The following is a 72,089-nucleotide window of genomic DNA, read 5'->3' on the forward strand; positions in this document are numbered from 1 at the left end:
ACAAAATAACCCATATACTTTACAACCGACTGAGCCAGATGGTATTTCTTTGGGCTGGCTGTTATACCTGCTCTCCAGAGGCCTCTTGCGATCACATACAGATGGTGCATGTGTTCAGGCCAGGTTTTACTATGGATAATGATGTAATCCAAATAAGCTCCAGAGAAACTAGAATAAGGTCTTAGGATCTTTTCCATCAATCTTTGGAATGAGGCAGAAGCACCATGCAACCCAAAAAGCAGGACTCTGAATTGGAAGAGCCCTTGAGGGGTGGACAAGGTTGATTTTCCCCTATCTGCGTGATTATTGGGCACCTTTGCTAAAGTCTAGTGTTCTAGTATGGAGATATACTTTGACGGCCCTAGCTTCTTGATAAGATCATCTCGGGAGGAAAGCACAGCAGCAACATGCTCGCCTTGGAATCAAGATGACACGAAGCAACACATGTTCGATCCCCGGGTACGTGCTTAGAAATCCCTGGGTATTAAGCGTGTTATAAATGTGCAACTAAGACAAATTCCTGTAACAGCGCCTCGGTGAGCTGTGAGTGCTTTAAAAATGCAAATAAATAAATCAAGACACCAGATAGTTTTAAAAAGCAGAGATGGAATTCAGCTTTCTAAAGTCTATTCAAAATCTCCAAGACTTGTCAGGTTTGGCTACTAGGATAATAGGGGACGACCAAGGACTCTCTGAGGGATCAATGATATTGGCCTTGATTATCTCCTGGGGTTTGGTCTCATTATTTTTTCTCCTAGCCTCTGGAATCCAATAGTGCTTTAGGTTTACTCTTTGCCTAGCCGAGGTCCAAAATAATGATAGAATTTCTTCACTCTACCTGGTTGTTCTGAAATGACCGCTGGAATTTGGTCTAACAGGTTATGAGGTCTGTCTGTTGGGAGAGTGGCAGATGGGTAGTGTGGAGAATCCTGGGGATACCCTGCTGAAACCCTGCCTAAAGTCTCCTCCCAGGTGGCCAGAAGGTGCCAGATGCTTCCTGATCCCAATCCTGGGTGGTAGTGTACCGTAGGAGGATCACCTGGGTGGAGACAAGGCCCAGGGTAGTGGGGAGAGTTTGCAGGATGAGAAACTGTATTTTTCCCTAGAGGGACACTTGTGCTACTGGGTTAAAGGAGGAATTGGCATATTTTCAGATTTAAAGGATCTGACCCTCCTACTAACGAAGGGGTGATAAACTCCGAAGGTATAAATCAACAAAGTGGTATATTAAGGAAATCAGTCTTTTGCCTCCCAAAAATCTATATCCGCCCTGAAACCAAAAGTATACCAAAAGGAATGAGGGAACTGTGGCCATTTATTCCAACTATCTCTAAGAAGGCTAATTCTTACTGTTCCTCTTCTAAAAATGTTAAGAGAAGTGAAACCGTTTCAAAAACCTTCAAAGCAGTAGAAAGATCTAATTGTCCAAAAGACGACTACATGTCCCTAAAATCCCTCAGGCAGGCAAGCCTAAAGCTCTATGGTGAGGTCAGGCAATTACAACTGAGGGTCTGCACCTAAAGCCAATTAACACACCAGAGGGGAATAAAATGTTGCTTCAGAAGGGTGTCACCGAAAGAAGCTGGAGCAGGAACTGGAAGGGAGGCAGCAGTAGGAGAAGAAACAGAACTGAAGGCTGGCAGTTCACAAGGAAGTGTGACCATGAAAGGGATGCTGGACAAAAGAACAGGGAGATTTCCCCTGCAGGCTGAGTTGGTCCTGGGCTCACAAACCATGTCTGGCTGTGGCTGCACTGGAAGAGACAGGAGAAAGCTGGCAGTCTATTCAGGTGTGCCTGATCGTCGTGAATGCAGAGCTGAAGTCCTGTATTTTACCTGAGGCCTGTGTGCAGAAGCAAGCCGAAGGAAGCTGGAGAGAGGGAGACTCTCTCTTGATGAGGCCCGATCCAAAACACTGTGCTGAGGAAAGGTGTGTTTCCTGAGAGTGCCTGTAGAAGCAATAGTAGAGGAAGAGAAGTCAGGAAGCCAAGACAACCTGCAGCTGCTGTAATATTGGAGCTGGTGAATGAAAGACTGAACTTCATAGCAGCAGAAACTCCTAGTCGGTATCTGTAACCAGCTGAACTTCATTCGCAATGAAATTAAAGCGAGTGAAAGTCTTTGTAGTTGTGGGAACTTCCATCCGACAAAGGGGAAATGTATCACACGCAAATTCAGAAGTGACCGAAGTGGTCACGTGTGAACATTTTTTGTTATTTCACCATTGTTACCTTTAGATCATTAACCAGCGAAGTTGCATGTCTCCTATTAACATAGAAAATGGCAACAGTAATGACAACATAAGCAGTAGCAGACATTCCCACTGTGTTACAAGGAAACAACGATTCAGAGAGGCTGCGTATTTGAGTTTCTGTTTCCTGATTGTTGTTACAGGCGAAAGCTGCCTTTGTAAAAGGGAATGCAAGTAGCAAGTCGCATTTCACCATCGTGAAGTCATTGCGTGTGCTTAAAAGCTATTGTGAAGTGACTATTAACTCTAATAGCATCCTTCTTTTAAATATAGAAGTTGCTGAAGTTGTTAAACATAGAAGCAGAACAAGCTTTGCCTAAGCCAATAGGAGGAACCTTCCCAAGAAGAAACCAGCTGAAATAAGAACTAAAACTTTCTGTCCTGAAGTTGTTGAAGCTAATACTAACCCTGGTTCCTCTGATACAAGGGTGATAAAGTCTTATGAAACTGGGATAGTGGCATTACAGCTGTACAAACTGGGTAGAGCACTAGAATATGCAGATCACTGCGCTGATCAAGTATAAAGAATATAGTGGATCCTGCTGCCGGTGAGTGGTTCTTATAAGATGGTGCCCTTCTGTCTTGCCGGGGTTAGAGTAGGTTTTGGGTAAGAACCGGAATCAACCAGGTGCTGGGTCAGAGATGTTGCCAGCATCAGTGGGTTCAGTAGTGCCTATTTAAGCAATAAATGTGGAGTCTTGCCAATTGGTGTATTATGGTGATTTAATTAAACACATACGCCGACACGTGTTTTGACCTGACAGGGGTCTTTTTAAGGCTGTGGTGATTTATACAGGGTGTGGTATACATTGTCATTTGTGAGCAGTTACCTGTGTGGTCGGAACCCAGGTGAGATGTGAAACATGTTCCAATGTGAGTGACGAAGGTTATGAGACATTGGGATGTTGGTATGCCAATTTGAAGATGAAACAGTTATGTTTCAGGGCATAGCATACATGGCAATTGTGGTGACAATATTGGATACACAAAGGTGTACATTGGTCAGGGTTCAGTGATTGAAATTATAGACATTTCAGAATTATTCAAGCATGTTTGTTGGTGACATGGCTGGAAGTATAGAAAAAACACAATGCACACAAATCATGTCATTAAAAGAGTCGCACTAAGGGAAGTTGGAAAGGAGAAAAAGAAAAGCGTTAGATGTTAGATATTACCGGTGTGGATACGTGGCTGTATGAAGCGAAGGGAGTAATGTTAGATTTAGATATGGTATCTTACTTTGTGTTAAGAGCAAAATAGTTTTAGTGTTGAATAATGAGCTCCGGCATGTTGGCTCTGTGAGCTCCGGCATCTTGGCTCTGCTGATTAACAACCTGTGGAGTAAACATACAGGGGGTTGGTAAGGTGTCCGTGTGGTCCAGTGGTTCTAGGATGGATGATTGAGTATGAACAAGGATCCTTGTGGGCCAGTTGAGTGAATGACGGCTAGTTAGTTGGCTGAGGCTTGATGTGCCTAGTATGGTGGATCAAGAGGGTACACATGGGGTTGAAGTGGGGGGGCATGTGTGTGTGCCAGATTCCTTGATGTGTGGTAAACCCTGGAGACACAGAAAAGCATTTGAAGCTGGGGAAGGGATCTGGATTCTTGTAACAAGAAACAACTACACATCACTTAAGCTGACATTGTGGCAGTCAGAAACTGAAGTAGATTTTGAGGTGGCTGCAAGACTTAGAAGAAAGACTAAGAGGCTGCCCTTTCTGGTAGAAGTAGACAGAGGAGTGCCTTGCCAACCTGTAGAGGTCGAAAGAGTCTTGTTTAAGTTGCCTAATAACATTTCCACTATATCAAATTGCAGCAGCAGAAGTTGAATTGTGGTTCAGAAGTTGAATTGTAATTGTCTAAAATTATGTCAGAACTGTTATATGCTGAAGAAGTTGTAGTAGAAGTAGTCTGAGAGACAGAGAAGCACACTTTCACACTAACCCTGAGGAAAGGAAATAGTCAAATAGAGAGCTATTTCCTTAGAAGAAGCAACCTGAGAAATTGCAGACAAGATGCCGCAGGAAGCAAAGTTGTTAAGTGGAAGTGGCATTTTTGTTTAAACTTTATCCAGGATTACCATTGGTGCTGTTTTCTTTATGGAACTTTGAAAGGGGAGCTTTCATCCAGAGAAGAAGAAAGTGCTACCTTTGGATTTTTGTTTGAGTGAGTGTTCATTTTCTTTGGAACTTTTCTAGAACTTATTGGAGACTTTGTTTTCATTGGGAAAAAGTGACTTTGGACATTTCTGAGGGAGCAGAATCTGCCCAGAACCAGCAGAAGTCTACCAAGACCTTAATTATTTGGGAATCTTTTATTTATGTTATTGTTGCTTTATTTTGATTGTTTGATTGTTTAGTGTGAGGGTTGGTTTTGTGTTGACTACAAGGTTTTCACTAAGATATTAGAATAGGCAGTGAATCCCCTGGTGCAGTAGGTTTAGTTAGGATTTTTATATTGTTTCTTTTGCAAATAAAGTGTCAAACTTTCAGGAACCTAACTTCAGTTGTGAGCCTCAGATTACTTACCCCACACAGTACAGAGTAGCTGTTGGTCAAGCTCAGGGTCTGTTGGCTAGTGTTGTTCCGGAGAGGAATGGCCTGCGGGTAATGGGTGGCATAGTTAACGATCATTAGTATATGTTTGTTCTCCATGGATATTATAGAGAAGGCAGATATCAATAATGGGAAGTGGTTGTAAGGGATCTGGGGGAACTGGAGTGGCTGCTGTTTTCTGGCAGATTTTGCATGTTGTGACATAGGTCTTTACCTCAGCAAACACTCCACGCTAGTAAATCCGGGATACCACTTGACTTTGGGTCTTTCCTGTATCCTAGGGCATTTCTCTGTGATTCCCTGAGCTACAGCATCCTCTTCTTTAACTAGGAAATCGGAGGTCCCATGGTTATGTTGGATATGTAGGATCAAATTCACCTCCCCACTATAATCAGCGTCTAATAAGTCAGTGGCAATGTCTAGAACATACTGCCAAGGTAGCCCAGATTTGCATACTAGGTGATATAGGGTCCTAGTGAAGGGGAGAGACACAATCCTGTTGGTATTAAACATCTCTCCTTCAGGGGTATGGATATGGTTTTCACACTATATAAATCAAAGCTCATGGATTGGGAAGTAGCCAGGGTACGGGCTCTGACTCTCTCAGTGGTCCTAACAAAGAGAAGGGGTCCCCAATTTTTATCAATTGGTCTACATCCCACTTCTTATACCATATATGGCAAAGCAGAAGAAGGATTTGGACGATCTTGTCTCATGGTTCATGGGTTTTATTAAAAATAAAAAGATCAAAAATGCCTAACTTGTCCTATTTCTATGATTGAGGTTCCCTACCGTCCAAAAACAAAGCTAAGGATGAATGTTGAATTCCAGAATACAGTCCTTTCTAATCCCAATCCTATCCAATTTATTGGCCCTAACACTTTAGAAAACACCTAACTAAGAAGCAAAATGGGGATGCTTCGTAAACTAGCCTCAGCAAAGTTTCAGTATGGCCCAGTTTACACTTGACTGGTTCTTAGTCTTCAAGTGACCTTTTGCACAGCAGGATATTCTTCCCAGCTTTAATACTATGTTAAGGATTTCAGTCTCCCCTTGTTATTAACGAAAAACGGTTTCTGGAAGCAAACAATCCCAATCTTTGAGGTTTACTGAGAAAATAAAATGTTTCTGGCTTTTCCTCCTTTGAAACACTGGGAGTCCCACAATCCTCGGACTGTTGGCATTCTTTTACACAAAGGATTTTATATATGTACTAGCTGTTTCTGGAGAGTAAAATACACTGTTCTAGCCTCTGTTAAAGGTCATTATCGGTCGGTAATTCATAGGGTCACTTCTGTCCCCCTTCTAAAATATTGTAATTACCACTGATCGCATCCAGGAAGAGGGCGTAGGTCCCTGTGGCTTAGTAATGGTCATTGAAAAGGCTAAACATTTAGGGAACTGTCTTCTTTTGATTTTGAAAGATATATTTGTATTAGATGGAATGGGAGGTGTGCACGGTATACGAACCTGAAATGAGAGGTATGCGTGGTATAACAACAGTATCTGAGTTTAATCCATCAATTACACAGGCTTCTATGATGTGTCATTGTAGACACGCAATTGTCAATCTTGTTCCATTGCAGAGTTCCTGTGTTGGCTTAAGATCGCGTAGTAGCATAATTCTAGCACCTACTTTTAGTTTTTGCTCATGGGGAGGCCTTCATCCTACAGCGTTTCACTCTTTATAGACTGAAATGTTGAGCTGGTAATGAATTATTCCTTGACACTGAAACTGCTGTGCTCTTTCTGAAGAGAAGTGGTGTGGAAAGAAGTAACTTGAAACTATTACAGATGTTTTCGATAGTGGAAGGTGTAGGTGACTATGTAGAAATGTGCTCATTCTGTTTGTTAAAAGGATAGCTGTTATTGATGTGGAAGGGCACGCAGAGGTGCACTTTGCCATTCGATTAGCAGAGGGCAACATAACACTGATAAATTGCATCAGCTGAGTACGGAAACATAGCTAAGCATTTTATATATATATAGATATGTATAGGGCGGTTGTCCAACCTGGTTGTTCAAAGTGCCAAATTTCTCTCTGGTTTTCTTACCCTTACTTAAAAGGTCTTTATATCTCCCTCAGATTTCCCGGGCTTCCATAATCTAGATACCTTCCGAGCAGTTATTTACAGTGTTGATACTTCTCTCAGTCCCACTTTCATAGGGTTTTTTGACTCTCGGGTTTCTCAGGTTCCCATAAGCTGAATAGCTTTTCCAGCGATTTTTCACACTACTTGTCTTATTCTCACTCCACTTTTCATATGGAGTTTGCACACTCGGGTTGCTTAGGCTCTTGTAATCTGGATAGTTTTCCTGGTTGTTAATTACTCTGTTTGTATTTATGTTAATCTCCTTTCCATAGGGATTTTCCTCTTTTTCGGCTTCTCAGGCTCACGTAACCTTGATATGCTTTCCAATCGTTATTTACAATGTGCGTACCTTGTAGCAGTAGGTTTTTTGCAAGGCTTCTTAGGTTCCTGAAACCTTGTCGGCTTTCCCCATAGCTAATCACATCTAAGCAACCATGCTCTAATGTGCACAGAGCTTGGGGATCCAAGCTCCCTCGTGCAATCTGGTCTTGGCATCCATTGCTGGCCTTCCCGATCACCAGAGCTCCTTTATTGTCGCACCACCAGACATAACAGAGATCTCTCTGTATCCTCTCCTGTTCTGACCTGGGCATCTCAGTGGATCGAACACCACCCTGCACGTGTCCAGTTAGCGTCTTCTTCCTCCTCGTTGCTTCCACTGGCTCTGCGGTGTAATGTTGCTCTGCCCCTCCATTACATCAATACTGTGGAGGCTCTCCTCTGTGTAGCAGTTCGCCTGCCTCCATAGGAGTTTCGCTCTACTTTACAATCCGTCCTCTTCTTATACAAATCATAGGGATACCTGAAACAGTGTCCTTCTTCATGGTAAGAACATTCAGGCTGTGTTCAGCATTGCCTGCAGCAAAGAGAGGTAAAGAAGGATTCTTGTGAAATGCAGAGGTTGTGGGAGATATAAAAGTATTTTCCATAACCAGTGCGCCAGGGGACCACTCCGGTGGTGATAGTGCACGGTACAAATGTCCTTTAACATTAACATTAACATCCATATACGCAGACAAGGTGGTTTGGACTGGGAATTCTATTCTGGAACGGGATTCCTTGTCCCCAAGAGGGGAGTCACTCCCAGTGAGGTCCCACTTGCCCAGATCCCTAGGGAGGGTCTTCCGTAGCGGACTCATCTCCTAACCTGAAAGGGGTTGGCTCCCCTATTGGCAGAAGGGACACATTGTCCATATTACTCACAACAGTCAGGAGGCTTCATCCCCCCACACCTCTTCATGATTCATCCACTCCCACTTACATCCTGTCCATGAACCATGTTGTATTCGGCTGGCTGGGGACCACAGTCTTTTGATTCGGCCTTGTGCAGTGAAGGAGTACTCTTTCGCTTTACCGAACCATCCACTGTAACTCCAGAAGTTTCTCCAGAGTTACTCTGGTATTCCCGACTCATTTCCTAGCCGACATTTGTGCAGGGACATTATCACATGGAACCCCATTCCTGCTGTCAAAACACTGTTCATTAGCCGCTGCAGTGCATCACAGGTTAGTCAGCTAGGGGTGCCAATACCATGCAGCTCTCCAACTGTGTTTTATGATATGATATGATAGTCTATTTATATACCGCCTATACACAATGTGGTTCAAAGCGCTTCGAGTTAAGGGAGGGAACAAGGGAAAATGCAATGACATTCTTACAGGCCATGAATAGTAAGGATGTGAAATTAACTATCGTACTCGGCCTGACAACATTTCAGATAGTGCAAGAGCTAAGATGTAGATAAGGAAGGGAGGTGCGGAGGGGGAAGGAAAGGAGACAGACAGGCGACTACAGTACTAGGCTTTATGACATTTCTGGTAGAAGCGGAGATAAACAAAAGGTGAGGGAAAGGGGTGCAGAAAGGGAGGGGAGGAACAAAACAGCGACTATCATACCAGGCATGACGACATTTCAGATAGTGCTGGGGGGGCAAGTAAGGAGAGGGGGGAGTAGACAGACGAGGTTGCTATCATACTAGGTCCAGGGACAATTCTGATAGAGTAAGCGCATAGAAGAAAGTAAGGGGAGGAGGGAAGGAGATAGGAAAAAGGAGAAAGGGAGAGGAGGAGAGAACACAGAGTAAGTAGTCAAAAAGAGTGGAAAAGCAAGTGGGGAGGGAGAATACAATTGCAGAAGTCAGTAGTAACACATAATGTTGCAAGCCAGGATACAAGATGAAGATGGGAACAGCATGATTCAGGGGCCCATCAGTACAAGATGCAAAGGAAGTCCAGCATGAGAGTTGAGAAAGGGTGATGCACCATGAATCAGTTAAACCCATAAAAGTTAAATCCCGCATTGGCCACAAGACGGTGATGGTGAAACCAAAATGTATCAGGACAGACTCCTGCAGAAGTAGGCTGGGAGGGGAGCAGGGTAGAGAATGTTTGAGAGATCTGTCCCAGATGTTAGCCCAGTGGCCTCTTGAATACAGCCCACTCGGCCAACTATCATTTTTCTATCCGCCCCAAGAAGAGGGCCCACATCCAAGAATGCATCTCTGGAACCATTAACAACACACTTGAACTTTTCAAAATCTGCAAGGAACTCAGCAATCAAATTGTAATCTCCACCTCTCTCCTTCCTTCCCAGGCTCTTTGCACCGCTTGGCCTCCCATTTCACATCTAAAACTCAGGATACCCTGTCCTCAACCTCCACCACCCCCACCTTCACTCCTGCTCCTGTTCTCCTGCCTCCCTTGGCTCCCCTCTCTACACCACCCGCACTCTCCTCTTTCCTGCCCATAGCACCTGATGAGGTCTCTGAAGTTGTCCTCTCTATGAAGGTCCAAGCAGGTGCTCCCCTGCTGTTGTAGAAACATTAAGGACAAATTCTCTTTTCCCGCCGCAGCTCTTGACGATTTCTGAAACCACTCCTTCACCACTGACTCCTTACCTCTATATCTCAAGCACTCCCTTGTGCACCCTCTCCTAAAAAGTCATCTGCTGACCCATCCTGCCCAGTAACTATCGCCCTATCTCCACCACCCGCTTCCTGGGTAAACTCTGGGAGAAGTTGGTCCTCCCCCAATTGATCCTTCATACTGAACTTGTTGGTTGCCTCTATGACCATCAATATGGATTCCAGGCATCCAGAGGCATGGCAACTGCTCTCCCGAACATCTGTAAAGACATGCTTACAAATCTTGACTCTAACTCTCCTGTTGTTCTCATTCTCCTTGATCTCTCCTCTGCCTTTGATACAGTCAACCATTCAATCCTCATAAAACGGCTCTGTGATACCCTCAGCATCACGGACCGGCGCTGTATTTGCTGGTTTCTTTCCTCATTAACCTCCCTTCCCAGTTGTAGCTTGGCCCTTTCTCCTCCACCACTTTACTCTCTACCTGCAGCGTTCCTCAGGACTCTATCCCATCGCCATGGCTCTTCAATATCTATCTCTCCCCTCTTGCTCACCTGATCTCCTCCTTCTCTCCTCATTTCCGATGTTATGCTGATGACACACAGCTTTCCTTCAAATTTCCCTCTACTACCTCCTCTTCCTCCTCTCTCATCTCTGATTGTCTGACCGCTATCAACCTCTGTCTTAATGGCAGTAAAATGGAGATCCTTCTTATTGGGACACCTGCGCCCTGTTTCCCTCCTACCCTCTGGCTGCCTTGCTTGGGCCCCCTACCGTTACCATCCTATGAGGCCAAAAACCTCAGGGTCATCTTCAACTCCTCTCTCTCCATCGCCCCTCATGTTTTGGACCTTGCCAAGAAGGTCCACTTCTAGCTTCACTTACTTGGAGGCATTCTCCCTTTCCTCAATTTTCCCCAGAATATGTTCCCAGAGCTCTGGTCCTCTTTAGGATGGACTAATGCGACAGCCTCTTCTCCAATCTCCCCCTTTCCAGACTACGCCTCCTTCAACTAATCCAGAATAGGGCAGCAACACTAGCCCTAAAATCTCTTGGATCCCAGTGTACATGAGGATCCAATTCAAGACCCTCTGAATCATCCACAAGGCTGTCTGTGGCCTGGAACCACGGTATCTCCAACTTTCTCTCTAAATACTTCCCTGCTAGAGCCCTCCACTTTTCTAACTCCAACTCTCTGATTGTCAAACGCTTCTCCAACCAGAGAGTGGGGGGGCAGGTCACTCTCTTTCACTGGTGTCTCTATTTGGAACAGCCTCCTTGCCCCTCTCAGACTTGAGCCGGACATCCTTAAGTACGGAATCTTCTCAAAACTCTACATTTCTTCAACTTTTTCCCTCTTTCCAGTCCCGGCTAATTATCCCACTGCCGCTGAGACTGGCGGCCTGGACCTTCATGAATCTCACAGGTTACCAAGCTCCTGCCAAGGCAAAAAATGGCACAGTTAATAACGGAGAAACCAGAGCTTTGGCATTTGGACATATATATCTACAGGGATACAAAATGAACATGTCTGGATCTCAACATTCTAGTGCAGATGGCGTCAATATACTTTCTCACCATGAGGCTGAGCTTGACCCTTAGAACAGTAGTTCTCAACTTTTTTGGCTGGTGGGCATGAGAGAAATTGCCATCTGAAAAAGGTATAGAAGCCCTGGCTTCTTTGAATTTTATTGATTAGTAGAATGATGGAGGTAACTCCATCTCAGAAAGGGTGGTCTCAGGAACGTCCATTCACCAAAATGCCAGGGGTAGCAGACGTGACATCACACACCTGATGACATCACAGGAAGTGATGTTACATGACCTTTGACCCTGTTGGCATCAGTTCCTCTTTAACCCTGTTGACATCCTGGGAGGTGGCTTGTGGGTGTAACAAAAAGTACAGAAATGTAGGACTTTTAAAATACCAAATAGGTACTAAAGCTGACAGGAATATTTTAGATACCAACCACATGTTAACAAGAGTGCAGCCTTCATATGCCATGGATGGAGTCATGATATAGAATCAGCATAGGCAGAGGCACTGCCATAGATATGCCACTTAAGCATTGTATTGACATTTATTTCTGTATTATGCCAATTATAGCTGCATGTCAGGTATAATCATAATATTAGAGACCCTACATTGCCAGTTAGTACGATAATACAGTATCCAAAAATCCAATAGATGCAAGTCACCAACACTGCACAGGAGCATTCATGGTTTAATTCATGATAATGTTTTCTTATTTATATAGTGCTTTTATCAAAGCGCTAAACATAGCACATATTTACATACAATTGTCATCCCAACCGAAATTGGTACTCATTTAGCAACCTCGGAAGAATGAAATGCTGATTTGGGCTTGCCTGGATTCTAACCTGTGACCTGCAGATCACACATAGATCGCAGCAGCGAGCGTTCAACCCACTGAGCTATCTTACTGCTTTGCTATTAAAATAATATGCCACAGTAAGAAAACGTGTAAAAACCGGCTGCACAATGTAGACCAGACACATAATAACACTTATCATGTTTGCTGTAGCCTTGATGATTCACAGTAAAAAATGCCATGCCTCAGTACAACATACCTAGACTGGCTGCATGAAAATGCCAATCTAACCATGTAATAACACTTCTCATGCTTACCTTTCATAGATGTACAGAAAAATATACAAAGCCACAGTAAGAAAAGGCTAGACTGGCTTCACCCAAATGCCAGTCTAGCCAGGTAATTATACTTGTCAAGATTGCTTTATCAGAGATGCCCAGTACAAAATGCCAAGCCACAGTAAGAAATGGCTAGACTAGCTGCACCAAAATGCCAATCTAGCCACGTAATAACACGTATGATGCTTACTTCCTTATATATGCCCAGACAAATATGCCATGACACTAAGAAATAGCGAGACTGGCTGCACCCAAATGCCAGTTTAGCCAATAATAACACATATCATGACTGCTTTATCATTGATGACCATTATGTATTAGAGCACCCATCTCCTGCCACATCCTTCCCACACGTTGCCTCTCCCCCCACTCTTCCCCTCCACCCCCTAACTCATCTCCTCAGCCCAGCATCACCTCAACTTCCCCCTTCCTCATCCCAGTACAAATCTATGAGTCAAGGTGCTTCATAGACAAGTACTGAGTTGAGGACGAGTAGGACTAGGAGTCATGAATATTAGAGGTAAGTAATCCAGGCATTGAAAACAAGCAAACAGATTCACACACTATACATTTGGTCATTTACACATACACCCATTAACCATTCACTCACACACTGTTAGGAAAGATTTTTCTTTACTGCACCTTTCCTTCCATCTTTATGAAACCCCCAAACCTTTTGCTTTTATTTTTGAATCTGACTTCTCTTTTCACAGTGCAGTGAAACCTTAAGCTTCACTACACTGGCCTTTGCTGATATGTTATGGGGAACTGATATGTCCTCAGACTGTCAGTACTGGGAAACATTGTTTCCCTTAGTCATGTTACTATGTTACTACTTTTGGTTACGTTTGTATCACTTGTGGTAACTTTTTATCATTGTACAATGCAGCTTACACTGCAGTACAATGGGGTGCATTGTTTTGCCCTATACTAACACTCAGGGCCCTATTCTCAACTTGGCGCAGTGAAGGTGCTAAACAGCACGATTCACTGCGCCAAAAGAGGACGCCCAGGCTCCACTACTATTCTGAAGTGGGCCTGGGCGTCCTCGTAGAGCATGACCGCGATCTGTGAGTATTGCGCCTGTTTTTAGTTCTAACGGGCGCAATCCAATCTCGGCAGCATTTTTGTAAAATAACGACATATTCATTATTTTACAAAAATGCTGCCGAGAACACAGATGAACACATTCCTATACACCAAAGTGAGGAGCTTCAACATTGCAGGATGTTGAAGCTGCTCACTTTGGTGTATAGGAAACTGTTCATATACACCTGTAAATGAATGTGTTCATATACACCCGTGCAGTGTATATGAACACTTTCTTTTAAAGAGAGCAGCGAACACTTTCATTTAAAGCGAGCTGCTTTAACGTTGTAGGATGCAACGTTGAAGCTGTTCGCTTTGGTGTAAATGAAAGTGTTCATATACCGCCGTGCAGTGTATATGAACACTTTCATTTACACCAAAGCAAGCCGCTTCAACATTGTAGGATGCAACGTTGAAGCGGCTTGCTTTGGTGTAAATGAAAGTGTTCATATACACCTGTGCGGTCTATATGAACACTTTCATGTACACCAAAGCAAGCCGCTTCAACGTTGCATCCTACACCGTTGAAGCTGCTTGCTTTGGTGTACATGAAAGTGTCCATAAACAACACACGGGTGTATATGAACACTTTCATTTACACCAAACAAGGCTTCTTGTGGCACTCGTCCAGTTTAACGGCACCAAAAGGGTATCGTATATGTGCAATGGTTTAGCGCATATATTAAACTGGCGGAGTGCCACAAGAATCGGCTTCCAAAAAGCCAGTTTGCGAATGTGGATGTTGCTAGGTTGGTTTCCAACCCATCCCAGCAACCGCCACATGTATTCCGAAAGTGGCGCATTCCTTCCGACTTCGGAGGAATGCGCCACCTTCAGAATAGGTCTTATGTACCGAAAAAGGTTGTTAAGCCTTTTAACATCCTTTTCGGTACTTAACACCTGGATAAGAATAGGGCCCTCAGATGATTTTTTGGTTACTCTAGGTGTGCTAAAAGGATAGGCTGGTGGCAGCAGTGATTTTTCTCCATTTTTTGGGGATTTTCGTTTTAGCTTTACCGCGTTTGGCTACTAACTGTGGCTACTGGTCAAACATGACTGTGCCACAAGATTCTTTGCCTGTTCTTTTGCCATCTTGTCTTTTAGCCTTCTTCCTGAACTGAGAGGCCAGGAAAATCCTTATACGGACTTTCAGTGCCCGGGAAAGCAGGAGCTTTTGGCGGGCTACTGGATGGATGTGTGTGTTTGCTGGCAGGATGTGCGCTGTGTCTGTCTGTACCCAATCCACAAACTGGTTTCAGTGTGTCTGAGTGGTATGCATGAATGTTCCGCCAGTGGTCCTGATTGGACCACTGCTGGGGTGTGTATGTGGGCTAGTCCTGCTATTGGCTAGTGGGAATTTTAGCTCTTACCTGGCTTTTAGGATAAGAAGAGGACCCCCACTCCCATTCTTAGGAGATCCTGGAGAAACCTGATGGAGCCAAGTATCCTATCCGGCTGTGAGACCTGCAAAGAAACCTGAGACCTGACTGAAGGAGCCCTGGCAACCAACTTCTGCTGCTGTCCTGGAGTAGTCCTCTCTTTCTCTTGACCTTGAACTTTAGTAGTCATGCGAAGGAGCTACAACCCTTGGAGTTGAGGCACCATCCATTCCCGATGTCTGCTCGGTGCCCTGCCACAGGAAGCCTTCGGAAGTGCCCTGGAGCCGTCCTGTGGCTGACCAGCTTCGTTTTTTGGGCTATCATGCTGCCGGCATCACCTTACTGAGATCTTGCCTGAAACTTGGGGAATCCTCAGCAAGCCCTGCAAGACTACCTACCTTCTGCAGAATTTCAGCATCCTAGCATCAAGGAGACCCGAGATAGGAGGGCAAGTCAGACCGTGGCAGCTGAGTTCTTTTGCGTCAATGTGCGCGGTGACCACCATCCAAAAATTGCTTACTTGACCTGAGTCCAGTCCTGAGAGGGGTGCTACATCATGTTATTCTGCATTCTTCGACCGAGAGTCCTTGCAACAGTAAAATACACCAACCGAAGATCAGCTCAATCCTGCAACACCTGGGAATCAAGGACTGCGACTTTCAGCGGGAAAAGCAATGTCCGACCATCTTCCTTTGTTCTGCCAAGTTTGGGTAAGAATTGGAGTAAGGGGGGTAAGTTACAGAGTTTCTAACCTACCCCTATACTCCCTTTATAAGTCTATGGGCTTATAATAAAGCTTATTTGTAACACCTTTGGCTTTGCCATTGGTTTCTGGTGCAAGACATCTGACTGCTGGGGCTACTTTTGGGCATTAGTCTAACTTGAACCCTGAACTCTTCACTGGACCCCACAGACCCTACCTGCATTTTATTCCTGCATCCGAAGTTCTGTGGAACTGTAACCTGAACTATTGGGCACAAGGCCCCAGGCAAGTTAGGGCTGGACAATTTTAGTTAGGGATCATCTATGTGGACTTTTTTTGTGCATAATAATTGTCTAACCTTTCCTTTGTAGGAGTTTCTGATATGTATTATGCCCTATGACAAAGCAAATCTATATATGTATTTCGTTTGATAGTGTGTGTTGGCCATAAATACATAACTGTATACATCCTATCTAAGTTAAATCTGTGATTCCCATTGTGTGACCTCATTGTGGACTCTTTACAAGCTCACCCCCTCTGAAGAACTAAGCCTAGACCACCTGTCACTGCTACCAAACTGGTTTGGCTACTGCTTCCTAGAGTTGTTCCTCTCACAATATAATTTGGCCTTTTATACATCTGTCCACCAGGCCAGAGTACAGAAAATCAGTCCTAGCACACATGCACATCCAGCCACCCATACATCATGCACTCACACTTTCCCACACATCACATAATATATACAAACATGCACATTACATAATATACACACATTACATAATATGAAGATTACCCAAAGGAACAACACTGGGAAAGGAAAGACTTCCTATACTCTGACACTTTATTGTCCCACTAATGAAGTCAGGCAGAGTCCAGCACTTAACACTGACTACAATCACCTGAAAACCATCAACTCTAGCTGGTAGAATAAAAGCAGCAGTCAGAAACAGCAGAGGGAATGAGTTTAGGATGCAGGATGGTCCACAAAAGAAGAGCAGATCCAGAGAGGCAGGAAGAGGACAGAGCTCGAGAATGTGAGCCCTGTGTGCAGAGAGGGTCATAGCGTGATTAAGGAGCCATCTCTCCAAGGAGCCTGGAGGGAGAAATCTGTGTCTGACTGGCCATGCCCAGGCAATTGCTCTTCCCCTGAGACATGGGTGCCAGGGGTGTGAGAGGGGCAGGGAATGAGACCAGGTCCTCGACACATATATCGCGCCAAGGCAAACCGCCAGCACTGCGCTACAGGTTTCTTGTTCACGAGGAAGCAAGAGAACCTCGCTAGCATGTGGGTGCCTGGAGCGGTAAAAGGGATAAAGCGAACAAAGGAAAGAAAGTAAACAGATAGAAGGTGCCAGTGGCACCGGGAGAGTGCTGAAGCACAGCATTGTGGAACTTGAAGGGAACAAAAGAGACCGTGTATAACAGCCGAGGAATCCTTGAGGAAGGAAAGAGACCGGTTTGTAAAGATGCAAGTGTTGAAAGAAAGTTGCAAGTAAAGTCGCCCGAAAGTAAAAAAAAGGAAAAGTGCTGCTGAGGTCAGCAAACGAAGTGGGAGCAAAATATGAAAAATATTGAACTGAGATGCGGTATGCCCAGGAGGGCCTAGATACAAGGAACTATGATAAGTTGCAAAGTGGTCCTCTGCAGTATAATAGCACATTTGGAACTCTCTGTGAAATGTTCTGAGTTGAAAGAAATGAAGCAGGAATAGAAGGTAAGAAAGTAACCACGATCCCGAACGAAAGTTGAAAAAAACTGAAAAGCAAGTATGTGAACTCTGAATATACCAAAATCCCGGCAAGGCAAACCACCAGCGCTGCGCTGTGAATAATTTTCTTGTTCATGAGGAAGCGAGAGAACCTCCCTAGCATGTGGGTGGCTGAAGCGGTAAAAGGGATAAAGCGAAGAAAGGAAAGAGAGTAAACAGATATAAAGTGCAAGTGGCATCGGGAGAGTGCTGAAGCATGGCATTCTGGAACTTGAAGTTTAGGGGAAAGAAAGAGACTGTGTATCACAGCCGGGGAATCCTTGAGGGAGGAAAGAGACCGGTGCGTGAAGAGGCAAGTGTTGAGAGAAAGTTGCAAGGAAAGTCTCCTGAAAGTAAAAAAATTGAAAATTGCTGCCGAGGGGAGCAAACGGAGTGGGAGCAAAATGTGAGAAATGTTGAAATGAGATGCCATATGTCCGGGAAGACCTCAATATAAGAAATTATGATAAGTTGTGGTGCAAAGTGGTCCTGCGAGGTGGAATCACACATTTGTATGTACAGTATGTGAACTATGCCAAGAGGGCAAAGTATGTGAACTTTGAAAGAGGCCAAAGTAAAGAGAATAAGAAACTACAAGTACCAAGAGGCATTGATGTTGGGAGATGGGGAAGATTGTTGAATTGTTTAAAGAGAGGTTGTAGTGATCATGCAGAGGTCTACATAAAATCCTTCCAGTTTCGAAAGTCTTCGACAGTAAAAGGATATACAGACAAAACATGGGGAAGGGAATCCTCACAAAGAGAAAGACGGGCTCAAGCCCGGTGGAGGGAAGCCTGTGCTAAACTGTGACAGAGTGAAATTTAAGTGTGAAGGATAGTGGAAAAGGGAATCCCCACAAAGAGAAAGACAGGCTCAAGCCTGGCGGAGGGAAGCCTGTGCTGAACTGTGATAAAGTGTAATTGTAATAAAGTGAAAAGGTGAATGTGAAAAGAGAAGCATGATCGAGCACGATGGAGGGAAGCCTTGGTTGAATTGTGACAAAAGGGACCTGCAAGGGATACTGAGAGTACAGACATGGGCCGATGCGCATGGGAAAAGGATTGGGGATCTATATAGACAAATGAGAGAGAAGAGTGGCTATGAAGCTATGGGGAGCATCACAGGATCTCCACCAAAGGAAACAGGGCATAGAGCAGATAACACACTGATCGACGAGCATACAACGCTGTCCCTAGTAGACTTGCTGATGAGGAAAGGGATAAGATCTGTACCAGTTGGGGTATGATGATGTCAGACAAAGAGAGGGAGGAAAACAAAAAAGCGTGAAGAGAAGGCGCATGCAGCTTTTCGATAGACCCAAATATAGAGTGGGGTAAAATAGTTAGATTTAAAAGACCCGAAAGAAAAAATACCAGAACCAACACCATATTTTGAGCGACCATCAGCACAATTGCACAGTGCAGGGTATATGTCCCTGCCATATGTAAGCAGATTAATGTCACTACCAGGAAGAAGATAAACGGGCAAGATTATCCCCACATGGAAGGTGCAAAGTGTAGGGGGATATGATTTTGTACCAGGATTTACACAATTCCCATTATTAGAGAAAGGGGGAGGACAACCACAATATAGTCCGTGGCCACAAATGGATATGGATAATCTGAAATGTAAATGACCTAGTTTGACTGCAGGTGCAGGAAAATGGATTCATGAGTTACAGATAATGACAGCGGGAATGTCGTTAGCAGTACGTGATGTAAAAGGCCTACTGGCAACTATTCTAGGGGAGAGAGCTGACAACATTTGGAGACATACAGGATATGCAAGTGTAACAGTACAAAACTTGACACATGACAGACCGCCATTTAATAACTGCAGGGCAGACATATGAAGGGTGCTTAGAGTATCCAGGTACATCAGACATGGGTGCAATTATGACCAGGAAAATGGGAGAAGGACGAAGATCTTGTCACTTTTATTCAGGAGATTCAGGAACATTGGCATCTCGAGACGAGAGAACCGTGTGATGAAACATTGGCATTATTTTATCACATTTTATGTCAGGGACTACCTGAGCTAGTGCAAGAGCAGATGGAAAAGCAGTTAGGGTTGAAGCGAAGCCATGGCTAGAAATACAGTTGGCTATCGTGCATCATTGTTGAATGCTATAGGAGAAAAATAAAAATAAGCTGAGAATAGAAAGCAGGAGGAAGCAACGTTAGTTCAGAGGAAATTGTCAACATTTGCTATAGAAGGAGTAGTACTGATGAGTGGTGAAGGCATGGCTACACATGAGTTACAATCAGTGTAGCAAAGTAATGTAGTGCACCCTATGGATTGGGCTCGGTACAACATTTGGCCAAGAGGTAGAGGCAATGCACCTAGAGGATGAGGAGGATTTCAAAACACTCGACAGGGAGGAGAATTTAATGGAGGACAGCCACAACAATGCTGGAATTGTGGGAGGACAGGACATATAGTCCGAAAGGGTAGAAGTAGAGGAGGGGGCATGCAACAGAACTGTCAAGCTCCAAGAGGGGGATGGGCTATTCTCTGCAGTACAACACAAAACCACAGGAATATTATGCCCAGCATCACACGCAGTATCAGACAAGTGCATCACAAATACAGCAAGCACAGCTGTCCCCACAGCAAATGCAGTCGGCACAAGGGCAACCACAGCAAGCACCCATGAAGGCACAACAAGCACAAGGACAGCAGCCACAATACACACTGGTGCAACAAGCAACAGTGCCTCAACGGAAGGCAAATACAGGAGCGCCATAAGCATCCACACCCAGGATAGGCAGTGTGACAGTAGTGAGAGGGAATTCTTTTACAGGTACAGGGTTGAATTTAAATCATCAATTGGAAGGACCACAGTGACTTGATGTTTTTCGTACTATCTGTGACACCAGACCCACAAGAGGAACCAAGGGTCAGGTTAACGATAGGAGGCAAGACATTTTCAATCCTATTGGGTACGGGAGCAACTTGTTCCTGTGTTCGAAGTTTGGTTCCCTTTACTGACAAATTAGCAATTCCTGCAGGTGAACATGACGTGTCAATGTGATTATTTTCTTCTTGACGCACCAGTTAACATATTAGGATGTGACTTGATGACAAAATTAAACATGAAAATATCTTCTACTGACAAAGGGATAGTGTGTTTGACTCCAGGGATAGGTTATATGAATGTGAGAGAGTTTATACTAGCTTTTACAGGCCAAAAAGCACTATGAGGAGGGTCCCTTTAGGTCCTGAAATATTTTTGTATGGAGTAAGTATTTTGTTGATATGGCTTCCTGGAGTGACAGGGGAAATATTGAGAATACCTGATGAATTTTTGTTTAGACGAGAAATACCTATGGATGATGAGGAAGGACAGGTCATTTCCAAAGAGCTAGAGGCAGCAGCAGTAAATCAAGAAAAGGTGGTTGTTCATTGCACAGATGATGAGGGAAGAGCATGGAGAACAGTAATAGCCCTTAAAGAAAGATGTAGACTGACAGATTTGACAGACAAAGAATTGTTCAGAGATGAATATTCAGACAATGAATTTGTATTGTTCATAAGTCTCACTTATTGGATGAAAATTGAGAATCGAGAAATACCACAGAGAATGGCATTGGTAAAAAAGAAACTGTCATTTTTCCAGGAAGACTTAGAAAAGGTGGCAAGCATTTTATGGACCAACAGTCTATATGACGTGGGTCTATTGTGTGGACTAGGAGCAGTTCAAATTAAGCGTAAGCCAGGAGCAATTTTGCCATGTGCAAAACAGAATCCAATGTCCCGAGAAGCAGATGAAGACATATTTGAGACCATTTCCCGTTTAATAAAGCAGGGAATATTATTGCCATCAGAGTCCCCATGTAACATGGCTGTGTACCCAGTGAAGAAATCAACGGAGGGTCATGGAGATGTATTCAGGATCTCCGCCCTTTAATCAATGTTGTTGATTGGTCCTCAACCCCTGCTACAATATTATGTAACATCCCAGCTAAAGCCAAATATTTTACAGTTATAGACTTAAGGAATGCCTTTTTTATATTTCCCCTTCACGAAGACTCACAGGATTTGACTTCCTTTTCATATAGAAATCATCAACTAAAACACATGATACTGCCTTAGGGGTATTGCGAGCTACCATTAATCTAATAGAGTCCTTCAGTTGGATTTAGGTAACGTAAAATTCGAGAGCATGATAATTCAGTACGTAGATGATATATATATTTTTTTTTTTAAAATATTTTATTGATTTTATATTTTAGAAAAACAAACAACACACAACACAATACAACTGTTAATTATTTACAGAAACCACAACAGAAAATACGAGAAAGGAAAAAGAAAAAAAAGAGAAAACTCCCCCCACCCCTCATCAAGCCAGAGCCGGCTCCCTTGTATCCTCAGTCGGGGCACCGTCAGGAGAAACATTGTCCGTAGGCACATCTTCAGAATTCTCAGAGTCGTCCAAGCCCTGTTGTGGGTTGGTCATAGAGGCCACCAATTGTCGCCAGGCCAGCAAGGGCCCTATCTCCTCCTCGCCCCCTCTAGTGACCGCTTCAAACCAGACCACGGATTCAGCCTCCGCCCACCTCATAATGTCCGCCCACCACAGTTCCACTCTCGGCCTGCTAGCCGATTTCCAGTTCATGGCAATCCTGCGTTTGGCCAGAACATATGCCAGGTCCCTCAGCTTGCTCAGGTGCCTAAAGTGTCTGGGCCTGGGGAAGATCCCAAGCATACATGACCAGGCAGATCCCACGTCCAACACCACTCCCCCACTTGCGAGCTTCATCTTGACCTCCTCCCAAAATCTATGCACTTCCGGGCAGGCCCAAAACATATGTAGCAACCCAGCTTCCACTTCCCCACACCTGGGGCATTTTTGAGTAGTCGAGCCTCCGAACCGTGCGATCCTCTGGGGAGTCAGGTAGGCCCTGTGAGTAATGTAGAACTGGAGTTGTTGGAGCCGTGCATTTCTGGACACCTTTTTATGATATCCCAGGACCCCCTTCCACTGACCCTCCGTCATGAGTTCACCCATCTCCTCTTCCCATTCATGCCTCAGTTGGGGAAACTCTTTCCCAGCCTTCGTTCTGAGGAGTTCGTATATTCGTGATATTTCATGCCCACCCTCTGAGACATCATACATAGTTTCAAGGGTGGCATCAGGATCATCTGCCAGTGCCGTCTCCGGCCATCTCTTTCTTACACGTTTTACTAGCCTAGCATGGGTGATGTACTGGCCTCTGTGCACCCCCGTCTCGTCCTGCAACTTTTGAAAGTCCAGCGCCTCCCCCTCTCTCCATATGTCCCCAAGCGTGGCCAGGCCCACCGGCTCCCAATGCCTGCGGACAGAGTGAAACAGTTGGGTGTCATTTTCGCACAGGGCCACCAGCGGGACCTGCCAAGATAGTGGTTCTGACTCCCCCATCAGTTTCCATGTTCTGTGCCAGACCTCCCATCCCAACCTCAATAGCCACCCTCTTCCCGTCAGTTTATTCCTCTGTAGCCACACCACCTCTCTCAGGAAATATGGGGCCGCATCCTCACGCAGCAACCTAGATTCCGCCGAATCTTCATCAGACAACCACCTGGCCACATACAACAGTTGTCCCGCCAGATAATATAGTTCGAAGTTAGGCAATCCTATACCCCCCTTCTCGTACGGTATCTGAAGCTTCCACAGGGCCACCCTACTCCTGGAGTTACCCCACACGAAGCCCCTACACATACTATGAAGTCGTACAAATAGGCTTTTAGGGATCAAATACGGGACGTTCACGAAAAAGTGCAGGAGTCTGGGAAGGACCACCATTTTCAGCAAAGCCGCCCTCCCCATCATGGACAGGGGCAATCTGGACCAGAATGTCATGCTGTTCTTGACCCCCTCTATGGCTTTCTCTGTGTTATGCTTGTGCACCGCCTCAGTCCGGTGGTAAATATTTACCCCCAGGTACCTAAACGTGTCGGTCCGCCATGGTATTGGCAACACAGGCAGCCTCTCCAACGGGACGTCCCTGTACCCGCCCAAAGGGAACAGGCTAGACTTCCTGGGGTTCACTGATATGCCCGAGAGGACAGCGTAATGATCCAGTACTTCCAGTACGTACTGCAGGTTCTCCTCCGGGTAGCGGAGGTACAACAGCATATCGTCCGCATAGAGAGATGTTAAGTGACTGCCGCTGGCAGTGTTAATGCCCACCTCACCGTATTGTTGCCGCAGGCATATCGCCAGCAGTTCCAGCGCAAGTATGTATAACATGGGTGACCAAGGGCATCCCTGCCTGGTCCCCCTGCTAAGCTGCCAGGCATCCGAGACTGTGGCCCCAGTCTTGACCCTAGCCACCGGGCTGCTATATAACAACTGGACCCATCTGATATAACCAGCGCCCACGCCGTATCCCTGCAGGGCCGCTTTCAGCCAAGGCCATCTCACTGAATCGAAGGCCTTGACCGCATCCAGCGACACTACCGCCATCTCGCCCGTGTCATCCTTAGTATGGTCGATAACATGGTGCAGCCTCCTATGGTTATCACTGATATTCCTGCCTGGGACATATCCCGTTTGATCCGGGTGGATAAGCTTGCCAATCACTTTCTTCAACCTGTTGGCCAGCACCGCCGTGAGTATTTTGCTGTCCTGGTTTAGCAAGGACAGAGGTCTATAAGATCCACACTCAACAGCCGGCTTGCCTGGTTTCAGTAATGGAACAATCATGGCCTCACGGAGGGACAACGGGAGTTCTCCCTGTTCGTATGCCTCGTTAAACAAGGCCAGCAGAGGCTGCAGCAGCTCCTGCACGTACACCTTGTAAAACTCACCAGGCAGGCCATCCGCCCCAGGTGCCTTGCACGTGGGGAGGCCCCGGATCACCACCTCCAGCTCATCAGAAGTGATAGGGGCGTCCAGTTCCTCCCGCTCCAGGTCGTCTAGGGTGGGCAGACCAATGTCTTCCAGTGTGTTCAGGATGTCCTGGCTCCTGTCCTCCCCAGTGTCCTCATACAAACGTTTGTAGAACCTGAGGAATTCCTCGTTCACCCCATCCTGAGTGTTGCGAAGGCCACCGTCCTCATCACGGATCTCATGGATAACCACTCGGGGGGACTCACTCTTGTACAGCCAGGCCAACAGTCTGCCTGGCTTGTCGCCCCCCGCGTGCAGCCTCTCAGTGTATTTCCTATGGTTCAGTCTACATAGTCGGTCCCAAAGAGCGCTGCACGCCACCTGAAGGTCTCTCATCCTAGTCTTGTCTACCTGAGTGGCATTCTCAAGACGAGCCAGGCTCTCCAGTTCCCTTTCGGTGTCCTGAAGCTCCCTCTCGATACCCCCTTGAAGTCCCTTGGATTTAGAGATCGCCACTCCGCGCACCACTACCTTAAAGGCCTCCCACAGAGTTCACGCGGAACGCACACTACCCGTGTTTATCTCGAAATATTCCTCGATGGCAACCCTCAGGTCCTCCCGGAAACCTTCATCCTGCAGTGCTTCCGCCCGGAGTCTCCATGTGGGGACCCGAGGCCTAGGGGGTTGGTGTCGCCACTCTACCACCAGGGGCGAATGATCCGACAATACTCGAGCTTTGTATTCCGCCTCCACTATTTCGCCCGCTATCTCAGCAGTTCCAAACACATAATCCAATCTCGTATATGAGTCGTATGGCGCCGCATAATGCGAATACTGCCTCTCCGTGGGGTGGAGTCTCCTCCACACATCCACCAGTCTCAAGTCTCCTAGCAATGTCCCGAGCGCCTTGGCCACCGGCGACATTTTCCCTTTGGTGTCTGCGGACCGGTCAATTTTGGGATCTAAGACACAATTGAAGTCCCCACCCCACACCATCGCGCCCCCTACCAAGGGGCTAAGTTTGCCATAGAGGGATCTAAAGTAGGCTGCAGTATCATGATTGGGGGCATACAGGTTGAGGATGTGTACTTCCCTGTTCTCCAGGAGTCCTGTTATCGCCACCATTCTACCCTCTGGGTCCACTATCGAGTCGAGCACCCGGAACGGCACATGCGGCGCCACCCAGGTGATGACCCCTCTAGCATACGCCGAGTACGTGGCACCCACTACCTTGCCCTTCCACTTCCTCGTAACCACCTCCAATTTCTCCCTGGTGAGGTGGGTCTCTTGTAGCAGGGCTATGTCTATCCGCATCCTCTTCAGGTATAGCATGACTTTGTTTCGCTTGAGGTAACTATTGAGGCCTCGGACATTCCAGTTAACTATGCAAAGACTATCCGATGCCATCTGTTTGGTCTGTATTCAGCCCCGCCCTCCCCACAATACCCCCTTGGTCTAACACTCCGCCGGCTCTTCCGCCCTTGATCTCCATCCCCCCTCCCTGTTTCCCAACTACACACCACAGCAAACAACCCCTCCCATCCCAACAAAAGCCCAGCTCCATCCCTGGATCTCAGGCCCACCCGCGTCTAGTCTTATCCCATTTTCAAGGAATAGGACCCCGCGGGGCGTCGCCGATCTAACAGCGACCTAACTAACTAGATATATTACTATTGGGGACAAAGGAAGCCTCTTGGAGCTCCCAATCAAGTGACCACGGGTAGGCACGCCCCACGGGCCAGCCAGTCAGTACCACATCATACGCATCACATATCGTACAAATGACTATATTCAAGTCCCAATGTCTCGGCCCCGTTGCCCCAGGCGGCCCAGCCACAAGCTACTTATCTTCCGTAGTCTCTGCCTGGATGCCTGATTCTTGAGGACTGCCCAGCGCGTCTAGCCAGTCCATCGCCTCAGTTGGTGTTTCGAAAAACAGGGATCTGCTTCTGTAGAAGACTTTCAATTTGGCCGGGTAGAGTAGCATATAGCGATGGCCAGCTTCACGAAGTCTCCTTTTCACCGCTCCGAAGTGCATCCGACTCCGCTGTACTTGTAGCGTGTAGTCAGGGTAGGCCGTAATCTTAGCCGATCCTCTGTCAATCGTTCCCCCTTTTCGAAAGAATTCAAGAATCTTTTCGCGATCACGATAGTTCAAAATTTTCGCGATCACCGGCCGCGGGGGGGCCCCGGGAGGCGGCCTCCTGGTTAGGGCCCTATGAGCTCTCTCAACTGCAAACCCCTGGGTCAGTACCCCGCCGGTAATCTCCTGCAAAAGCATGGATTCCACAAATTCCGTAGGGTCTGGCCCTTCAGTTCCTTCAGGTAGGCCCACGATTCGGATATTGTTGCATCTGGCACGTCCCTCCGCCTGCTCCGCTCTGTCCTCCAGGTTGCCCACCCGTTGCACAAGGGCGTGTAGCTCCTTTTTATGAGCAGCGCAATCTGCCGTATTCATGGCCGTCTCCTTCTCGATGGCCCCCGCGCGTTCCGAGACCGCCCTCACATCCAGCCTAAGCAGATTCACCTCCTCCTGGACGGCACCGATCTTGAGGTTTAAGCCTTCTTGTAGCTCTTTCATGGCGAGGCCCAGCTTGGTCTCCCATGACACTTTTAAGTCCGCAATCGCCGCCAGCACCTCCTTTATCGTGCCAGGTGACTCCGCGGTCGTCACGGGGGTCTCTTTGATCTTGCCTCCTTCCGCCCCTGGGGGGGACTTGGCGTAAGCCTCCATCGTGGGATGTTTGGCCTTAGGTTTCACACCTCTCGTGGTCATAATGTTGTATGAGTCGGGCGAGGGCCCGTCCCGCCAGTCACCAAGGGGGAGTCACGCCACCCAACGTCCGAAGCCTGACCCACCACACCTTGGGGCATCCAACACGCCCGGAGCACTCCGACCACCAGGCCCACGGTCCTGTCGTTATAGCCACATCCGTTCGGCACTCCCGCTCGCTGGGCCACCGTGCGTCCTAGGCGGTGCTCATGTGTTTTAGTCTCCGAGCAAAGGGACGCAAAGGTCCAGCACTCGTGATCGCGACACTGACTTCATGATCCTCGGTGTTCGCAACGTGTCGCCGCCATTTTGTCTTGTCCGCCTGCTCAGGGCTCGTCCCAGTCAATCACAATTATTTCGGTTTCTAAGCCTTCTGGACGTCCCAAACTTTCACAGGATGTAGTGGTGGCATTCACACACCTGGACATCGATTTCCAACGTCGGCCGGCCCCCGTGGACGTACCCCTCCATCAGGATCAAAACAGGATCAGCGGAGCTCCTCCAGAGTGCGACCTCTTACATGGCCGTCCAAGCCACGCCCCTACGTAGATGATATATTAGTGTGCAGTGAAACAGAGGAAAGGTGCAGGGGAGACTCAGTTCAACTAATGACAATACTAGCAGAGCAAGGATACAAAATAGACAAAGAGAAGTTACAATATTGTCAAAAAGAGGTCCTGTACATAGGACAGCTCATCTCTCATGAGGGGAGAACAGTGACAACTGAGAGAGTTTATCCTTTTTTCCTTTTTTATTTTGTGTAATTTTTAACCTTAGCAATCCAGGGTCAGTGTGACAATCAATGGGCTATTAAAGGAGTGTTTACCCCATTCGATGTTACATGAGGGTGTAAAAAGGAAGAATATATCATGTTTACCTTCCCCGGTGCGCTTCTTCCTTTTACTTGTAGTCTCTTCCAAGCTAAATACACCTGGAAGAGAGTGGTATGGAATTTACAAGGCTGAATGTATTACATACAATAGAAGTTGGTAATTTTACTCTTATTCTGTCACTATGAGACAGGCGTTGTAACACCGCAACCTAGTTGAGAGTGCACAGTAGGCAGGGATAGTACTTTCGCTCTATCCTTCTGTCTTCTGCCACAGCCTTGTTCTCTTTTCCAACTTCCTTTTCCAACTCAAATTGTTGTTCCTACCACTGGTTTTTTGGTTATTTCAACTGGACCTCTCTTGGGTTCTATCTGGCTACTACTAGTTTAAAACACAGATGTTTGTTGCCTACCTTTTGTGTGAATCACAATTGAGAATGCCACCAGTATTACAATTGGAACTCAATAACATTATTTGTCGATTACACCTTATTTGCCATTTTGAAGAAAGCTAAAAGTACATTGACTACACAAAGAGCATCTGAATACAAAGTGATCATTTCAAGTATGGCAATCAAAATTGTTAGATGTAGAATAGTGAATCCAGCAACATTTATAGCAGAACTAGTAGAACAGGATGACTAAATACATGACTGCACAACGTATATTGACTTCTATGATAACATTCCTCATGGTAGAGACAATGCTCTCGGAGGAGGAGAGGTTCTCTTTATTGAGGGTTCTTCAAAAATGTACCAAATGACTGGTGAAAGGCATACTGGGACAGCAGTAGTGTTTGTGCCCTCCCCGTCTTTCTCATGCAAAAGAATAAAACCGACACACCCCAGACGGGGAATGAGGCAAAGAGAGCAGGCTGCGAGAGTTCAAGGCAAGGTTTATATAAGTAAATGGCATTCAAAGATCTCTGTTGCCTCTGAGAGCGCTCTGACCAAAATTAATGTTACAATACATTTTATAGGACAAATGACACAACTAATATGGGTACTACGTTTGTCCCAGATTGGACAGTCCATATGGTGCCTATGGTGTGGGCGGCATCTCTTCCTCCGGGTAGGTTGCTTGGTTGGCGGGAGGATGGACGTCAGGCATCTGTGCTCCGAATGGGTGAAGGTCAGGTCGCTGTGAAGCAGGGTGGTCACTAGCTAAGCTAACATAACATATTCTCAAAAATGCATGCACTAAATAACAATTGTTCGAAGTCTTTGAATAACTCATCATGTCTCTATAAAAGTCACACGTATATCTATACTATCAATTACATTGGATGATAAAGGCTTTAGGTTAAGGGTCTTGACCACCATAATAACACTGGTTGAAGTTAGGGTCTGCGTTCATAAGAATCTCTGATATGTGACATTTGTTAGTGGTAGACAACGATATACTGCAGCAGGGGTCTAGTGTTAGTTGTGGATCTGTTGGGTGGACATCATGGCTTGGTCAGTGGTCTGGCACATGAAAGGAATACCTTGCAGGGGCACAGGGTCACAATGGCAGTAAGTTTCCACTGGCGAGGGTGCGGGGGCAAGGACACGTTTGTGGAGATGAACGAGCTATGTGCTTAGCTCATGCTGGTTCACATGCAGGACAGTGATCTCAGAGGAAGAGTGATGTGTTACATTTATTATTTGTTGCAAGTACCTCCGGCTTCAGCATGAGAATGGAGCCGCTGAGTTTTCCAGTTAGAGTGGGAAAGATTGTGGGGGCCATGTGTCCTGCGCATCTGGCCGTTGCAAGAAAGGGAAGCGAAGCCTTTTGTACTATCGCAGTGAGGCCTAGTCACCAAGATGGAGTCGAAAGGGGGTACAAAAATGGATGCCCTGTGTCCTGCACAGTGGCCCGATCTACGCAAATGTTAACCAAAGTTGACATTGCATAAGGGCGAGGGGTGAACCCACCACTGGAGGCACTTGGTCCGAGTCTTGTACTGAGAAGTAAAGGACGCGAGGGGCCTGATGGCCCCTCGCTCCCACAAATTAGTGAAATTAAAAAAGAATCGTTAATTCGAAGTAGTGACAAGTGCGAGATTGCCTTCACATTGTTCAGAGCAGGCTGCAGAATTAGTGATGGTTATCGTCCCACTTAGGAGATTTGAAGATGAGGAAGTGACAGTGTATTCTGACTCCACCTATGTGACCACAACAGTACACACAGGGTTGTCACGTTGAAAAAGGGGGTGTTTCCTTCACGAAGACAGCACTCCAGTGCAACATGCATCCCTATTGGGCAAGCTTAGTCAAGTACTAAAGCTCCCATTGGCTATCGCTGTGGTGAAATGCGCAGCCCATACTAGAGGGGCAGATTTAATTTATCGCAGTAACAAAGCCACAGATATAGAAGCCAAAAGAGCAGCATTTTTCCCAAATATTTCGGATTTTGAATTAGAAGATGTTAGGCAAGGATCAGAACGATGCACACTGATGCAGGCAGGATTTAATATGTTATTCATTGTACAGTTAATTGAGCTGCAAGGTTGAGCTCCACACGAAAAGCAAGATCTGCAGAGAAGACATGGGTGTTCTTTATCCCCCAGTGAGACTCTATGGAGATAGGACAGCACTGGAAAGCCAGTTATGAATCTAGCAATATTGAAGGTGGCTCTGGAGGAGCTTCACTACCCCATGCACACTACCAGAGAGAGTCTTGCTGCAACAAACGTAGAAGACTGGTTTACACCAAATGTATTAGAATATATTGCACAGTTTATTGTAAATTGCATTGTGTGACAGAAATGTACAGCAGGGCACACCTTGTGAACAGTGAGAGGAGCAATCCCTACATGCAATGGTCTGTTTCATCATCCACATATAGATTATGTGGATATGTTACAAGCATGTATCCGTTATAGGAATATGCTTGTAGTAGTATGTCCCTTTTGCAGATGGATCGAGGCAGGTCCAGGCATGCACACTGATGCCACATGCGCTGCCAAGTTTCTCATGCATGAGGTGTTTCCTGGATGGGGTGTGTGCTAAGTCCAAATAAAATGACTCTGAAGAAGGGATGGCTGCATTGCCTTCCCCTTGCTTTATTTGCCCTGAGAAACCAGCCTGGTTCAGATCACCACCTAACTCCTCATGAGCTGGTGACTGGGTGCCGCATAAGAGTACCCATGGCTCCTCCCACTCAAGTAAAAAATGATGCACATAGTGTAACGACAACATTAGGTAATGAGATGTATGATTATTTTACAAGTATGACCACTAGTGTTTCTTTTATTTCTCAACAGATCAACAATCAGAGGAAAAGGTTGAAAAAGATGGAAGAAGACAACCAACCAACTAATGTTATTGACTTACTCAAACAGTCTAGTTTGTATCTAGGGTATCAAGTGCTTGTAAAGATCTTCGTTATAACTTGGAACATGCCACCTTTGGAGGGACCATACATAGTAGAGGGGGTCACTCCCGCTGCAGTAGAAAATCCAAGGAAGAAGACCATGGCTGCACCTGATTGACGTGAAGCTCTACAAAGGAGAGACCTCGACCCCTCCAGCACCTGTCGACAGTGAAGCAAGAGAAGAACTTCTGTGCATACTGACCAGATCAGCTACCAAGGGCAAGGATAAAGAATCAATGGATTAAAAACCCTGTGGAACAAATTGACATTTCCTAAGTCTAATAGGGAATGAATGGACTATCTGTAGTTCCATAACTTTTTCAGTTGAACATAAACAGGACTCATTTAAAATAAGACACACAGATTGCATGACACATTCTATGTTGCCTGATACATTGCACACATTTCTGCATGCTGTGTGTGTATAAATACTCACAACATATCCAACTCTAGTACAATGAAACGTGGATGTTGCATTTTTGAGAAACCATAAAAACAGTCCTATCATTTCCAGAGTTATTACAGCCATTATAATTGAGTTTCTGTTATAACAAGTGTACATTTTGAAAACCAACTTGAAGGTGAACAATTAAAAATGGGAATTTTCCATTCTATAAAACGCACACTGTTAACAAGAAGACCAGCTACTCCAAAAGATATAATATGGCATTGAATAATTCTTACAACTACATTTTGTCTTATGTGTTGTCTTTATTTTCTTATGCTCTTTACATTTCGCAAGATATTGTTTTACAATTCAAATGAAATACCTGACAATGAGACATTTCTTTCTATCCCTTATAAAGGCACAAGTGAGCGATATTTTTTCTGATATTTCCAAACAAATTGCCCTATCTAAAATAGCTGTTGGGAAAGATAATGAAGGTATAAATTCATAACTTGATAATTCGGCCCATTTAAAAAATAACACGTGGTATGAACACATGAAAGATATGGGGAGAAGAATGTCAGAGGAGATCTGCTATTTATGCTCTCTCATCCCTTATACCATGAGCAGAGCCAGGACATTTGTTGCAAATGAAATACCCATACATGATGCAAAGTGTCCTAGCCATCTAGCTGCATGCACAAAAAGAGGGCAATTCGAAGGAAGATGGGCAACCCTACGATGGTTATCAAAGAAATCGTTTCCATATGAAGATACTTGCATTAAACGTAGAAGATGGAAAAAGATATAGGTTGGATGAGCAGAATGCTCATATATCCATCCCTTACTGGAGAACAAATAATGATTGCTGAACAAAAAAGGTTGAATTGTGCAGATTTATGGGAAACACCAGGATTACAAGGATGCTGGGAGAGACCTCAGCTATTGGTGTATGGACGAGTTGCCACCAGTACAGGATGGGAAGAAGGAATGCTAGCATGCAGTGCACATTTATTGATGAGAGCTCCAGTAAAAATAGTGCAAATAGTGAATGATGAATGCCTAAAGTCATGGGCCAAGTATGCAAAATTACTGTCATGGGTCGAAAATGAAGCAGGACCAGTATCCATACTACCAATGAAGAATGCAACATTGGCCCTCATTACGACCCTGGCGGAAATCGAAAAACGATGGCGGAAATGCAATACCGCCATCGAATAGCGCTCGGTGCGACTATGACCCGTCACCGCAAAGTACGATGCCATTAGCGACACCGTAGTGAACGCCAACGCTAACTGCACCAAGTACGCGTGCGCGCGCCATGCCAAACCGTAAATACCACCATGGCGCAACGGTACGCGAATTCCGACCCTAGCGGACATGTACCTAACGCCATCAAGCACGGCGGAAAGTACCATTCCGCCATGGCGAGAAGTACGGCATCGCGAATCAACCGTAAACGGCCCCACTGAGTGCCTGTACACCGCTCCCTGCCCACAAAGTACAACTCCCCGTAGGTGCAATGAAGTCACAATGCAACCAGTGAAATGTACAAGTCACCCATGCATGCCAACGAACAAAAGAATCACAAGAGGGGCCAATGGGAGCTGCAGGGCACAGATGGCACGAATACAGAAGCCATCCCAATGGACATGACCACAGTCCCCCACCAAGAAACGCACGCAAACACAGGCACCTGTGACCAGCAATATTCCGAAAATCACATCATTCCACCAGTCCACCTGGCTGACCGGCATCTGTTACACAAAACCCAATCCCCCGCCCCTGAGCATGACAACATTCAAACAGTCATATTGGCAGCCCCCATCCCTGACCTCACTGGGCTTCGTAGGCAAACGCGCCCAGCACAGTACCACGCAACTAAACTCCGAAGCTGGAACCCAATGCAGATCCCCTCACAATACATCGCTCCCCAAATAGGAATATGCCACATCACTTGCAAAGAAGAACGCTACACGGCCCATATCAGAATAGAAATTTAATGCACAACAAATTCACCAAGCCCATACAGCCATTAGGCCATGAACTCCAAAACACATTTCACCATTGTGGGCTGCATCCGCAAGAAATGACCAGCTACTACTTGTGTGACGCCCTGTTCCATCATGGTACACAGAGCCACATTCACGTACGAAAAGGCAACATGGAAGCGCACAGAACCGCAGGGCCGTCCCAATGGGGAGGCACTAGTCCAGCTGAAAGGCCGAAATGTTGCTCCGAGCCACTAGTACTGCGTAAGGGCATGTGGCCCATTGGCGATCGTCCCATAAGATCGTAATGCTGCTCCACTGATTAACACGAAGCAGCAGGTGTCGGGAGTAAAAGCCATCTGCAGGAGTGGCATACAGATGGCAGTGGCAAAAGGGGAGGAGATACCTGTCAACCAAAAGAAAAGAAAAAGAACAGAATGGCCATCAGAACTACATTCGAACAACTCACTTCAATGATCACACTAAATCCACAGCCATATGCATGCTAGCCCACTCCAAAGGATCATCACCACCCCAAAACCACTTGCGACTCATAACTATCTATATCGAGGTGTAAACACCATCACAAACGAGTGTACCTGTGCATGCGTCTGTGAAAACAGAATCCATCAGATGGGAATGTTAACGTGCATGGACACAAGTGTCTGAAGGCGCGTCGAGACAGGGAGGGCTCAACAAGGCCAGATAGACGATGGTCCCACTATGGCAGCCCTGCATCACATAGCGCAGGGGAGGCGGACAGATTCCAAGAAGCCCTGTACATGGCAAACTCTGTATCAAATCATCTGCCCATGCATCCATTCATCATTCCCTCATCCCGGTATAAAAACGCCTGAATATTTACTCACATAACATTAGAAATATCCATTGAGTCTGTGCGTTATGCAGCCTGCAAAATCCACAGTGCCCCAGCCCGGAATTCCAGTGTTGTGAAGCAACATGTATTTGGGAACGTCCGGCCTCATCGCCCACGTCGCTATTGCGCATCCCAAACTATTCATATCAATCATTGCAACCTCGCCATGGCCCCTGTCTCAAGGACATTGAACAATAGAACGTTATATTTGCAGTCAGACCTGTGGGCATCTCCTCGCCGCTAGCTGAAAACCGAAAGCGCCGCCCTTCGAATTCCTCATTTGCAACATCACGTCGAAAAGGCATCTGTGGCCGTTTGAAATCACAAATTAATCCATCTAGTGCGGCTGTGTGTGAAAATGGCAACTGCCTTCACCCACAAATGGGACGCCCCGCCCGTCGGTGCAACTCGGTACAGTGATGCATGAGGGCCCACCGTTACTCGAGTACTACGTTCCACTGACCCTTCACAAGTCTGTTCGCGACTGCAAAGATTGTATGTGAAACAATGGGACCATAGCCGAATGTACATATCAACCAATGTTACACGGCCATCGGGTACAAATACATGATTGCAATAGCAAGATGCCATTACTCGAATTGCAGCGTTGTGTGCGGGACGTGCTCGGCCAAAGGGGAGAGCAGCTTGCACAGGTGGAATGAATCACCACAGGTGGAGGCCATACAGCCTGAAAACACATAAATTGCACACCCAGTCTCCTCCCACAACCACACCCACTCCGAAATGCTACCGGCAGGACTCGCGATGTTGGCCCTGGGGGACCTGATAGCACTGCAAGTACTCCAACTCCAAGAAGAAGACGAACACCAACTACAACCGGCCGCACGGAGGAGACGCAGGAGGAGGAGGAGGCCAAGGCAGGGCCAGCAAGGGCCGCCAGCACAGCCACTACCACCACGCAGGCAGCCCGCAATCCCACGCCTCCGAGCACATCCGTTCAACCTCACTGATGAGCAGATCCACACCCTCTACCGTTTGGACCGGGACACCATAGCCGCCATTGTGGACATGACACAGGCTGACCTTGTCAGCATGATAGATAGCCCAACCGCCATCCCACCCCTACTGAAGGTGGTGTCTGTACTCCACTTCCTGGCCACAGGCACCTACCAGCACACAGTCAGACAGTTGCATGGCATTTCTCAGCCACTGTTCTCACGGACACTATTGCAAGTGCTCGATGCCCTCCTGAAGCACGCAGACGACTACATCTCTCTACCACGCTCGGAGCAGGAAATTACCAACACAAAAGTGGGATTCCATGCACTTGCCGGCATACCGGGTTGCATTGGTGCCATCGACTGCACCCATGTGGAATTGGTCGTCCCACATGCCATGGAGGCCCAGTACCGCAACCGAAAACAATTCCATTCCCTGAATGTACAAATGGTGTGTGACTCCAACAGGATCATTACACATTGTTGTGCCCGATTCCCTGGATCAACCCATGATTCTATGGTCTTGAGGAACTCTACAATACCACGCTACATGGAGCGACACGCAGGGAACAGATCCTGGCTACTCGGTGAGTCTCATTTCATGCATGATGATGTGGGGTATGTGATTCGGCAATGACCTGGCAGGAAGGGGGGGGGGGTGTGCGTACGTAGCAATGGCATTCCACATCATACGTTTATCGTCCACATACAGGTGATGCTGGATATCCACTGAAGAGATGGCTCCTCACACCAGTCCGGAACCCACGGGACCAGCATGAGGAGGACTACAACCATGCCCACTCACGTACCCGTGTAGTCATTGAACAGGCATTCGGCCTACTGAAGACTCGTTTCCGCTGCCTCAGCAGGTCTGGCGGGGCACTCCTGTACCGCCATGAGAAGGTTGCAAAGATGGTGATGGCATGTGTCATGCTCCACAACATGTGCGTACGTAGAAATGTGCCCATGCCCCCTGACGCAGAACTGCAAGCACCTGAAGATGGTCATGATGAGGGTGGGGATGTGGCAGCACCTCAAGGAGTCTGCGAGGCACCGGAGGGCCGTGACATTCGTCAGCATCTCATTGATGCATGCTTCTAGCACTCACGCCTGGTGGCTGATACATGGACACGGTACTCGTGGCACTGTGTGTGTCTGGTACATGCACAATATGGACTGTACGCCTATGATGGCCTAGTACACAAAGATCATTGTCCACACATCTCATTGGTTGATCGTGCATTGTTTATGGCATATGTGATATCATGTTGAACACCCTATCGACCCGCCACCCAAGTGAGCCCAAAACACCCCCTCCACCCTCCTACCTCCCCCCCGAACACCAGTGTCCAAAGATGCTCATCGTCAGTGGGCAGTCGCTATTGCAAGCCCCCTCTGCGGGTATCAGGGGCACCCCTGCCTGTGGAGCGCAGGTTCCTCCCAGATCTACGTTGGGGGCTGCCCTGGACGGAACTTGCAACGGATGATGTCTCTGCCTGCTCACGTCCATGCATGTCCCTAAGGGTTTGTGAGAGCTCAGTGAGCACACGGCGCACTGCGGCAAGTTCGGCACATACGTCTTTGGACGTCGCATGCAGTTCCCCCCTCAGGCTCTCGGTGCTTCTCTCCATTTGGACTCTCAGGCTCTCGGTGCTACTCTCCATTTGGACTCTCAGGCTCTCGGTGCTACTCTCCATTTGTACTCTCAGGCTCTCGGTGCTACTCTCCATTTGTGCCCTTAGTGTCTCTGTACTTCTCTCCATTTCTGCCCTAAGTGTCTCAGTTGATGTTTCTATGTCTGCCTTAGTGCCCCCACATTCATCGGCATGGTCCTTGAGGAGCGTGGCCAGTTGCTGCTGTTGCACGATTAACTGGTCGAGGGACTGTTGCCTCTGCTGGGCCATGGCCATTTGCGGTGGTGTCACAGAGGGGCTGGTGACCTCATGTTGCCTTGCCACAGGGCTTGTGGGGGATGGCCAGTCGTCGTCTTGTGGGTGCCCCTGCGTGGTATCCTCATGGTGTACGGGATGGGACAGACAGGGGGATTGGGACAGGTCATGGATGGATCTGACTTCGACATCCCCGTTTTCTGTGTCGGAGCATGCTGCCATCAATGGGGTGTCACCTATGGTGCTGCTGCCACCAGAGGCAGTGCCTTCTGTGGCATCCATTGGGGGGACCTGTGGTGGTGGTGTTGTGGGCATGCTGGCTGCTGGGGTGCCTGTTGATGTTCCCTCATCTGTGCTGCCACCTGATTTGTGCTGCTGCCGTGTCTTGATGCGTGCAGCTGAGGTGGAGGGTCTTTGGCCGTTGGTCTTGGCCCTCTTTGCAGGTGTGCTGGTAGGGGTGTCCTGATGCTCGTCGTTTGGATCGGACCCTGTGGTGGAGTAAAGGAGGGCGAGGGTTATTAATGGGTCTGTGGGAATTGGAATGGCATTGTATCACATGCATTAGGGTGATACCTGAGGGTGATTTGGGTCGGGGCCTTGGAGGTGCATTCATTTGTGTGTGGAGTGAGGGTGCAGTTGTTTGGCAGCCTGCAGTTAGGGTGTGCCTGCTGCACGTGTAGTGGGTGTTTTAGGGTTTTTTAATTATTTATGTATTTATTGTGAGTTTTAAAGTGCGCTATCAGGCCAATGTGTGTGGACGTTCTCCTGGACATGTGTTTCTGTTGCACTATGGGGACACATGGTACTTCACATGATTGGAAATTGTGGATTTAGCATTGTTTTATTTGGGCCACCTACCTGATTCTTCGGATGTCTGCACTCCTTTCTCCATCCCTCCGACTCCCTCTATGCTCTCCATTCCAATGGTGGAGGCACAGATTTCTTCCCAGGGGGTCAACTTGATGGGTGATTCCGATCCTCCCCCGGTGGCTGTGGCAATGTTGCGGTTGGCAGAAAGTATGCTACGGACGCGTATCCGCAGGTCGTCCCATCGCTTTCTGCATTGCTGTGGGTTGCGGGGTGCGGTCCCCACCGCACTTACACGCTGTGCCACCAGGGCCCATATGGCCTTCTTGTTCGCAAGTGCCGTCCTGGTCATTTGCGTCGAGAAGACGACGGCAGCATTCTCCTGGAGGGTCTCTGTTAGCACGGTGAGTTCCTCACGGGAGAAGTGGACCTGCCGCTTGCGGTCGCACGCTTTCTTCGCTACTTTTCCCATTTTTCTTGGTTTCGCTAGGGTGGATGACGGGTTGGGGTGTGTCTCGGGGTAGTGTTTTTAGTGGTTGTGTGGATTTTGTGGTTTTATAGGTGTACGGCGGGATGTTTCCCGTTCCGGGCCCATGTTTTTACTTCCGTTTCCGTATATTTACGGTCACCGTACTTTCCGGTTGGCGCTCACTGCGGTGTCCGCTAAGATGGGTGGCGGTATTGCACCTAGGGCGCCGTACGGCGGCGGTGTGGGCCGTTTTGGGGTCATTTCCACCATCGCGGACTTTGCACTTCCGCCATGCCGTGGTGCTCGTGCCCGATGGGTCGGAATGGGCTGCACTTTGCTCCTTCGTGCAATGGCGGAAACGCTATTTACGCTGTGGCGGTCCGGTCAGTCACTTTCCGCCAGGGTCGTAATGAGGGCCATTGTGTTTCAGAACAGGGGCCTGATCCCAGTTGGAGAAAATAAAGGATGCCAGCAAATAATTGATGTACCAGGAATTAATGGAGGAACTGCCGTGCTGATAGATCAATATTGGACTTGTGGATCCAAGGCCTACATGTGATTGCCTAAAAATTGGGTAGGAATGTGTTCCTTGGTGATCATACATGTTCCTACATTGGTGATTCCTCAAAGTGATCTCCATATTGAGAGCTTCCCGAAAATGGATGCACACCTAAGGAAGAAGAGATTGCTTAACCTCACATGGCGAAAGGAGGGAGAACCATTTTTTGGCAAAATCGATAGAAGCCTATCATGACATTCCAGATGAGCATAAATTGTTTAGCAGAACAACAGTGATATTTACAGCTGTATTCATGCCAGGAATTCAGACTTCAGTAAATGCCAAGTGGTTACAGATTACTAGGTGGGAGCTGTTGCAAACGATCAACACAACAATAACAGGATTTATTGTGGTCAGAGACGAACTGAGGGCCATCAGACTCATGACCCTCCACAACAGGTATGGCCTGGAATTAATTACAGCAATGGAAGGAGGCATGTGCACCAAGACCGGGCCTTCTTGCTGTACATTTTAAACCTGCCCATGATGGAGAAAATGGAACCCTGACAGAAGCAATAATTATGCTGTGAACCCTGCATACAAAGATGGTAGATGAAGTAGACGAGACTGAGGATGAAGATTGGTTATCTTCCCTGTTCTCAGTGGTTCCAACCTGGTCAGCGCATGCCTCCAAACTACAATACTAGTGTTAGTATTGCTGGGATTCTGTTTTATAAGAATATTCATAGGACAGTGCAAGAAGACAGCAAAGAAAGCAATTGGGATGAAAATAATGAGTGATGTAAATGTTGCGACTGACGAGCACCCACAGACGGAAAACACCACCCGTGAGCACCGGAAAGAAAGTCCCCTGGCATCCCAGGAACAAAGTTCTATTAACCTATGGATCATAAGAACTATGTATGTCATTGGGTGTTCTGTCAACCAACTGTGGAGTGTTGCCATATGACCATGAGTATGGATGAACACATCAAGAATGCAGGTGACCTGATGGGGTGACTAAGATGTGGATCCCTAAGAAGTCATTCTGTAGAAAAATAAAGAAAATTGTGAAAGAGGAGGTGGTCAAGGACTCGACTAGAGGGGGGAATATAGCAAAGCAGATGTGTACTTGACTTATAGACCCCACCCCTTACCTCTGACTTATTGGATGAATAACAAGAAGACACTGTGCATGACACCTAGTATAATTCCAATACGGCATCAAGTGTATGAGAGACGTTATGCACTCAGACAGCCGTACCGAATGCACCCTTGAACTGGTAGCAGGAGATTTGCAGACACCGATATATATCGAGGCGCTGTAAGGAGCTGTAAGGAAAACCTGACAGGTGCAAAATGACGTCATCAAGAGAAGAGACAATGACACACTGAAACAATATAAGAATACTTACAGAATGATGAGATAACTGAAGAAACAAAGTGAACATGTAAACACGTAAGAAGAAATCATATATACAAAGAAGATAAGTTACCAGACGAAAGTGAATGTATATATGCAGAAACGCAAGGTAGATGAGTCACATTGAAGCTTGGTGTAGTAGAAATCATTTTGGGTATGGTAATTGTAGGAAGGCACACCTTTTTCTATCAATACATCTGGTTCAATATGTCAAGATAACTAAAAAGATTCTATAAGGTTCAAAAGTGCAGGTGAGAAAATGCAACTCTGGCACCAAAAGTCCCCAATATGCAATCATGAAAAAGAAAGTGTCCCAAATTGGTGGACACTCGCGTCCTCTGCATACATTATTGGATTTAATAACCATTGTCTTCTGTAATTGTCAAGCAAGTGGTATCTTCAGATTTGTGAAAACAGTTTATGTCAGCTTTCTAGTAACAATTCATCACATTTCTTGAAAATTTGTTCAGTCAATAATATTTAGAAAAAACAATTTTCAAACAAACACTTTTATGACAAAGATCCATCAAAATGGAGCTCAGCACATTTCAGGACATGCAATCCTTTCATCAGGAACAAATGATTCATGCAGATCATATTTTCAAACTTTAACTCATATCTACAAAATAAGCCAAATATTCTGATAGGTGTTTTGTTAATCTATAAGAACAGACAATTCATTAAAGAAAAAATTGTTCAATTCAATAAAGTGAATAAGAGTTACCTTGTTTGAAGTCACAAGATAGTCCTCTGGTCAGTGATGTGTCCCTTTATACATATATCACATCTGGAGGAAGAGACAGTAGTCATCGTAGTTGCATACCAATTCTACAGGAGAAACATTGGTATATGTAATATGGCATATTCATGTCTGGTGGACCTGACAAAAGATTCACGGAGGGAACATACCTCTAATGGTTAAGGTTAAAGCTTTATCCTACCGAAAAATGTAACTTCTCCAGAGGCCGGCTGCAATGCCTAGTGTAGGAATATCAGAAAGGTTTCTAAGCATGGGGAATAGAGTTCTTCATTATAAATCAACATCCGCTATATGTCACAGTCTTACCTGTACACGAAGTGTAATAGTGCAGAATGCTGCAAGCCAGTCACTAAATAATAAGGAGATATGGCGGTTGAATATCTAAATGGTGCGCATTCAATGTGTACATTCGTAGCACAAAGTCCACTGAAAACCTATTGTAAGGGATGCTACCTACCGACAAAGAATGGGGCTGTGACAGTAGTCCTCTGAAAGGGAGCCGCAAGGGCATTAGCGTTCAAAATGGCCACTTATGTGTGACATACAGGGTGCAGAGGTGCGTGCCATCATATGTAAACAAAGATTCGGTCAAGTTAGGTTATCCGTCAAGGTGCCTGTCAGAAAGGCTATCTCCCATCAATATGATTGATGCAAGTAGCGTACTTGACATGAATTACATATTTCTTAGAGTTATATGATGGATCTCAGATCTGTCTATCTGGATACAGCTGGACACAAGCATTCACAAAATGCACAAGTGCATGTATTGTAAATTAACTGTTGAGGTTCTCTGCTAAACGCAGGACCTTGCTAGTTCCGGCATACATTGTTTTCGCCTAAGACACTTTATGATTCGTATTGCTTATAGAACCATTCTGAGCGATTGTTTACCGTATGCCTCTCATCATTTAATGTAACAAATTCACATTTCTGTATTTTTTATGTTAAGTGATCGAAATAGGTGCATCACAGAAAAGATAAATTCACCTGATAGATCATCATTGTGGTATGTGAGTCAATTCTTAACAGATAAAGCAGATAATATAACATACATATTCACTGGCTCGGTACAAATAATACTAATTGTTGTACATTTCACATCCCTCTGTGTTAATCCACATGTTTGGAATAAGTACGTGTCAGGCACAATTACACCAAGTGTACTCTGTTGACAGTTGTTTTACATTCCTCATTGCAATATCTAGACTTCATAAATGACCAAGTCAATGTAGTGGATGACTCACAGCAGATAAGTTGTCTAACATGAGGTTACACAATACATCATGTTGTACATTTGCTACTTCCAGAACATGTAAGCTGTTTAGTGTACAGTATACTGATACAGGATAGAGCCCCTTACTACAATGTTTCTCTGGTTGTAAAAGCAAAAGGAAATATTGAGGCTGAGTACCCCAAAAGGAAATACACCAAACACAGGCTTATAAAGATTCACAGATCTTTATTCTAATACTGTACAGTTACAAAGAAACAAAATCAGATAGCTATCTGGCCCTCAGTACATCACAGCGAATACCAGCCCTTTTGGTGTGAGAAGTGAGAGGTACTGGACGCCTAAACAGTTGTGCATTTTATACATTTTCGATCATAATGTCCAACCCCTCTGCAAGTTAATAATCCATGGTCTAGAGTTCGTGCCGAGTTCACTTATGGCTTGTCCGACAATATGCACATGGATCAGCCTCAGTTTAAATGCAAACAGGTTACAATGGCAACAGTGTATTCTTGGATTTAACAATAAGCCTTAACACATATCCATTACAATGCAGTTCAGCTAGTGTCTACGTTCAGTATGTGTTCAACATTGTGGTCGATGTATGTCCGTGGATCAGACGTATTGGCGCAGACAATCATCTGTCTACAAGTCAGGCATGGGACAAGGTCTCTTTACTCAACCCAAACATTTGGCCAACGGACAGTTTACACATTAACTAACGTACAAAGTGCAGGACGGCTCAGTTACAAGCGGAAAACACTGTCCACCATTTTAGAATACAGAGTTACATTGGAATAGAAATCAAAATGGCAGATGGACCTAAAATGGCGGCGAAGTCGATCTAGAATCGGAACTTTGCAACGCAGTTTTCTTCGCAGAGCGACTGGGCTTAGGCCGATATATGCAAGAAAGTAGGTACGATATGATATCCCGTTTAACATGGTCTGTTGCAAATGTGAAAGGAATGGGGTGAGTGAAAATTCCTTTTTAAGTCAAGTGAGATTCATAGAATCCAGTCTATGAATCCAGAACATCTCACTTTTTCGAAAGGGGTGTCTGTATGTTGCCACCTCTCGGTGAAGTCTTGACTGTTTCTAACACTACAAATTTCAGCTGAGCTATTTTCACTGAAGTGTCTTGCCACTGGCGATCTTGGATTGTTCAGTCTGATGTTGGATTTGAGTTCCGTGATCCTGTCTTTGATTTTGCAGATAGTCTGTCCCATATAGAAGTGTATATACACAAAAGTGAGAAAATGATTACCCCTCTTTATGCCAGTGGCAACTAGATTGTTGGTGTTTTCATGCAATAGTCATATTAACATTTGTACAAATATGATTTGATAATCCATAACAACCTCAATGAACCCAAACCAATTAAGTTGTAGGACCAAACATCAAACTCATTTCAAAACTAATTTATTAAATGTCACAATATATAGAAATTGACAAAATGAACAGGATAATTTCATTTTTTTGTCATAGTTTGCAAATCTAAAAACCTTATCTCAAATAACAAAAAAACAGAGAAAAACAAATTCCGTACGGGTGACAATCACAACATATGTGATCAGAAATCAAGTAATTTGTATAAAAACCGACTCTTATTATTGTAGGTTTTCCAGATCATCGACATGCTGCGGCCTCATTTTACATTAGACACTATCCCTAGTGTCCGTGTCGATATAGATATAAGGGCCATCTTCAGGACAAAATTTCTTCAATTTAATAGTTGATTCTTGTATACCCCTATAGTTGTTGTTCATAAACAATAATCTATAAATGACACGTAAACACACTAAAAACAATTACATAATTGAATGGTCCATGGTTGTATGACATATAATATTAAATCTCCAGGTATCTGTATTTTTAATATACAACAGACTCTTAAGTATGTTCTGGTTATACAACTACTGCACAAGAAATAGCACCAATCTTTTTTTTTGCATGTGCTAGAAGCGTAAGAAACTCCTCTGTCACCAGAGAAAACATATTTCTTTTAGTGGCCATATCCATTGACAAAGTATTTTTGTATCCTATAGTATAATCAAGGATGACTCTTTTACTTTTTTTTAGAAAATATGATTGCACATATTTCTCATAAGATCACTTTAAACAATATTTCCATGATTCATGATCTCATGTCCTAGCTGCTGTCTCCTAAAGAGCGGTTTCTAATAATCAAGTTATTTTCAACGGTCTCTAGTTCCAAACCCATTGCTTTTACACTTACATTAGTGCTGCAGCAGCGGAACTGTCAATCCTAACATAGACGGTTGGCAGAAGTTGATTCTAAAGATGCAGTAACCATTGTGATTCACCACATGTTGTCCAGGGCCTGAAGGCTTCCTGTGAATGAACATTATAACTTTCATCACTCAAACAGCAATAATTATGCCGCACGACTCAAGGGGTCTGGTTAGAAAAACATACTTCCACGGTCCGATCAATGTCCAAGGATATGTGTTTTGAAGATCACATCTATCAACAAAAGTGACAAGCTTATTCCTCTGATTATTGCATGGAACGGAAGTGGTGTTCCTTGCAAACAAATACAGGGTTCTTGTTTACAACAAGTACTTATGCCGCACTATTATCGCGGTGTAACTTCAGATCATTTGGTAATTATTATCTTCACTTACATTGTTGTCATAGCAGCGGAACTCTCAACTCCAACAGTAACAGATGGCAACAGAATATTCATATAGTGCAGAACCCTTTATTGTTCACCAAATGGCATTGCAGTCTAAAAAAGGGGGTGAGAGAGAGAGAGGAGTCTATATCAACAAGGATTAGGACTTATTCCTGGAGTATACCAGGGCTCCTGGTTAAAGCCCCATTCTGCCCAGGAAGTCTAAATAGTAACAGAACAAATGAATGGGTCAGTCTTGCCTATACCCGTGCCTCAAAGAATGATTGTACATAAAGTACAAGACACACCTTATTGAGTTGGTATACAAGTTTATGTATTCAAAAGTAGAGACCAAATGGTCTAAAAGCACACATAGAAGATAGAGTTATCCATTTCGAGACATAAATCAAATATGGTGTTGTCAAACAAACAATTTGAGGTAAATTTAGACTCAATGTTCAGTACTGTGAAGTTAAGACAATACAAAGCCTACTGATGTGTTGTGTCACAAACAGGGGTAAAAAAAAACAATGGTTACATGAATTCAAATGTAAATATGACTATTGCATGAAAACACCACCAATCTAGTAGCCAGTAGGGGTAATCATTTTCTCACTTTTGTACATATGTGTTTTGATTAATTTTTCCCGTTTGAGAACTGATCCCCGTAAAAAGAGGGAAAATACCTAATTTAGGTAACACCATGTAGAAGTGTCCACATGGGCAAATTAATCCATATATCAGAAATCTAGAATCACATGTAGCGAAATTGCGCAATTTGAATTTCTGGTCCGTGTAAGGATGCCTCACATGATCACCTTTTTGAATGTTACTACAGTGTCCACAATGTTATTTTTTTTCTTCATTGACCAAGTTGTCTCTCAGATTCCTCCATCGTGTGTATGCTATCATAGGTGATTTTGGAGAAAGTCTAGTCAGTTGCAGATCTAATCTCGTAATCCTCCAGTTGTTCTTAATTAGCCGATTGATCTTTCCACTTTGTTTGGAGAATTTCATCAGATGTACAAAGGGTGGTTCCTCTCTGTGTTTCCTTGGTGTTAGCAGGTTACTCCTGTTCCTGATGTTGGTCTTCCTTATAGCCTCTTCTAATATTGTCACTGGATACCCCCTTGTACTGAATCTATTGGTGACATCTTCCACAGCTTCTTTGTAGGTGGATTCTTCTGAGATTATTCTACGCATTCTCATGTATTGGCTCAATGGTAGATTGTTCTTGAGATGAGGTGGATGGAACTTGCGTAATGCATGATATTGTTTAGGTCCGCAGGTTTCCAGTAGACGCTACTACAGAGCTTGATGTCACTGTGTGTAATCAGTACATCTAGAAGGTGGACACTGCAAGTGCCCATTTCCAGTGTAAATTTGATTCTTGGGTGAAACTCATTTAGATATGTGAGAAAGGTTATAATTCTTCTTTTGGACCTTTATAGATTGTGAAAATGTTGCCAATATACTTCTTCCATTCATATAGTTTGAATTTCCAAATGGGGTGGTTTAGAATATGTGCAGTATAAAACATAACATGGGAGAATCAGCCATGTTGGAAAAATGGACGTCGGCTTTGAATAATATTAATTAAAAGGTTCAGAGGAAAGAGACAAGGACTGGAGAGATGACAGAGGCTGGAAATACAAATGTGTTAATGAACAAAAAATAGCTGTTGGACAGAGACCAAGGATGCCACAGAAAGAAGCTACTGAAAGGTACAAGGGAAGTCAATGAGGATAAGCAATGTACGCAGGACATATTTCTCTTAGATTAAGTAAATGAGCAAACATTTGTGAATGCCAATTATTGATGAATAAAGATGCAGAAAAGCATATGTGAGATGGAACAACCAAGTCTCCAGAGGCCTAAGAGGGTAATGACACCTGACATAATTGAATCAAATAGCACTTAATAAAAGGCAAAATGGACAAAATCATGGCTTCTTCACACATGGTGTAAGACTAGGAAAACAAGGCCTATTCATAAGCTTCAGGCAAAGGTAACAATGTACCCTAAATCCCTTAAAGGTTCCAGAGAAGAGAACATCCACAAAGGTCAAATACAAAGGAAAAGCCTTAGCTGATGAGAGATGGTAGAATAACTGAGCAAGTAGGCAGTAGTCTGACATTATACTCTGCCCTGGGTTTTGTTTTGCTTACGTGCTGCTAACGAGCCAAATGTCCAAGGTTGGGAGAGAATGCCAACCAATCAGAGGGTTTATGTGATGGTGGGCCATACACTGTTGCAGAAGCCAGTCAACTGCTGTTATGCTGCTATAATTTGATTTATATGTAGTTAGAGGGAATTTCAAGGCATGCCTACCAGACAATGGTCAGCCAATAATGTTATTACCACTTACAGAAACAATAAGTAGATATGTTCCCCTAACCAATCCCTCCACCCGATAGGTTTTATTATTTGCCACATATGATGACATCATAGCTGAGGCACATCGAGGTATAAAGCTTTTGTATACTTGAAATGTAACTGAGAGTGTGTGGACTGCAACTTGTTATTCGCCAGGTTTCCCTACTTTATTGAACGGATAATAAAGTAGTATTTTGCCATATTCTGTCCGGTTATTTTGGTCCAAGATTATTTGTTATGGTAATTCCATTCTGCACATAGAAATGCCCAAAAAGTGCTAATGCAAAAGTTGGATACAGTAACCTCCATCTGGAAAGTGACTTACATAGGTGGACAATGGAGGTATATGAAACGATAGCAATTTAAAAACACAACTTACCAATAGTCAATAATCACCTCTTCAACACTCGCACACCCTTATTTCTCCTGTTTCCTATCCTTCTCCTACAATGTTTTTCTGCAATACTAACACGCCCATCTCTCTCTCCAAGACCACTTGGTACAAAATCCCTCTTCTGAGGAGCACCACAAAAATGCTGCTCACACTCTTAACAACTTTTCCTTATTAACAACACAAATTCACTCTTCTATCAACACAACAAAAACACCTCCATTTCCCTATGCTAAACCACAACAAGATAAAACTGCGCCAACAATCATTAACATAAATTAAAATACAGCTGTCTTCCCATATTATGCAGGGGATCCTTCTCTTATTTTTCTGCCCTTAGAAAGAGGCTTACGGTGCAGTCTTTTCCGACCCTTGTTGAAAGATTTCTCTCTTTTTATATAATACACAAAACACTAAATACACAAGACAGTAAATTTTCAATTTTTCCATGTACAGTTTATGCTCACATCCACAGATCACCTGAGGGCCTTCGGCGCCGAGTCTCCTCTATCTGCCTTCTCCACCCTTCTCTGCCCAGCCGGGTGACTTGCGAGACCGGACAGGAATTATCATGAATGTGGGTATCTACTGACCTCTCTTCTTAGATGCGCATTATTTCCGCTCTCCACAAACCACCCCTGCTGTCCAAGGGGGACAGCTGGACAGTCCACATTACACTTAGGGAACCATCCCCTGCTACCAAATGTGGAGATGGGCCTGAATTGCTATGCTAGCATAAAGAACAATACTCAATAATATTCAAAAACCCAGCATTATTCAAAACATAGAATAACAGCCGGGACATGAAAGTAGGTCTCGACATTAGCCTGAGTGTGAGCGGATTTTGTACCAAAAGTACATCAGCAATGATGTCTTAATACAATATCAGTTACAATCCTTAAACATAGTTAGGATTGGTTAATTTCTTAAAATACATATAGGCTACATATGTTTTAATCCTACATTGGCCTATAACTATCTGATGGCTCCTCCTTAGCCCAGCCCATCGTAAATAATGGTTTCACTACATCACCATATTGACCATTGGTTGGCTGGCGTTGTTCATCATAGGCAGTGTGGCAAAAGGGATTTCCATTGGTTGGCACATTGCTCACCAACCATGGACACTTTGACGATACCTCAAAAGATGATAGACGCATATGGTAGAGGGAGAGGGAAATCTGTGCTCAGCACACATTCCATTTAAAAGTACTCTCCATCATTCTCAGGCCATTTATCCTATCTATTCCTTTGTATTTGGCCTTGTGTATCATCTCATGTCTGTGTGCATATCAGGAAGTTCAACAGGTGTCTTATCTATACTTGCCTCATAATGAATAGTCAGTGTTCTTCATGTCTTGATCACGTGTTAGGAGACCGTTTTGGAGAATGAACTTCTTCCTATTTACTTGGGTTTTTACCTAATTCTAACGTGCATGTTGTACTCTTTGGTGCCACTGCAGGCACACTTCATCTTTTCACTATGTAGTCTATTTGGGCACATTGATCTCATGCAGCTGATCATCAATGGCTGTTTGTGCTCTTATTATAATTTAATTAGCTTGGGAGTCTACTGCTCCTCGTCGTGGGAATGGTTATCCCATCTCAGCATTCTGCATCTCCTTTACTCCCTTTCGTGCATATGACCTTGACGCTTGCCACAAAGTACTGTCTGGGCAGCTTCAGAGCTTCTAAAATAGGTGTGTTTTTATGAATTCAGCATTCTGTTTGAGGCCCTGCTAACTTATGGGTCTGCTACACCCTCTGCTCTAGGAATATGGCTGTACTGCTGCACTTCTTGCCTCCGTATTAGAGACCTACATTTGTGCCTGTTCATGCTACATTCCCCTAATGCATCTGCCACACGTTGGTTTCTCTGCCCGTGTATTCTGCATCTAACCTGCCTATAATTTCACCTTCCCTATCAGTGTAGTGAGCCCCTCTATTGGTATTCCGGTATCGTCCTGTTAAGGATTTCAATCAGGCAGGTTGTAGGTCAAAGGATAGAAAAAAAAGGGTTGAATGACAAAAGGGTTGAATCAAAAGGACTGAAAACCAAAGGGTTGAATTTTTTTAATTTATTTATTTTTTAAAAATTGTTTTTTGGGGGGCTGCCCCAAACCCCGTTTTTTTGGTAAAAACCACTTTTTTTTTACAAAAACGGAAACCCTAATAAAACAATATTTTTTAAAAAAAAATTTAACCCTTTTGTTTTCAGTCAAATTGACTCTACCCTTTTGCATTCGACCCTTTTGTTTTCTAAACTTTAACTGGACACCAATCAGGCACACACCCGGGTCTCGCCTAGCATGTAGTGCGCAATGAAATACTTATTTTTTTGTGTCTATAAGGTCAATATTCTGAATGATATACCACTCATGTCACACCCATCTCAAAACAACCCCAAGTCCACAATGTACCAGGAATCAGGCCAGTTTGTAAAAGTAAATATTTATTTATTTAGTTAATATTCAAATCACATATACATTTTTATATATATATATATATATATATATATATATATATGGCAGCAATCAGCAAGTGGTGACAATACAATTCAGAAAATAAGTAAAGCAATTGAATTCACTTATAAAAAGGCAGAATAGAAAACACAGGGAAAAGAACAGTTTTGGTTTGTGAACACATAGCGTTTAGGTTAATATTTCCCCCTGCCAAGTTCTTAAGGTACTAATGAGCAATCCTACACAGATGTAAGTAATCGGCAGGTATTCAGGAATGAAAGATAATGTCTAGAGTTTAAAGGAAATCTTCCCTCCCCAAACAAGAGAGAAAACTGATTTTTGGAAATTGACACTTTTAAATGACAGGTGAAAATGTCTTTGTAAAATAATGCAAAAGGGTGCAAAAATGCTTAAATGGATAAAAATTCTTAGGAACGCAACACTAAACAGGTCCTATACACATGGGCTACAATATTATCAACAGTACACACTTTAGAACAGGATGGGATTTGAAAAAACACTTTCAATGGGAAAAAGACACATGTAACTTTTTGAAAACTGCTAATTCATGTCAAAATTTCACTATGCGACTTTTGATAAAAATGGGTCTCAGGTATCAGTGAGAGTTGAAATTTCATTTCTATCTATAAAATTGAAGACGTTATGGAGGTCTTAGTGAGTGACGTTTTTGCAAAATAGGCGTGAAAATGAAAACAGAAATTTGGTTTTAAAAATGACAGATTGGTTTTATTCCACTATATTTATGACTATGAAAAAGAGAATGCCACCCGAGAATCTCCACAGTTACGTGGCCAGTGTAACCCTTCACGTGGTGGATAAACTATTTCTTTCCGGGATTTACTTTAGTTACTCAAAATCACTAACGACTTATGGTTTTGTTAAACAGATGAGAAAAATCAGTGCAAGAATGGTTCTAACAATACTAAGGTTCTGAAGTTAGAGATGGGATGGGTTGAGATTGGGATAATACAATGCAAATATGCTATGGGTCGCAGTCCCTTGTGATTAAAATTGGACCGTCAGAGTTCTGGTCATTGGATCGGGTCAGGTGTACCGGCACCAAGGCACCTCTGGTGGGATTGGATCAGCAGTGCAGTTCTGGTCAATTTTGGACTGCACCTCAGACTGGATTTGGATGGGCCCTTCTGGTCACTGGACACGCTAGATAGCAGGATGCAAGTTTCAGCGGGCAAGCCTTAATGGTAGCAGGCAAACCAGACGGTTTTTATACTATAAGGTTACAATATAGAACCACTCACAATACAAGCATGTATAAATACAGTTGCAAGGTGAGAAAAGTAGTACTGTACTTGAATCCATATGTAAAGGGAAAGATGAACAGGCAGGTATCACCAACTTTTTATGGGTTATCCTGGCGTCCAATTCCTATCTCTGTGAGAGCAGTCTTTGACATACAATAGATTTTCATCAATTTTAACCATAACAGTTTAGACTTCTAATTTCTAATTCAGTGCACATCTGGGCGATTGTCACTGGATCATGTATATACAATCTTAGACTGGCAACATTAATAGTTTTGCTCCAATTCTTGGTTTTTCCTGTAACTTTGGTTCCTTAGATGGTATAGGGTTCATTAATGTCTTCAAAGCAAAAGCCCAGTCAGTGAGGCAGGAATTGGTACTTGCATCTATATCTGATTAGGGGCAGTTGGTGATACCTGCCTGTTCATCTGCCCCTTTACATATGGATTCAAGTACAGTACTACGTTTCTCTCCTTGCATACTGTATTTATACATGCTTGTATTGTGAGTGGTTCTATATTGTAACCTTATAGCATAAAAATTGTGAGTGGTTCTATATTGTAACCTTATAGCATAAAAACCGTAATGGCTACCGTATACTAAATAAAAAAAAATGTGATTGCGTTGTTTTTCACAAAGAACTGGTGATTTTACATTGACTGGAGCCTACAATCAAAGATTGTAGACTGCGAGTTGCTCCTCGACTCTTGCCGCTACTATCCCTGCCGTACGCTTCCTGGAGGAGGCAGGGCCACGCACAAGACGTGCCCAGACCACGTGACCTCGGGAGCAGTCAAAAGACCAGGCTGCCTCCCGTTTTGTGCGTTGTTTTTCACAAAGAACTGGTGATTTTACATTGACTGGAGCCTACAATCAAAGAGCCGGCACTGCGAGTTGCTCCTCGACTCTTGCCGCTATTATCCCTGCCGTACGCTTCCTGGAGGAGGCGGGGCCACGCACAAGACGTGCCCAGACCACGTGACCTCGGGAGCAGTCAAAAGACCAGGCTGCCTCCCGTTTTGTGCGTTGTTTTTCACAAAGAACTGGTGATTTTACATTGACTGGAGCCTACAATCAAAGAGCCGGCACTGCGAGTTGCTCCTCGACTCTTGCCGCTACTATCCCTGCCGTACGCTTCCTGGAGGAGGCGGGGCCACGCACAAGACATGCCCAGACCACGTGACCTCGGGAGCAGTCAAAAGACACAGGCTACCACCCTTGCAGCGTTAAGCCCGACAGGGGTGAAGGGCGCCAACTGTTTTGCGACTGTTTGGCGCTGAGGTGATGTGATATCGCTAACTTGAAATTCAAGGTGGTGAGTTATTTATCTCGCATACCTACAACTACATTGTACCTTGGTGCACCTCTGATCTTACATACTGTGGAAGCCGGTATAATTCAAGTGAGACTATACTAGCACGTTTGTGCTTATTTATTCTATCGCTACATCCACCTAAGAAGAAGGGAGGCCAAGGTTTGCTTGACCTCATGGCCAAAACAAGGCAGAACAAAACCCGATATAACTTGCGTAAAGGCCAAGAAGGGCCCAGGGATAATCCACCGCAGAAAGTAAATAAGAATATCAACACTAGGGAGGAGGTGGGTAGATTGATTAAAGGGACTATTCCAGCTATGTTTGGGAAAAACAACATAAAGGAAACCACCACTGCGGTTAAGTCAGTAGCTGAAGATTGTAATTTTCCACCCCCATTCCAACATAATAATAGTATTACCCTGGATAATACTAATTATAATGACATTGATAATAACTCTCTTTTAGACCTATGTCTATCAATGCGAAAATCGATGGCCTCTTCAAACAAACCCTCCACTGCATTAAACGATTGTCCACTTGTGGTTGAGGCCCAGGTTTTAAATGCAGTCCAGGGGGAGCAACAAAGTCTTAGGGGATCTGTTAGCCCAAGACAACCAGGCAACTCAACTTCTAACTTGTCGGGTACCCATTCTATGCACGCTACCTCTATTTCCCCGGTGGTCCCAACAGTTGAGCGGTTATCAACTTCTCCAAACCTATATATTGGATCTGAAGACCCGGAGTGCATGGATAGGGGAGATAGCAGAAACATTGAGGACTGCAATAACATAGCCATTGTAGAATTGCAAGCCTCAGTGGCATCTCTCCAATTTGCCATGAAAATGTTGTTAAAACTATGTGGGAGGATCCACACCAATTTGATAATACAGTTGGGGCTTCCTACTTCTGTTACATCTATGGGGCAAGATCTATCAAATCAGCAGCCCCCAAATGGAGCTGGGGGACCGGTTGCACTGATGGTACCCGACAAATCAGACAAGCCTGTAGAGAATGGCTTGGAAGCACCCCTGACAAAAAAGCAGCGACGGCAACAAAGACGCCTAGCCTCTAAAAACTTGGTAGTCGAAATAGCTTCCCCCTTACCTGCTACTAATGTTCCAGCAACCCGTGCTAAAAAAGCAAAACGCAGGAGGCGGAAAACTAGGAAATGTGCTAAGAAAGGATTAGGGACCTTAACAAGCTGGATTATCCCGGACATAACACAGGAAGTTACCAGCACGATCCTGGAGGATACAGATTCTGACATTTCTACCAGCTTAGCTGAAGAGGACACGAAATGTTCAAATCAATGTGGGGATGATAATGTGGATGCCAAGGGGCCACATAACCCAATGGAAGCAACAGAAATAGACGATCCTAATGCAAGTAAAATATGCATTATTAAAAACTTAAATCAAAAGAAGAGGGATAAGTGGTTGACAAGAACGGAAGTCCTGAATAAGTTGCATCTGATTCCACAATTGCGGGTTATCCGCTCGGAAGATTTTTCTTTTGTGGAACCACTTACTGTATGTAATCCCAATGTTATAGCTCTCCATTGTTGTGTTCTTGCATCAGCCCAATTGATTCGATCCCATAAGCAATGTCTTTTACAAGTTGGGGTGGAAGTAGATGCCTGTAAAGAGAAGGAAGATCCGTCACTTCCAAGTGCTGAGTTTATGGCCGCTCAAAACAAGAGTGGCATACCTTCCCAAATTATGGGAAAGAAAGTACAGATGTCAGATATCCAAAACACTTTGAAATGGCTGGCAGATTCGCTGCCTTTAGTTCTACAACAAACATGAGATTATACCCTGCTAAGTTGGAATACACATGGTCATCAGCATCTTCTTACTAATAAGGGTTCCCTACTATTGATAAACAAATATCCCATCATTTTATTAAAAGAAACTTGGCTGGTGCAGCAGACAGCCATTGATGGTTACGCTACATACCACACCCTTGCTAAGAAAGGCTTACGCGGACGACCTTATGGGGGCTTAGCTATAGGGATATCTAATAAGATTAAAAGCAGAATGATCCCAGTGGACAATAACTATTTGTGTGCTGCTGCCCTGACCCTCAAAATAAAAGCAAGATGGGAAGAAATATTGTTAATAAATGTATATAATCCCCCGGGTGCGAAGTATAGAGAGTGCATACAAGATACTCTGCACAATCTTTTAAGCAATTGGAAATTAACCAATGACAGATATTTTGTTATTGTGGCCGTGGATCTAAATTGTAGAATCAATAGTGGTGGTAGTATAAGCAATAATCAGTACTTAGCGAATAATAGTTTTTGGAATCAGGCTTTTACTGATAATGAGGGGATGTGCTGGAGGGGTTTCTTTGAATGCTGGGACCTTGAAATAATTAATGGTCGAACTAGAAACGATAGTCCCGGTAAATTTACCTGGAAGAATGGGAGTAGTGAGAGCACCCTGGATTATATCTACACTAGTGTGGAGATTGCATCAATCGTTAAAGATATGAGGGTGAAGGAATATAAATGGAGTGACCACGACCCCTTGATATTATCTCTGGGATACAGCCACCTTAATGTAGAAACTGCAAATCTGGGAGATCTCATAATCAACCACTCCCTAAATCGTATTTCTTGGTCAGCGAATAATATTCTAAAGGCCACAAGGGCGTCTGGTGAGTGGGGGACTGAACAATTAAATATGTTTATGCAAATGTCACCCGAACAAATAGAAAGCTGGATTAGCAAATTCTCTGGCTTACACGGCTCTTGTAAAATGGGGCTGATGGTGGGTAAGGCCTCAAACGAGTTAAAATATGACCGTGCAATTAGAGATAGGAAGCGCAAGCTTAGAGGAGACATGAGACATATCAGAAATGGCCCTGACCCCAAAAAGGTTATAGCTCTCAAAACAAGAAAGCTGAAGGCTGCTTACCAAGTATGGCTAAAAATACATAAAAATATCAGGAAAGTGGAGAGATGGCAACACACAGTTAGAACATTATGTGGCAAGAACACTCGTAAAATCTGGTCTATACTAGGGAAAGCGAAAGGGAAAACTATATCCAGCATGGTTAATCCTATAGGGTGTGATGAATGGATCTCCTTTCTGGGAATGAGAAATATGGGGAGCAGCTGTAAGATGTGTATTCCTACTGCTAGCAAACCCCATACTCCCCCATTCTCTGTTTCTGTGGAGGATCTGCAAAATAGAATCAAGTCATTAAATACTTCACGAGCTCCAGGGCCAAATGGCCTCTCTAATATGGTGCTGAGAAACAACCCCCCTTTCTGGGCAAACCTTTTGAAAATATTGTTTAATAAGGTATAATATGAGGGTAGTATACCGGCATCTTGGCAGGTAGCCATCATCATACCCGTTTTCAAAAAAGGTAGTAGGTCCGATCCTACGAACTACCGGCTCTAATATATGCTGGATTGTTCTGGTAAATTGTTCGCAGCCCTTATTTTGAAAGAATTGCTAATATGGGTAGAGAACGCTGGTATATTAGATCAATTTCAAAGCGGTTTCAGAGCAGGCTATTCTACTTCAAACAATATATTTGTTATGAATACTCTGAGAAATAAGGCACTGGCCCGTTCTAACCCTCCACTATACGCCCTATATGTAGATTTTAAGGCGGCCTTTGATTCGGTTAACCGCTCCCTCCTATGGAACAAATTGCGGAATTTGGGCTGTCCCGAATCTTTATTGTATTATCTGGAGCTCCTACATTCTAATAATACTGTTCAAGTTAGGTTGGATAATTTGGGTTCAGTGACCAAACCCATTCCCCAGAGTCGAGGGGTAAAGCAAGGATGTGTGACAGCTCCTACCCTATATAATTTGTTTGTTTCAGATGTACCCAAATGCCTCTCAGGGATTAATAACTGTCCCCCTAAGATAGGCTCCTGCCACTGCCCACTCCTGGCTTATGCGGACGATTTGGTGATCATGGATCACACTTTCAGTGGTATCCTGAGATCAGCCAATCAGCTATGGCGATATGCAGAAAACAATGAATTAGTTATTAATAATAGTAAAACTAAGCTATTGCTATATACTGCTGGTAGAGTGGCTAGACCAAGAATGACGATGGGCTTGATCGAAATTGAATACACTCATATTTATAGATATCTGGGGGTAGAATTTGACAGTAAAGGAAATTATTTCACTTGCATTCAGGAGCGTAGAACAAAAGCAGCTCAACTTACAGCCTTAATTTATAAGTTCACACGTGATCAGTGTGGATTTTCAATTTGGGCAGCACGTCAGCTGTATATTCAATGCCTGGCCCCCATGGTGACGTATGGTTTAGACCCTTTGATAAACATGAATTTAGGATGGCTACAACTGGTAGATGGTAAGTTTTGGAGAAAAATTCTTGGCCTTCCCCAGTGTATCCCCATGGCGATCATTAGACTCGAGCTAGGAATCTTTTCTCTTAAAGCCACGGTCTTAAGGAAGAGGATGGAATTCTATATCAGACTCAATAATAAACCAACAAATAGGCTACTTTTGACTATTAAGGAAGATTGCGTGGCGGGTAGACAGGCTAAATTAGAAAGCCAGATTCGGTCTCTGACTGAAGAAATCAGCTGGTCACCGGAATGGGGCAGGGAAAATGATTTCCTGATTACTAGCATGCGCAATCGCCTCAATTTGTGGGACTGGCAGAATAATTTTAACCATCTTAGTAGCCTGAAAAGCTATAGTTTCATCCTATTTGTACTATATACCTATGGGAAGGCACAACCCTATTTAAATGTATGCCCATCAGAACATCTGAGGCGGTTTATTCTATTAATGCGCCTCAACCATTTACCGGTTCTGACTACTCGGGGCCCAGAATTGGGTCTGAGTTTAGCAGAAAGATACTGTAGGATTTGTGATCTGCCTACCGAGCCGGAGACGGCTCGTCATGTGCTGACGAGATGCTGTAGGATGAGAATGAAGTATATAAAGTATCTCGGTGAGTTTGTTCATAATATAGATTATATGGATCAGGCAGATTTCTGGAAGCAGTGTGTTAATACCTACAATTCTAAACTGCATCTTGCACTCCATCAGGTGTGGCGTGAGGCCGCTGCTCTCATGAATTCAAACTCGAGGGGGCTTCTTCTTCCTGGTACGTAGTGGTTTTCTTGCTGTGCAAGTATGAAATGTTTAATTTTAATATGAATATGAAGAGGATGTTTCTCTCTCCTTTTACGTATATACATATTCAGTGAAAAAACTTTGTTAAAGGGACGTTATGGTTAAGTTGCGCTACTAAAAACCTATGAAATTCAGTGAAAAAAACTTTGTTAAAGGGACGTTATGGTTAAGTTGCGCTACTAAAAACCTATGAAATTCAGTGAAAAAACTTTGTTAAAGGGACGTTATGGTTCCAAGTAAAACCGAAAAACCCTTGAAATTCGCCAGTTATGGTAAGCTAAGCAACCATAACTCGCGCCACCACCGTGCACTGCTAAGACTAACACCCAGGACATCAAAGATGACATCACAAATGTCATTGATGACATCACTGATGACATCACATGTGAATGTACTTTTCATCAAATATGAGTACTAGGGATTCTTATTATAATGTTGCGAAAAAAGTGTCAAGGATCATTGCAATAAATATCATACCCTAATTAGTGCATTGAACGATGCATTGATATAAATAGCATTCTATTATGGGATTCTATCTAGTACACTAAGCTACTCATGCAGAAACATAGCATTGTGTGCAGCGTAGAAGATGAAGGTATACTATTCGTAATGTTAATATCTTAAATAATGAAATGATAATTGTTTTCTTAATAGATTTTTGTGTACTGTGAAATATGTATAAGTAGCTAATAAAACCCATGTATTACATAATTGCATTACTATAGACAAAACACAAAGAGACAAGAACACATACCAATATGGGTATATACAGGGAAAGTGAAGTTAGCAAAAAAGCACAAGTAGTAGCAGAAACAATTCATAACTTAACTGATTAGTTTCATGCAAATAAATGATTGCTCTGTTTCAAATCTGCTATTTACCCTATGTATATGTATCACTTGATGTGATTGGACCCAAAGGAAAGTAGTGTGAGTACAATGTATACAAATATGACCATATACAGGGAAAGTACAGCCATAAAAAAAAAAACAACAGAACTATCAGAAGGTGCTCATAAGTCTAGTGATTATCTTTATGCACAAAAAGGATTGCTGTCTTTCAAGCTTGTGTTTTCCCATATGTATATGTTTCATATGATGTGACTGTACTCTAAGGGAATTACTGTAAGAACCTACTAGAAGGATACGTCTACAAATAAAATAAAATTCTTAGTTTCTGACTGTTACTGAAGAAAACCATGTTGCCTAGATATGTCAGCAAAAGAAAAAATAGTGAGCCAGACATGTGATGTCATCAGTGATGTCATCAATGACATTTGTGATGTCATCTTTGATGTCCTGGGTGTTAGTCTTAGCAGTGCACGGTGGTGGCGCGAATTATGGTTGCTTAGCTTACCATAACTGGCGAATTTCAAGGGTTTTTCGGTTTTACTTGGAACCATAACGTCCCTTTAACAAAGTTTTTTCACTGAATTTCATAGGTTTTTAGTAGCGCAACTTAACCATAACGTCCCTTTAACAAAGTTTTTTTCACTGAATTTCATAGGTTTTTAGTAGCGCAACTTAACCTAACGTCCCTTTAACAAAGTTTTTTCACTGAATTTCATAGTTTTTTAGTAGCACAACTTAACAATAATGACTTTGACTTTATATACATGTCATATGGAACTGACTAGATCTCTTCTTATGAACTTGATGTCCGCGAACTTATTTAATGTTCGCGGACATGTTCGGAGAACAGCACCACCACCTAAAAACTCTGGGGAGGTATGATGTGTAATAGTTATATCATAACATAGGAACATTTAACAAATTCACAAAGCAGCACACATACAAAGTATATGTAGTAATACTTAAAAAATGTTACCCATATATGTAACACACTAACCATTCATGTAAATACAATATGTTTTAAAATGGAATATACCAAAAGAAGATAAAGTGGCTTCCACCATAATTACCTCACAGACGCTCCACAACCAACAGCAAGACCAGACGTATACACTACTGATTACATATCTCACCAGACATAGTAAGTGCACTTCTTTTTACTCATATATTTATAAACTTTCTATATTAGAAAAAAAAAAAACATATTACTTTTTTGTTTTCTCACAGAAATGTGTAGTACTCTCGAATGGCTAGAGGAGCATTTCCCACGAGAGGAAATGTTAGAAAATAGTCCACCTAATGGTACACACTTTACTATATAAACCAATTAATAAATATTATTTTGTATACATTTAACATATACATTTTTTTTTTATTACAGACCATACAAAAATTCCAAGCATCTCACAACAACAATCAGAGGATATCACTCTACAGCAGATTCATCAAAAAATGGACGACCTTATGCAAAATTTTATGGATTTGAAAAACTTTGTGGAAAATTATGTGAAACCCCCAACAGCACACCATTGTCCAACCTGCACTTGTCCCCCCTCACCCTATCCCACGCAGTTAACCCCAAACCCTGACTATGGACCAAAGCGTTTCGATGACATTTCCTTCCCTTCTTCACCTGATCCCAGTTATCTAGAAATCCCTAATTCTCCTGTTTTTGTTTCCGTTTCTGCCCCACCTTCCCAGTCATAATTGTATATATATATGAAATAAAGTTACTTTTCTTATATTGTGTTGTAATTACTTTCAGTTCCTTGTAATAAAACCAATTTAGGTGTCCACGGACACCGCGGTTGTTCGGAAATGTTCGTAAAGAAACGAAAATGTAACTGTCCTGAGGACACTACATCTGTCCGTAATGTTCTCATGCAAGTTGAAAATGTTCTAAGAACACTCGTAGTGTCCTGAAATCTTCGTAAAGAAACAAAAATTAAAGTGTTCTAAAGAACACTATATCTGTCCGTAATGTTCGCTATCAACTTAAAACTGTCCTAAGAACACAATTGGTGTCCTGAAATGTTCGTAAATAAACGAAAATGATGTGTCCTGAACAACAGTACAACTGTTTGTAGTGTTCGCTAACCAATTGAAAGTGTTCTAAGAACACAATTGGTGTCCTGAAATGTTCGTACATAAACTAAATTACACGTGTCCTGAAGAACACTATATCTGTCCTTTCTGTTCGCTACCAAGTTTAAACTGTTCTAAGAACACACGCAGTGTCCTGAAATATTCTTTCACGTGTGACGCACTTTTAATTACTTCAGAACCCGAACAGTGTCCGTAGGACATCAATGCGCATGCGCTAACCAATCTCCGTGCACTTGGTGTCCTGCGGACAGGCGCTTCCTTCGCAGACTAGTTCACTAGACCGCGCCCACGCTCATCGTGTGTCCTGAAATGCGGACACTGTTCGTGTCACCTAACAATTTAAAAGTACATTTTCAGTTAATCCATAATATTTTTCAATAAAATCTCACCATGCCACAAGTCCCACATAGCAATCTTGAGTTTCTATATACCTTTTGAAACTTTCCCATCCTTTTTTTGTGTTCGATCTGTCCGCGCACAGTGCGCATGTCCGCGGACCGCGCACAAGCACCCCTATAAAAGACCACGCCCAAGAGCTTATTCCCATTGTGTTTCTGGCTATTCGTCAGAACACAGTGATTTTTGCTGCCACCTGCAGACTACACCATCATCGACATGGCATCCTTGGCTGCTGAACTGCCACTTGGTGCTGCACCTGCTTCAGCACCACCACCACCCTCTCCACCACCACCACCTCCCCAAGGGCCTGAAGAGGGGAACAGGACTGAGGATGCGGAGGAGGAAGAAGAGGATGATGAGAATGAGGTAGAGGAAATCCCTACTACCCGCACTAGGCGTGAGTCTTGGGTGTGGCGGTTATTTACCATTCATGGGAATGGTCCTAAGGCTCGTGCGAACCATGTTACCTGCAATGAGTGCAAAATGATGCTCAGTCGCGGGAAGCACGGTAACTACAGCTTTGGGACCACTACTATGAAGCGACACCTGAGGTTATTTCACTCTGGGGCTATTCGCAGGGTTGTACCTTGCGAAGAACGTAGCAGGTTGATTTCCTCTACTTCATCCTCTGTTTCTGATCCTGTCACCACAAGGACCACCTCTGTGGGACAGCGTCTTTCTCAAGCTGCCTCACAGGCCATACAGAATGCTGATGACCCTTACCTTTCGAGGGTCACAGTTGTATGTATGTACTGTGACACAGTACTCTGCAGGGGGGAGCGACTTCGGAGTGCTTTTGAGACTATCGTCTCAGAGCACGAGAAGACCTGCTCACTACCCAAATAAAACCCACTCTACATCTTCCTCTCTCAGCTCGCCCTTTCTTATCCCTGTGGTTGGTGTCCCCCCCTTTACCCTCCTTTACCCTCCTCTCCTAGTGTGTCGTGTCTGAAAAACCAAAAAAAATACAAAATTACAAAAATCCCAAAAAATAAGGCTCTTTTCAGAGCCGCCTTTCCCAGTTAAAAAATAGAAGTGAAAATAAATGAAGCAGGGCTCTTTGTATTTTTTAGTACAGTTCGCGAACATTAAAAAAATTGGGTTACTACTCCATCACAAACATTGTAATTTTCTCTGGAAAGAAGTGGTGGCTCTCGAAAGAGCCTTTGGGTGGTGTTTGTAAGTCAAAAATTGTAAATGCTTAACATCTACTTCAAAATCGTTGTTGTAATTCCAAAAAAGGTCGCAATGCATTTTGTACATTTCTCAGAAGAATCTGATTGCCAGCATAAGTAAGATGGACTCCATCTCTGCGAAAAATGTATGTACTACAAAACATAATATTTTCATTGTGAAAAGAAGACATGCCAAAATCTCTTAGAAAGCCACAAACAGCCTTATTAACATTGCGCCTTGCTTTTTCCATTTGTGGACCAAATGAAGAAGAACGAAGCCACATTTGTCTCTGCGCAATCTGTGAAAATATCACTTGCGAATTAGGAAACATGTCCATAACCTTCCTCAGTCCTTCTTTCATAGCAAATTGCAAAAGAATTCCAGTCACATGCCCTAAACTGTTCCCTCCACAATGAATTACAATTATGTCTGGATGTTGCTCTGTCTCCAAAGTAGCACAGAGAGGTAGCAAATCCAACCACTTCATTCCACGTACTCCATGCCAGTGTACTTCCACATGTGGGAATCCAAGATCTACAGCTACTCCACAGCTTTCTGCATGCACCTTCAACCAATGTATCCACGAATCTCCTAAAATCCAAACAATCTGTTTTCTGAAACACACAGCCATAGCTATCTTTTGTTCTCTCAGCAAAAAGAGTATCTCAGAAAATCTCTCCTGGCACAACACACCCACCAAACTTTCCTGACCAATCCCTTTCAGTGCTTAATCTCATTTGCATGACTTCTGAACCCAAAAATCCCCGGATGTAACTCCCGATGTCCTGGAACTACCGCCATGTCCGCGGACATATCGTAACATGAACAGCCCTTCTACCATTTCCACTACACTCTCTCTGCCATTCCCTCATTGGATGTACCTCAAAAATCACATGACCATGCACCAATCACATTCAAGACCTCTACATCTAACTGCATCATCATAGATCAGCACTGCAAATGTACTCTGAATCTCTCTGAGTACAAGTGTCATATCATTGGCAAGCAGCATCTACCACAAATACTGTACAAGTCTTCAAGATTTCTACTTGCAGCTCCATGCATATCCATATGCATGAACACAAACTTCAGGTATGCATATTTTCTGTATAGTACAGGACATAGCTCTCAACCATTTTTGTTTTACAGGCGGGTGAAATCACCCGATTTTGTTTTTAGCGGGTGAGACGCCCATTGGAATGAATGGGCGTGCAGGAGGCTTGGCGGGTGAGTCTGCCCTTTACAAGGCGTGTGACACCCGCCAAAAGCGTGTGAGTTGAGAGCTATGGTAGATGAACACATTTTCAAACAGACTTTTACCTTGTAAAATCTGTAAAATGAATTTACTGTACTTTTTTCAATTTCCTAAAATCAACTACCACTTATACACCTTTATACTTTTTACTTTCTTTATACACACACACTCAAATCATGTTAAACTAACATTTTTTAAATGAAATATATAGACTACATATATTCAAACAAAATTGCATGCAAACACAATCTATGTTTAAACCTTTATAAAAATACTTATACAATTTCATATTTTTTGTTTTTATTTATTTATTTACTTAATTACTTTAAATTAGACATGACATTGAGGCGCTATTACCTAGAACAGTTTACTTACAGAAATAGTGGTATTCACTAATATATTATAAATTTCACAAGACATAGTAAAGATATTTTATTTTTGCTACAGTTAGTCATTCAATACAATTTGTTCATTAAGAACATGTCATATGCACTGAACTGATGCAATGTATCTTATGTAAATAAATTAGTTTAATGGTTTTACAGAAGGCACTGAGGATTTCAATTAAAAAAATCAATATCTAAATTAAAAACAGTACTATATACAAACAAAATTACTAATTTGAAGCTTTCACAGTTGCAGTGAAGACCAGTTTCCTGAAAAGAAGCAGCCGAATTCGAAGAAGAAAGAAAAACTAAGAAGTTACCTGTTAATTTAAAAAAAAAGTAAGTAAAATATCACCATATTATTTATATTATTAATCAAATATACTATAACATTAATACCAGCTATTTTGGTTTCTTAAAATAGAGATTTTGTACCATTTTGTCCAAAAATGTCCATGTCGTAAACAGCGATTTACAACCAGAATGGCCCACAAATTTCTATTTTTGGACACACAAATTAGCCAACTGAACCACTACAATTTTCATATTATAGAACAAACAACTGTTTTAATTGTATACATTACATTTACTATTTGTACTTTTCCACACCACTAGCTTACTTTTTTTTGTCATCTGAACCCCAGTTTAGTGACACATAAATTCAAGAATACCTACCCCTACTAGTTTTAGTTCCCAATGCACAATCACACACCATTACATACATCTTTATCATCTTACTCAAACACTCATGCACACAGCACACATACATTCCAGAACACCCTAACCCATATCTTCTTTATTTTTTTCAACAGACCCTAAAGAATGCCTGCCAAAAGACAACTCCGTAGAAAGCAACGCAAAATTAGAGCAAATGAAAATAAAGGTGTCCAACATAAGCATCCATCTCTAGCAGAATTTGTAAAAAAAGTTGAAACAAAACAGCTAATAAAATCATTTAGTGAAACACAAGAAGTTTCAAGTACAACAACTTCGCTTCCTCTATCAAAATGTAAAAAAAACAAAAAACAATTAACAGAAAATCACCTATCAGTACAGATAAAACTACTTCTTCAAATTTTAATATAGTGCAAAGTAAGCATACCAAGAAAAGTATTTTAGCCAAAATATACCGTCACAAAGTCCTTCAAAATCTTATAAAAACAGGAGAGAAATCAGGTTCAAAGCTTAAAACCTATTGTAGGAAATTAATCTTAGAAGCATTGATGGACAGTGCAATTCTTCTCAAAAGAAATTTATTTATTTTACTGTTAAACAAAATGAAACCACTAACAAAACTAATAACTAAATTACAAAAAAGACTTCTCAATAAGCGAAATGTCAACAGAAAGAACTTCTTAAGTATCTGCGGAGGTGAATGGAATCACACTACGAGCACAGAACCATATTTTAATGAAGAAGCGTACAAACAAAAGCAAACGAATACAATTGCCATAAATAGCAGTGGTCGAGGTTATGAAAAAGTGAATAATACCATAATGGAACAAGAAGTACTCCTTACAAAAATATGCCCTGAAAACTTAGAATTACCCCTCCATTCAACTGAATCAGAACGTCTAGTGTACAAATGGCCATGCACGTCAATGTGTAACATTCCCAAACAATGTTTCAAATCTTTACACCAATTCCTCAATAAATATGTAAAAAGCAAAGACGAAATCAAAATGAAATTACTGCAAAATATAGATACCTGTCCAGTGTGCAAGTACACAGGACTACAAGGACATTCATTGGCCTGCATTACAGGACCTACTTGTAAAACCACTTTCCATGATATCAAAAGGATATCAACACATCATTCAACTATAAGAAATCTAGTCTATAAACTGTATTATGCTAAAAGTCCTGCTTTAGCACTAGCAAAGTTAAATAACATCCTTCTACATGGTACAGCAAAAGACCTACTTGAAGAAATTCACTATATCCCGAAAAAATATTTTGGAAGTGAAAGCCATTTACATAATGAAATAGCTTTAAACCAATTAAGCAACAATTCTACACATGGCAACCTTTTGCTAAACACATACAAAAAAGAAATACTAACATTTAAAAGTACATCAGCTGAAGTACCAAACCATGTATGTGTATGTTGCCGTAGAATTTTTTATAAAAGTAACACAAAAACTGTGGACCTATCATACAAAATAGAAGACAATGAAGATTCTAAATGGTTTGAATTAGCTCTCTACCTTCTAGCAGAAAACAAATATGAAATAACTGAGCCCTTAATACTTTGCAGTTATTGCCTACAAAACTTGACAACAACCAAACTCCTTCACGTTCTATCACAAATAATTTGGAATTATACCCAGTACCAAAACCTCTACAGCAACTTAATTTATATGAGAGCATCATAATTCAAACAGTAGACCCATTTCAAGCAATAATACGCCTTCAACCAAAAACAGCAAAATTACCTCCCTTTGAATTGGTAAAAGGCATTCGTGGAAAAGTAGTTTATTTACCATTAAATCTAAAAGAAAATGTGCATACTCTAGGAGTGCAACGTCCAATGCAGCAATCTTTAATTATATTAGTAAATGGAGTACCTACAAAAGACAAAAAAATATGGCAACAGCTGGCAGATTTATATAAAGTTAGACAAGCCTTCCAATATCTTAAAGAGAATATTGAATATTACAAAGAAATTAATATTGAAGAAAACTTGAAAGATACAACTGAAATAATTCAAGAAACACAAGAAGCTGGTCAATTTGAGCTACTAGATCCTGCTACAATATCAAATACTTTAGACCAGTATACAATTCATCCTTTGCACTGTAATGACACCGTACAAGATGTACTGGAAACTTACCAAATGCGTCAAACAAAAGGATCGCCAATCATTATATGGGAAAAAAGTATAGAAGCACGTGCTTTTCCTCTACTCTTTCCAACTGGCAAAGGAGGAAGGTATGATGATAGACCTATTCAAATATCAGCTTCAGAATACCGCTCATTACGGATGTATTCTGAAGATCCCAGATTTAGAGAAAATGTGGAATACATATTCCACCTACTCTTTGAAAGTGAACTAGCAACTTTATGTTACGGAGTTGCACACATATTAAAATCAGGATCACACTTTCAAAATATGACAGCTACACAATTATTAGAGAAAGTGCAACAAAAGGATGAGGTTTTACAATCAAATATTACAAATCTATTAGCAAATATGCGTGGTACTAAAGAGTACTGGTTTCGACGTCATGGAGATGTACGTTGTATGATCAGAAACCTTGGCCCACCCACTTGGTTTGTTACATTAAGTTGTGCAGAATATGCATGGGAAAACAAACATAGATATTCTAACACCTGGAGAACTTTGTTCTTTGGATCCTGTTAATGTTTCAAGATATTTTCACCATCGCTTCATTGCTATGCTACATTTTATTTGTAATAAAACTGTTCCTCCCCTTGGAGAAGTGCAACACTTCTTTTGGAGAAAAGAATACCAAGCCAGAGGAGCACCACATATCCACATGCTTTTATGGATTAAAGATGCTCCTAAATTTGGTCAAGACAGTGATGCCACTGTTTTACATTTTATTGAAAAATATGTCACTTGTCAAATTCCATCAGAAGCCACAAATAGTGATCTTTGTGCACAAATTTTACAATTTCAAAGACACAAATGTGGAATATATTGTTGTTGCAAATACAAAAACAAAGGCAAATACTACACCAAATGCCGATTTGGTTTCCCTAGATCAGTTACAAATACAGGTCAAGTAAACAACCTCATGTCTTCAGTTAGACATACTGTTAAAGGAAAGTCACCTAAAAATACATATTACATAAAAAGAAAAGAAGAAGAAAAATATATCAATGATTATAATGCAATCATTGCCCACTTATGGAATGCAAACATAGATGTGCAGTACATTGCAGACAATTCTACTGCAGTTGCACGATATGTCACAGCATACTTAACTAAAGCAGAAAAGACAGAGCTCCAAGACCTCTGGAATGACCTGTCATCAGATAAAACAGTATCTCAGAAATTATACAACTTGGGCATAAAAATGCTCACCCATAGAGAATGTGGATCTTATGAAGCAGCTGATCGTTTAACTGGTACTTCATTGTATGGTAAATCTGAAAATATAGAATGGCTAAGTCTTGGTCCAGCTAAATCTAGAAAAAGAGTTCTAAAATCATATGAAGATATAGAAACAATAGCCAAACATGATCCCAACAGCCAAGACATTTTAAAAAACAATTTATTGGACACATACTACCCAAACAGAAGTAATACTTTGGAAAACATGTGTCTATACCAAATAGCCCAAAACTACACATACAAAAATAATATGAAACCCGATGAAAAAAAAGGTAAATATAGAGTGACAGACTGTGAAGGCAGCTTAGTTAAACTCACTAAACCAAATTTAATTAATCATATCAAATTGTCATTGAACACTCCTCAACATAAAGAAGTATATTACATGTCCCTGCTACAACTCTTCAAACCATGGAGAAAAGAAGAACAATTACTAGATAACTATGACTCATATGAGGATGCTTTCAAAGCAAATGAAAGCACTATAACTGATGTAAACTTTACACAGTACAAAACAATGTTGCACAATGAACAGCAACATGAAGAAGAACTCCAAGCTCAACTAGATAAGGATACTCCTGACAGTAGTCAACCTTCTGTAACAGGAAGCCAAGAACCACTGGAAGAACCACTAATAACAAATGAGGCAGAATTAGCTATGATAGAAGTAGAAAACACCATGTGTCAGTACGAAGATAAGGAAGACTTAACTATACTACAATCAAAACTAAACAATGAGCAAAGTAGCATTTTTCAAGAAGTAACAAAACAAATTGCACATGGTGTAAAACATGAAAATAAAGAATGTTCCTGCCATAATTATAAACCTATACTACTGTACGTCAGTGGTGAAGCTGGTTCTGGCAAAACATTCCTAATCAAAATCATTAGTAAGTTCCTTCAACAATTGACAAACAACAAACTGTCAGCTGTTGTCACTGCCCCCACAGGTTTAGCTGCCTACAACATAGGTGGTGTTACATTACACCGATTACTACTATTACCAATAGAACACCAGAACAAATTAGACTATTACAAACTTTCTGCAGAAGCTGCAATGGAATTACGCAGAGTATTGAAACAAATGAAAATGCTACTAATAGATGAAGTGAGCATGGTCTCCAACCTGATGTTAGCTTTGATTCACCTCAGATTACAAGAAGTACTCAAAACAGACTATGAAGAGCTCTTTGCAGGAAAACACATTATTGTTTTTGGAGATCTGCTTCAATTAACACCAGTAAAAGGTGAACCTATTTTTAAAACATTAGGGCACAAACTCTGCCGTAAAACTGTTGGCAGCATTGGAAATGTCAACCTTTGGCAACATTTCCAATACAAGAGAATTAACAGAAAACATGCGCCAATCTGCAGATCTAACTTATGCCAACATTTTAAAAAGTTTGAGAGTTGGTATACTTTCTAAATTAATGCACTTTATGGTGATAATGCATGTGCTACAGATGTTATGGAACAATTAGCCCACAAAAATGTCAATTGTATGGCCTTAATGCCAACTCTTGCAAGCTGTTTCAAATTCAATGAAATCATGCTAAGTAAAGAAATGCAACCAATAATGGAAATTAGCGCCACAGACAAACTAGATGTACATGGTATGACACTACCCATGTGTGACCAAGCCACAACAAGACTAAATAATTTAGAAAAATCAATCTCAAACAGAGCAGGCTTAGAAAAGATGTTAAAATTATCCTTAAATTGCAGAGTAATGCTTAAACGTAACCTTGACATGGACCAAGGACTAGTTAATGGAGCACTGGGTACAGTTTTTGGCTTTCAAACATACCCACGTGACAACAAAATTCAGTTTGTCAATATACTCTTTGACAAACTTTCAGAAGTAAAACGGATAGGACGCTCAACAGCTAGATTCCTTCTCTTCAAAGATATGTATGTACGCAGAGAACAATTTTCTCTAACTCTTGCATACGCAGTCACAATTCATAAATCACAAGGTCTTACCCTAGACAAAGCAATGATAGATATTGGTAACCCAGTCTTTAAAGAAGGCATGAGCTACGTAGCACTATCACGCTTACGTACACTTGACGGTCTATTTCTAATCAACTTTGATGCAAGTAAAGTAAACGCTGATATTCCTTGCATTTTAGAATATAATAGACTTCGCTCACTATACACTCCCCATCTAAACACATATTCTGTTCCACAAAAACTAAAACGTTGTAAAAGAAAACTAAATCAAACAGAAATGCAACAGGACGTCACTGCAAATCCTCCAAAGAGAGTAAAAGAAACTAATACTTCATCAAGTACCACAAACAAAAAAGAATCAATTAGAGAAAGTAAACCAGGTACTTCTTTAAAGAAGGAAGACAAACTCCAAAAAAAGCAGTTAGATACAGAACTACCTGGACCATTTAAATTCTCAAATATAGTTGGTGTAAGTTGCTATGCAAATGTAGCAATGAATATTCTATTTCAATTACCACCAATTGTTCACAACATTTACTCACACAGTACAGACCCATTGTGTTTGCAAATGTTTGTACTTCACAGAAATGCAGCAAACAATCCTGACAACACATATAGTGTTTTTGGAATAAGATGACAATTGGACTACTGTGCTGGAATGGTGAAATTCACTATAAACTCACAGGAAGATCCACAAGAATTTCGAATGTACTTACTACAAGTACTGGAAAACAAAAACATACCTATAAATGAAATCTTTCAGATTTCATACATGTGGAAACATACATGCACTCTCTGCAACAATGTGACACAAGAAGAAATCCCCAATGAACGCTTCATATATATATCAATACCAAATTGTGAATCCATTCCATTTCAGCAACTTGTACAAAATGCAAACCATGGTAGATTATGCTCTACCTGCAATTCAGATAATCGCTCCACGTTAGTAATACAAACACATAGTAAATACGTAATACTAATGCTTCTACGTTACAATGCAGATGGTACCAAAAACAACTGCAAGCTGACTGCATTCACACATGGTCAAATATCACTTGGTAAGAAAACCTTCACAACAATAGGTATAATCTACCACGCAGGAGCCACAACCAATTCAGGGCACTACACTGCATACATAAAAAAGAAATGTGGATGGTTTGAATGTAATGATAGTACCATTACTCTAAAGCAGAGATTACCAGCAAATCTTACAAACGCTTATTTGATGTTCTTAAAACCAAAATTTGATGAATAAACTGTATTTAAACCTTTAAGTAAATTTGTGTTACAAAAATATAAACTGTTAGAATACTCCAAAAGCTATCTAACTGCTCAAAGATTCTACAACAACTAATCAGATAAATGAATACCACTAAATTAGACCAAAAAATACACAGTTAGAATACGCCAATTGGTATCTAACTGTCCCAAAATTATAAATGTGTGTTAAAATAATATAAACTGTTAGAATACTCCAAAAGCTATCGAACAGCTCAAAGATTCTACAACAACTAATCAGATAAATGAATACCACTAAATTAGGCCAGAAAATACACAGTTAGAATACGCCAATTGGTATCTAACTGTCCCAAAATTTAACAATATCCAAATAGGTAAATGAAAACCACTAAAATATATTAAAAAAATAGACAGTTAGAATACGCCAATTGGTATCTAACTGCTCCAAAATTTTATAATATCAAAACAAATGAAGAATCTGTTACTGTTCCAAAAAAAATACAACAAAGCAAAGTATAAAGCATTAGCCAGAAACAACAAGTGAACACTGAAAACAAACAAACAAATAAACTGTAGCATAACAGAAAAAGGGTTTTTTTTAAATCCAACAT

Source organism: Ambystoma mexicanum, chromosome 2p (genome assembly GCF_040938575.1).
Source record: "Ambystoma mexicanum isolate Mex_15411 chromosome 2p, UKY_AmexF1_1, whole genome shotgun sequence".
NCBI lineage: Eukaryota > Metazoa > Chordata > Amphibia > Caudata > Ambystomatidae > Ambystoma > Ambystoma mexicanum.